The 72,089-nt window shown below is 40.1% G+C and overlaps 1 protein-coding gene and 1 pseudogene across 1 annotated transcript; both read left to right on the top strand.

Moving 5' to 3' along the window:
• Positions 1 to 44,072: 44,072 nt before the first annotated feature.
• On the top strand, positions 44,073 to 50,220 carry LOC110694377 (annotated as a pseudogene).
• Positions 50,221 to 50,309: 89 nt separating this feature from the next.
• Positions 50,310 to 56,400, top strand: LOC110694480 (diaminopimelate epimerase, chloroplastic-like). Its single transcript, XM_021871655.1, is given in 10 exon segments — positions 50,310 to 50,811; positions 50,929 to 51,096; positions 51,572 to 51,642; positions 52,573 to 52,630; positions 53,915 to 54,066; positions 54,068 to 54,092; positions 54,259 to 54,343; positions 55,465 to 55,525; positions 55,704 to 55,776; positions 55,945 to 56,400. Coding segments are annotated over 10 exon segments (1,089 nt in total). The 5' UTR covers positions 50,310 to 50,532; the 3' UTR covers positions 56,062 to 56,400.
• Positions 56,401 to 72,089: the final 15,689 nt, after the last annotated feature.

Here is a 72,089-nt window from a genome sequence, read left to right as displayed (position 1 = left end):
GCCACGTACTTGTTCGAGGCCAGAGGGCTTGAGAGAGGCGGGAGCGAGGCGTCGGCGTACCTCGTTGGAGATCGCAGGCGGGAGGTGCCTGGCTAGGCGGCGGCTGAGATGGTGACAATTTTTTGTTGAAGGATATGGTTCCACCTGGTTTTGGTACTCCGGTGGTACGACCTCATGTGGTCCCAAACACGTTTGCAGCTTGTCCGTTATCTCAGTTCGGTAGTGGGACGTACGAGGTTGGATCGTCGTCGCAGCAGCCCGTGCCTACTCCTTTTGCTGGTGGGAGTTTTCAGTAGCACGATCCTCATGGGGGTACTTAGTGGATGGGTCCTACACTCGTGATCCCCATGACTAATGGTACTGATTCTGGTCAGGTGTTGACCCCACGGTCTTTGTATTTCTATGATGTGATAGGTATTCCTCGAGAGTCGCGTCCTCTAGTGCCATAGATGTTTCATGCATCATTTTCGTCGGACTATCTTTGGACTTTGCTTATGATGTATTTATACATTTATTGACTCGTATATTAGTCTTTATCTATTTATGTACTCTTTTAGTCTTTTTTCATTTTTTACAATTTTTTATGCATGTGCGTGTGTGATTTTGTGACAAATTTTGCGCAAAAATTCCGTTATTTTTATTATCATTGGAGGGTATCCGACTTTCTCCCCCAATGATCAATTCCAACCTTCGAGTTTGGGTACACAAATTATGGAGGTCGTTGTGTAAAACTTGGGGGGCGTGTGTCACTAGGATACCTATACCGGTGGTGGCGTATTTCGCTTCTAAGGTAGTGGGTACCAAACCACGGCACACCGAAGGAGGACATGTCTTTGATTCGAGTATGGCGAATTGTTCCTGGGAGTTCTTACTTTGGCTAATGTTTTTTCATGGAATCAACAGGTATTTTTTCCATCACATATGTATATTTCTCACTCTCTCTCTTTATATTTTCATTTTTACTCTCTTTTTATTGTCATTTTTTGGTCTGCTTAGTTTAGGTTTTATTGCTTTATTAGATTAGATTTTATTGCTTTCTTGGTTAGTTTTTATTGGATTTTTAATAAATAAAAGAAACCAAAAATACGTTCCAATGAATTATGAATCACGCTACCCTGTGCCCCACTATGAAAATTTTTCGAAATTGTTTTGATTCTTGGTATATGATGATAAATATTGTGGATTAGTTAATCATAATTTGATATTTGATTACTTTATTTGTAACCCTAACATGCGTCATTTTTTTCTTAATTACTTGTGTATATAGTGCTTGACTAGTTGATTTGGTTTAAGGTTATGTTGAATTTAATTCATATTTTACACGCTCTCTAATGCATTATTTTAACCATTAAGTTCTTTGATTGTGCATTAGTAAACATTATACAAAGTTAGTATATTAAAAATTCGTAACAATATGAATCTAATAAGATCCAACTTGATGATGTTTAATCTTATATATTTAGAAATAGACATTGAGTAAATGGGTAAACTAAAAAAATAGAGTTAGTACAAGTGTACAACTTTCATCTATTCCGGGTAACTTTAATTTATTTTAGGGTTATTTTAATCATTTTAGGACAAAAGGGCTAAAAGGCTAACCAATTATAACATAACACGTCCTAAATTTATTAGGAGTTTGATAGAGAATAGAGATATTCCATGCTAACAAGTATTGGCCCTATAAATGACTAATGATCATCAGAAATCCATAATATTCTAATTGAGGAAAACAAAGAAATCACGTAAGTGTCCTATATAGGGAAAACTATATATCAAGGTGTTCTATGAGCAGAAATAGTATCTAAGTAATGATAAGATTCACATTGATTGATAAGGATTCAAATGATCCATACAAAGAAATTTAGGAAAATTTAAAGGGTAAAAAATGCGTACTGAACCATTTCATTAAGGTTTTTATTAGCACACAAATCAAATTAACAACCTTAAACCTCTATATATTATTAGAAAGATAATTTTGAGGTTATTTTATGTAATGAGTGACGGATAATGATGTTGGTTTTTGTAGTGTCCGACGCTACGCGGTAGAGAAACCCGCCCAAGACCCGCCTACTAATTACAGCAACTAATCATGCAATCACATAATTAAACAACAAAAGAGAGAGAAAGAGAAAAGACAATCTTACCCTTAAAGCATGCTTCGCTTGATAATGAGCGCTTACTTGAAAGCTTAACCTCGTAAGTGCGAAGGCCTCCGAAAGCTTGCACCCTCGACCCGACCCGAGCGGTCTTAATCCGGAAGGTTAGTCGGGACTTGACCAAATAAAACTAGATTATTACGAACTTAAAGGTTTTCTCACTAATGATGAGATGCCTTATTGAGTTCAACTCAAGTCATCTTTCCCAAACCCAAAACTTGGGTAATTATAGGGAAAGAAGACTTGATCTCCCTTCTCCCATAAATGTGGGAAAATTGCATTTTTCCACCAATTTATTTTAATAAAAAACAAATTAAAATGCAAAGCAATCAACAAGCTCCAAGTGTCATATGGAGAGTAAGAGTTGGTGAGGACCACCAAAGGGGGGGACCAAAACAACTTGATCCCCAAGCCAAACACCAAGCAAATGGTCCCCTCCCTTGACCGGGTTGACCATGCCACATGGCTGGCTGGCAGCCTGCCTTCGCTGCCAAGGCTGCCACCTGACGCCTAGCACCAAGGCTGGGCAGCCCAGCCATCCAGCACACGCATGCGTGCAGTGAGCAGGCCGCGCATGCGTTGCTGCGATGCTGATGCTTGGTGCGTTCTGCTGTGCGAGAGGCGTGGCCATGAGCTTGTGCTTGGTGCTGCAATGCTAGCAAGAACGCATAGCACATGCACATGCAGCACGCTGCTACAATGCGATGCGTGTGCTGCTTGGTGCTGCTACGCTAGCAAGCACGCACATGCAGCACGCTGCTATAATGCGATGCGTAGGCTGCTTGGTGCTGCTACGCTAGCAAGCACGCATAGCACACGCACATGCAGCACGCTGCTGCGATGCGATGCGTGTGCTGCTTGGTGCTGCTACGCTAGCATGCACACACAGCCCAACACGCATAGCACGCTGCTACTATGCTTATGCTGGCGAGTGCGCTGCTGCTGCATTGCTTGCGGTTAGGTGCGTGGCCCAGCACACTAGCACGCTAGCATGAGCTAGCTGCTGCATGCGCTAGCTGCTCGCATGCTTGCGGCCAGCAGCACCATCCATGCTAGCATGCTTGGCCTAGCACGTAATACATGCTAGGCTTGCGGCATGCTTTGCGATGCGCTTGGTAGCTTAGGCTAGCCTAGCACTCGCATGGCAAGGCCAATGCAAGGCTACGGCCTAGCTCGAACTTGTCGCTTTCTTGATTTTCCGTCTTGTCAAATTCTAAACTCGACTCGACTTGCAACGCTCGGTTTCGACACTCTAAGCTCGACATCTGACGTCTTTGTTCGTAATACTCTAATGACTCATCTAATCTGGGGTTATTCAACTAGGGTGCGACCCGAAGGATTCAGTCAAGATTAAGCCGTAACATTAATTATACATTAATATTACTGATCGGAAGCGGCCTCCACCTAGGCATTCCGATCAATTGACCTCACTGAAGAATTACCTTTCTAATAATTCCGAACCCTCTATCGGATAAACACTTGTTTGAAGGTCACCATTCCTTTCAATCTCCCACTTGTCCTTCCGGACAAGTGTGCAATTAGTGTATAGCCCATTTCCTATGTCGCTTAATGTCTCTTCATGAACTATAAGGTAAGACTCTTCGTCGTCCTTATTAAGTCCAAAAGTGTATCCCGATTTCCGAGTTCGACTGTCAATAAGCAGATGATTTCTAAAATCCATCCGAGCACGGCCATGCATTTTCACAGTCTCGCTCTTCGAGAGGCCTTGTAAACAACAAAGACATATTCCCTATTGTTAATAGGGGGACATTCCCAGTCTTACATTGTTAGCTTCCCTTACTAAGAGGACCTAGTCGCCTGAGTGTTGCTGTTATAATCCCCATTTACGGCAGACGTTTGACAACATCAAAACGACTAGTACTCAATAAAGAGAACTTACAATACTCATGGTCGAGGAAAAAGGTTCTGATAGCCATAATGAGAAATATACTTATGACGATTTTATATCTCTTAAAGTATTCTCACAGGTCGATCCGGTATAGTTCTAAACCAATACCTGTGCAAATGATTTATGACAATCATGTTCTCATAGCACAAGAAACGGTGCTATAAATCATACTACACACTAATCTCAAGTGGTCATTAATCGTCCATCATTTAAATGACCTTGATTAGGGATAATTTTCAATTGAAATATTCAATGTTCACTTAACAAGTGTTTCTTTATCCAAGACATGGTATTGATACCCTATTTTGAATATTCTCAAAAATTTAATGGACTCATTATTTTATTTTAAACCACAATTAAATAGAAATGGAGTAATAATAAATTTTCAAAAAATTTAATTGCTCCAAAACCGAATGGTTCAACATAGTGTTTTACATTAAGACATCAAGTTTAAGTAAAACACATATACAGGGAAATCAAAGCCAATCTCCAACATGCTTGATTCCCATTGCCTCAACGTGCTTGTTGTGCTTCACTTGAGGCAAAGGTTTAGTTAATGGATTGGCTACATTGTCGTCCGTTCCAATCTTACAAATATTGATTTCACCCTCGGACTTTCATTCCCTTATCATGTGAAATCGCCGCTTGACATGTTTGACCTTCTGGTGTTCCCTTGGCTCCCTAGCCTGAGCAATAGCTCCATTATTTTCACAATAGAGGTCTATTGGACCCTTGATAGAGGGTACAACATCAAGTTCACTAATGAACTTAGGAATCCAAATTGCCTCCTTAGCTGCTTCCGAAGTTGCTTAGTATTCGGCTTCAGTTGTAGAATCTGTAGTGGTGCTTTTCTTAGCACTCTTCCAACTAAACTCTCCTTCATTTAGGCAGAATATGTACCCTGACTCCGACTTGGAGTCATTTCTGTCAGTCTAGAATCTCGCATCAGTATAACCTTCAACAACCAAATCATTACTACCACCTTAGACCAAGAACTTATCCTTGTTCCTTTTAGGTACTTTAGGATATTCTTAGCCGCAGTCCAATGCACCTCTCCTGGGTCTGATTGGCATCGGCTCGTAGCACTCAAGGCATACGATACATCCGACCTAGTACATATCATGGCATACATGATCGATCCAATAAGCGAAGCATATGAAATCTGACTCAACCTCTCTCGCTCATCAGGTGTGTGTGGACACTGCTTCTTGTTGAGAGTTATGCCATGTGACATGGGTAGGTGCCCTCTCTTGGCCCCTTCCATGTTGAATCATGCCAGTACCTTATTAATATAAGTACTTCGGCTCAATCGAATCATCCTTTTAGATCTATCCCTATAGATCTTGATGCCTAAAAAGTACCGTGCCTCTCCCAAGTCCTTCATTGAAAAGCACTTTCTAAGCCATCCCTTTATGGACTCTAACAGTTTAGTGTTGTTTCCAATGAGTAATATGTCATCGACATATAAGACCAGGAATGCGATGTCACTCCCACTGACCTTCTTGTAAACACAAGACTCATCTGAATTCTTGATAAAACCAAACTTACTAATGGCTTCATCGAATCGCAGATTCCAACTTCTGCTTGCCTGCTTTAGTCCATAAATGGACTTCTTAAGCTTGCATACCTTTCCATCATTGCTTGGATCAACAAAACCTTCCGGCTGTTTCATATACACAGTTTCTTCCAAAATCCCATTAAGGAAGGCGGTTTTGACATCCATTTTCCATATTTCATGATCATAATATGACGCAACCGCTAGGATAATCCGAACGGACTTAAGCATGGCAATTGGCAAAAAGGTTTCATCATAATCAACACTGTGAATTTGCCTGTAACCTTTTTCCACCAATCTAGCTTTGTATATGTAGGGTTTCGTAGTGACCCGACACTACGCGGAAGGAAACCCCCCAAGACTCGCCCCTTAATTAAAGCAATTAACAAGCATAATAAACTTAATCAACCAAGACTAAGAACAAGAATTATACCTTTGTTGCGTGCTTCGCTCCCGAAGAGCTCTTACTTCAAAATCCCGAAACTACGAGTTCTCCGACTGATCGTACCCTCGACCCGACCCGAGCATCCCAAGTCTTGAAGGTTAGTCAAGACTCAGACAAAACAAAACTATGAGTTTTACGAATCAAAGGTTTACTCTAATTACAAGAGTTGCCTTTTTAATTCCACTCAAGGTTGTGTATTTCCCAATACCATGCCTTTGGTATTTATAGGGAAATGCACCCTTGATTTCCAATCTCCCATCAATGTGGGAGAGTTGGTAAAAATCAACAATTTTTTTAATTCAAAATTAAATAAATAATAAACTTAATCACATTGCGACAAGTGGCATGATCATGTGCAAAGAACTAGTGCCCAAGGTTAGGCGGGGGACCATATGCCTTGCTCCCCAAGGGGTTGGATTTTGGTCCCCACGCTCTTCCTCACTACCGCCACATAGCTGCTAGGCTGGTAGCCAGCTAGCACATGCCTACCAGCCCCAGCATCCCAGCCAGTCAATACGTGCTAGCGCTGGGCAATGCTAGCGCTGGTGCTGTGTGCTAGCGCCTAGCCCTGCTAGCACATAGTGTTGGCGCTGGCCCCAGCAGCCCACACATTGGTTGGGCAGCGTACACGCCTAGCATCTACGCACCAGCCTCGCGCAACACGCTCCAGCCTTGCACCATATGCACTGGCCACGCACCATGCGCACTAGTCACGCACAGCACGCATCAGCCTCACACCACGCATTGGCTAGGCAGCGAATACGCCTAGCATCCTCGCACCACGCACCATGCATTGCTAGCCCAGCCAGTGCGCCTATGCACGTAAGGGCCTAGCATGCGTGCTGGGCGATGCTACGAGGCATCCACGCACTAGCACATGCGCTAGTGCCTAGCATTGGTTGTGCTTGGTGCTATGACTCTACCATGCGCGCCCAGCATTGTGCTAGGGCTGCGACGGCACCCAGCCATCCTAGGGCACGCATGGTGCGCCTAGAGATGCTGCCTAGGCTGCGATGGTGCACAGCCATCCTAGGGCACGCATGGTGCACCTAGAGATGCTGCGATAGGCTAAGGCACAAGCACACGCACTCACGCACTGACCCACCCATGCGATGGTGCTGTGCTTGTGCTGCGATGGGCTGCGATGGTGCGCCTAGGCAAGCTAGGTGCATGCTAGCTTGAACTAGCCTAGCATCCACATGGTTAGATTATTGTGGTGCTACGGCTACGCTCGTACTTGTCGCTTGTCATTTTGCGACGCTCGGTCTCGACGTCCTAGGCTCGATATCCGACGTCTGTATTCGTAAAACTCTGTCAACTCATTAAATTCTTTCGGATTAATTCATCGTCTCGGAACGGTGATTCGATTGGGTTTGACCCAAAGGGTTCAGTTAAGATTAAGCTGTAATATCAATTGTACCTTGATATTACTGATCGGAAGCGGCCTCCACCTAGGCATTCCGATCACTTGATCTTACTGAAGAATTAACTCTGTAATAATTCTAAACCCTCTATCTGAAGAATACACTTGTTGGAAGGACACCATTCTTTTCAATCTCCCACTTGTCCTTCCGGACAAGTGTGCATACAGTGTATAGGCCATTTCCTATGTCTCTTAATGTTTCTTCGTGAACTATAAGGTAAGATTCATCGTCATCCTTATTACGTTCAAAAGTGTTTCTCGATCTCCGAGTTCGACTGTCCATAAACAGATGATTTCTAAAATCCATCTGAGCACGGCCATGCATTTTCACAGTCTCGCTCTTCAAGCAGCCTTTTAAACAAAAAACATTTTCCCTATTGTTGATAGGGGGACAATCCCAGTCTTGCATTATAAGTTCCTCTTACTAAGAGGACTTAGTCTCCCGAGTGTTCCCGTTATGATCCCTAGTTACGGCAGACGTTAGGAAACATCAAAGAGTCTAGTACTCAAACAAGAAAACTTCACAATACTCATGGTCGGAGGAAATAGGTTCTGATAGTCATAATGAGAAATGTACTTATGATGATTTAGAAATTTCTTAAAGTACTCTCATAGGTCTTATCCAGTACAGTTCCAAACTGTACCTGTGCAAATGATTTATGACTGTCACGTCCTCGCAGCACAAGAAACGGTGTTGTAAATCATACTACACACTAATCTATGGTGGTCATCAACCGTCCATTTGTTAGATGACCTCGATTAGGGATAATTTTTTATTTCAATATTCAATGTTCACTTAACAGGTGTTTCTTTATCCAAGACATGGTCTTGATACCCTATTTTGAATATTTTCGTAAATCGAATGGACTCATTATTTAATTCTAAACCACAATTAAATAGTAATGGAGTGAATGATAATTTTGCACAAAATTAATTACTCCATAAATGAATGGTTTCATTACAGTGTCTTACATTAAACATCCTATTTAATCAAAACACATGTACAGGGCATTTCAAAGCCAGTCTCCAACATGCTTGATTCCCATCACCTCAATGTGCTTGTTGTGTTTCACCTAAGGCAGCGGTTTAGTCAAAGGATCGGCCACATTATCATCTGTGCCAATCTTACAAATTCTGATTTCACCTTCGGATTTCCATTCCCTTATCATGTGAAATCGCTTTTGCACGTGTTTGACCTTCTGGTGTTCTCTCGGCTCCCTGGCCTGAGCGATAGCTCCATTGTTATCACAATAGAGGTCTATCGGCCCCTTGATTGAGGGTACAACACCAAGTTCGCTGATGAACTTGCGAATCCAAACAGCTTCCTTGGCAGCTTCTGAAGCGGCCAAGTACTCGTCTTCAGTTGTAGAGTATGCAGTGGTGCTCTGCTTGGCACTCTTCCAGCTAAACGCTCCTCCATTTAGGCAAAATATGTACCCTGATTGTGACTTGAAGTCGTCTCTGTCACTCTGGAAGCTAGCGTCGGTGTAACCTTCAACAACCAGTTCTTTGTGGCCTCCATACACCAGGAATTTATCCTTGTTCCTTTTCAGGTACTTTAGGATATTCTTGGTCGCAGTCCAATGCGCCTCTCCTGGGTTTGATTGGTATCGGCTCGTTGCACTCAGGGCATACGATACATCTGACCTTGTACATATCATGGCATACATGATCGATCCGATCAGCGAAGCATATGGGATCTGATTCATTCTTTCTCGCTCAACAGGTGTCTGTGGGCACTGTTTCTTGCTGAGAGTTATGCCATGGGACATGGGTAAATGCCCTCTCATGGCATTCTCCATGTTGAATCGAGCCAGTACCTTATCAATGTAAGTACTCTGGCTTAATCCAATCATCCTTTTAGATCTATCTCTGTAGATCTTGATGCCCAATATGTACTGTGCCTCTCCTAAGTCCTTCATTGAAAAGCACTTTCCCAACCAGCCCTTTACGAACTCTAGTAATTTTGTGTTGTTTCTAATGAGAAGTATGTCATCGACATACAGGACTAGGAATGCAATATCACTCCCACTTACCTTCTTGTATACACAAGATTCATCTGGATTCTTCTTGATAAAACCAAAATTGCTAATGGCTTCATCAAATCGCAGATTCCAACTTCTGCTGGCTTGCTTCGGTCCATAAATGGACTTCTTCAGCTTGCAAACCTTTCCAGCGTTGCCTGGATCGACAAAACCTTCCGGCTGTGTCATATACACAGTTTCTTCCGAAATTCCATTTAGGAAGGCGGTTTTGACATCCATCTGCCATATTTCATAATCGTAATATGCAACAATCGCTAGGATGATCCGGATGGATTTTAGCATTGCAACTGGTGCAAAAGTTTCATCATAGTCAATCCCGTGAATTTGTCTATAACCTTTTGCCACAAGTCTAGCTTTGTATATCGATACATTTCCATCCTTGTCTGTCTTCACTTTAAAGATCCATTTGCAACCAATGGGTGTATAACCCTCGGGCAAATTCACCAAGTCCCAAACTTGATTTTCAGACATGGAGTCCATCTCGGATCTCATTTTGGAAAGGTGATCCTTCTCCAAAAAGACACCATCACGAGCAACAAAAACTTTGTTCTCGGATTTATTGTAGAAGTAATACCCTTTGGTTTCTTTTGGATATCCCACAAAGAAACACTTATCCGATTTGGGGTGCAGTTTGTCCGAAATTAATCGCTTGACATATGCTTCGCATCCCCAAATCTTGAGAAAAGACAACCTAGGAGGTTTCTTAGTCCATAACTCATATGGAGTCTTTTTAACAGCCTTTGACGGAGCTCTGTTTAGTGTTAGTGCTGCAGTTTGTAGCGCATGTCCCTAGAAAGAGATAGGGAGTTCACTAAGACCCATCATTGATCGAACCATGTCTAACAAGGTTCGTTTCCTCCGTTCGGACACTCCGTTCCATTGAGGAGTTTCGGGAGGTGTCAACTCTGAAAGAATACCATTTTCTTTCAAGTGATCGTCGAATTCATGGCTCAAATATTCGCCACCTCGATCCGATCGAAGTGCTTTAATTTTCATGCCAAGTTGATTTTCAACTTCTTTCTGAAATTCTTTGAATTTCTCAAAGGATTCAGATTTATTCGACATTAAGTATATATAGCCATATCTACTAAAATTGTCGGTGAAAGTGATGAAATATCGGTAACCTTGTCTTGCGGGTGTACTCATTGGTCCACATACATCCGTGTGTATTAGACCTAATAAGTCACTTGCCCTTTCTCCCAACCCTTGGAGAATGGTTGTTTTATCATCTTGCCTAATAGACATCCTTCGCAATTTTCAAATGACTCTAAGTCGAATGAGTCAAGAACACCTTCTAGAAGAAGTTTCTTGATGTCTTTGATGTCAATATGGCCAAGACGACAATGCCACAAGTAGGTTTGATTCGACTCGATGGTCTTAGCCCTTTTGGCAGTATTATCGATATTATAAACCTGCTTGTCTAGTGAAAGCACATAAAGACCATTTTCTGAATGTGCCTTACCATATAAAACATTATAAAAATAAATAAAACAACTATTGTTTTTGATTCGAAATTCGAATCCTTTGGCGTCCAACGCCGATATTGAAATAATGTTTTTGGTCACTCTTGGAACATGATAGCAGTTTTCAAGTTCTAGAATAAGCCCTGAGGGTAAAGACAAACTGAGAGTTCCAACGGAGACGGCAGACATCCTTGCTCCATTGCCGACCCGAAGCTCGACCTCTCCCTTCTCTAGCCTCCTATTTATCCTTAGTCCCTGAGCATTGGAACAAAGGTGTGAGCCACATTCGGTATCTAATACCCACGATGTTTTGCTAAGTCTATAACGAAAATACCTGATGAAGAAGCAACGTTGCCGTTCTTCTTATCTTCCTTGAATTTGAGGCAGTCCCATTTCCAATGTCCCTTCTTCTTGCAGTAGAAACATTCGGAATCAGATTTACAAGAGGTTGCCTTTTTGTCTTTGCTGCCCTTGGCAGATTTTGACTTAGGCGGGAACTTCTTCTTTTTCCCTTTAAAGCTCTTCTTTTTGCCCGGACGTTTGAATGGCTTGCCCTTCCTCACCATGAGCATGTCATGCTTGCCCTCATCCTTGAGGGTTTGCTCGGCTTGCTTCAACATACCATGAAGCTCGGTGAGGGTTTTCTCCATACTATGCATATCATAGTTCATTTTGAACTGATCATAGCCTTTATGAAGCGAGTGGAGAATGATGTCAATTTCCATCTCGGTTGAATACCCAGCATCAAGCCTTTCCATGTTCTCAAATAATCTAATCATTTTGAGGACATGTGGGCTGACTGGCTCTCCTTTCTTGAGCTTGCTCTCAAGGATCTGCCTGTGGGTTTCGAACCTTTCAGTTTAGGCCTTCTCTTGAAACATATTTTGAAGCTCAAAAATGATCTCAAAAGCCGTCTCCTTTTCAAAGAAAGTCTTTTAAAGGTCCGGAGACATAGTGGCCAACATGATTCATTTGACATCCCGATTGGCACTTTGCCATCGCTTAAGGGCAGCCTGAGTAACCTCCTCATTGGGAGCGTCGGGCATTTCCCCATCAAGGACGTATTCCTTTTGCTCTTGCATTAATACAATGCGCAGATTTCTTTGCCAATCAAGAAAGTTTGGCCCGCTCAACTTCTCCTTGTCGAGAATTGAGAGCAAAGAGAATTGGTTGTTGTTTGAGTTACTTGCAGACATGGTTCTACAATTGAAATAATTTGAAGTGAAAAACCATTCATAAATCAATAAGTTGAAATTTAAAACGTTCATGCATATTTTCAATCTTATTGAGCATTTTATCCACGCATTTATAAAATATTATCCCTTTTAGGCGAGAATAAAATGATTCCGAGAGCCCAAAGATCAAGAAATGGTTAAGCATGCTTTGGCTTGTCTTAATCATTAAATATCTTAAGGTAAGCAATCCAATTGCTAATAGCTCCAAGCTACTCTCGGTTTGATAAAATGTCGTATCTAATGCATCCTTGACATTTTATCTCTTTTGCCACGACATCTAAGGACTCCTTACTGATATCGTTAAGCTTAACCAAGACAACTTGTATACCTAGTATACCTTACGTTCCTAGGGAAGTACTGATGTCTCGCTTTGGCGTAGTCCATCACGTACGCGCATTAGTTCGATAAGTGTTGTTCTTGGAACGGCAAATTTTAGCTCAATATTATTAAGGGACCTAGGGTTTCTATGTTGGTTGATTTAAGTGAACTTAACTAAACGTCGCAACATATAGAAATCCTAGACATGCATCTAGCAATCATCTATAACAACAATATATATAAATCATAAAACGATGCATTTGGCAACTAGCATGACCCCTTGAAATCTTCAATTTCCATGGGTCTTCATCTTGGCTCGTCTTCATCGAAACGCCGTCTTGAGACATCTTGGCCAAAATAAAATAAACTAGCTAGAACGGCTAAGATTAATCTAATAGTACAAAAATACTTAACGGTTCGCAGACCGTATTTAGATTTACAAAAATACATAACGGAACGCAGACCGTATGTTCTATCCTAGTCGGGCCCCACTAGTTGCCATTTTCAATAACCTGTTTTGAAAACAATCTTCCATTCACCCATTCACTATTTGTTAATGGCCCATGCAATTTTACGAAATACATAATTAAATACACAAGACTAGTAACTAGATTAACGCACCTAATTAAAACTAGTCAAAGTTGTTTAATCCATTATTTCTAAACGCAAAATGCTCACGCAATTAATTAAGCTCCCACTAAATTCCGCATCCATACTTAACTAATCCGATTAATTAAGTCGGCATAACCCATAATTTGTCAAATTTTTGCAAAACCGAAAATCGAGGTTTTTACCCTCGTTAAAATAATTACTTAAAATTGGAAAAATTGCAAAATCATAGCTCAAACATTAAGCAAAATGTCCCACTAAAACCCTTAGTGGGTGCGCACCATGGCTACTAGGCAGCCCATGGCCCTGCGCCATGGTGCGTGGTGTTGCTCTGCTGTGCCCAGCAAGCCTCGCTGCTTACCATCAGCAGCCTGCTAGCATGTTGCGCATGCTTGCTAGCGTGCTGGTGCCTTCCAGCATATGGCGCGCTGGGCTGGCTCCTGCTAGCATGCTGCCAGCCAGCATCCATAGGCAGCCTTTGCCTAGCCACAACCCCACGCAATGCTGCGCCCAGCAACCTCCCTACCACACAGCCATACGCATCGATGCATGGCCCTTGCGTGCACCATGGGCAACCTACATGTGGGCTGCTGTGCAGCCCGGCTAGCCTTGGTGACGCTTGCGGTTTTGCATCAATTTGCGTGCATTTCACTCGGAATTTTAATTTCGATTTGTGTGTGACAAAATTAATTCTAAATTGCATTTTAGAATCAATTTGAGGAAAATAAAATAAAATAAGACTTAAATAAAATTAATTTTATTGGTGCACAAGCCTAAATTATCCAAAAAATTTATTTTTGAACAAAATTAGGTCTTTCTTTATGCTTAAAATAAAATGAGCTATGTCCATAATTAATCTTGCCAATATGCAAATTAATAATGGATTTGACAAATGGGAGTTGGAAAAATAAACTAATCATTTGATGAAAAATTTTCCAACTTTCATACTTGTGTAAAATACCAAGATTACATCTTCCAATATGAAGATTAATCAAATTTTACTCACAAGTATTTGAACTTGATGGATTTTAATCAACCAAACATGAAAAATCCAAACTTTGTTCAATATGGAATTTAGGGTTAGGATTCCAATCATTTAAACCTTTAAGATTAGAACTTTAACATTATAGGAACTTAAAATTACAAGTTCACAACAAGCTTTCACATTTTGTTGCAATTTATTTGCAAAATTTGTGAAAAACAAGTTTATGTGAAAAAAAAGGTATATCAACTTAAGCACTAATAAAAACTCCATTATTATGCTTAAGGATATTTTTAAAACCTGTAGATTAGTGATGCAAATGTGTATTTAATCTAACCTTATAATGCATGCATTAATCAAGGCTTAAAAAGAATTAAAATTTTCGTTGAAAAATGAAAAACCCCAGAAAAAATGGGTTTCTGGTTCGAATTTGGCTTCTGGACAAGGCTCGAAGAGGGTTGAATCTCTTCCAGAATGTCGATTCCACCCAAAAATCACTATTTTTGAGCCAAAATCTAGGTTTGACTGCCAAATCGAGAATAAAATCGAGTTTTAAAATTAATTAAAACAAGCATCTAATCTAATTAGAAGAAGATGAACCAGAAAAATAAATTCTTTTAAAACACCTTAATTAATAAGTAACTGAAAAAATTAAAAGGAGCATGGCTCCGATAACGCTGTAGGGTTTCGTAGTGACCCGACACTACGCGGAAGGAAACCCCCAAAGACCCGCCCCTTAATTAAAGCAATTAACAAGCATAATAAACTTAATCAAGTTAAGACTAAGAACAAGAATTATACCTTTGTTGCGTGCTTCGCTCCCGAAGAGCTCTTACTTCAAAATCCCGAAACTACGAGATCTCCGACTGATTGTACCCTCGACCCGACCCGAGCGTCTCAAGTCTTGAAGGTTAGTCAAGACCCGGACAAAACAAAACTATGAGTTTTACGAATCAAAGGTTTACTCTAATTACAAGAGTTGCCTTTTTAATTCCACTCAAGGTTGTGTATTTCCCAATACCATGCCTTTGGTATTTATAGGGAAATGCACCCTTGATTTCCAATCTCCCATCAATGTGGGAGAGTTGGTAAAAATCAACAATTTATTTAATTCCAAATTAAATAAATAATCAACTAAATCACATTGCGACAAGTGGCATGATCATGTGCAAAGAAGTAGTGCCCAAGGTTAGGTGGGGCACCATATGCCTTGCTCCCCAAGGGGTTGGATTTTAGTCCCCACACTCTTCCTCACTGCTGCCACATAGCTGTTGGGCTGGCAGCCAGCTAGCACAGCCAGCTAGCACATGCCCAGCAGCCCCAGCATCCCAGCCAGTTAATGCGTGCTGGTGCTGTGTGCTAGCGCCTAGCCCTGCTAGCACATAGTGCTGGCGCTGGCCCCAGCAGCCCACACATTGGCTGGCAGCGCACACGCCTAGCATCTACGCACCAGCCTCGCGCAACACGCTCCAGCCTCGCACCATATGCACTAGCCACGCACCATGCGCACTAGTCACGCACCGCACGCATCAGCCTCGCACCACGCATTGGCTAAGCAGCGACTATGCCTAGCATCCTCGCACCACGCTCCAAGCATTGCTAGCCCAGCCAGTGCGCCTATGCACGCAAGGGCCTAACATGTGTGCTGGGCGATGCTACGAGGCATCCACGCACTAGCACATGCGCCAGTGCCTAGCATTGGCTGTGCTTGGTGTTGTGGCTCTGCCATGCACGCTCAGCATTATGCTAGGGCTACGACGGCACCCAGCCATCCTAGGGTACGCATGGTGCGCCTAGAGATGCTTCCTGGGCTGCGATGGTGCACAGCCATCTTAGGGCACGCATGGTGTGCCTAGAGATGCTGCGATAAGCTAAGGAATAAGCACACGCACTCACGCACTGGCCCAGCCATGCAATGGTGTTGTGCTTGTGCTGCGATGGTGCGATGGGCTGCGATGGTGCGCCTACGCAAGCTAGGTGCATGCTAGCTCGAACTAGCCTAGCATCCACATGGTTAGACCATTGTGGTGCTACGGCTACGCTCGTACTTGTTGCTTGTGATTTTGCGACGCTCAGTCTCGACGCCCTAGGCTCGATATCCGACGTCTGTATTCGTAAAACTCTGTCGGCTCATTAAATCCTTTCGGATTAATTCTTCCTCTCGAATCGGTGATTCGATTGGGTTCGACCCGAAGGATTCAGTTAAGATTAAGCTGTAATATCAATTGTACCTTGATATTACTGATCGAAAGCGGCCTCCACCTAGGCATTCCGATCACTTGATCTTACTGAAGAAATAACTCTGTAACAATTCTGAACCCTCTATCGGACGAATACACTTGTTGGAAAGACACCATTCCTTTCAATATATAGATACATTTTCATCTTTGTCGGTTTTCAATTTGAAAATCCATTTGCAACCGATAGGCGTGTAACCTTCGCGCAAATCAACCAAGTCCCAGACTTGATTTTCAAACATGGAGTCCATCTCAGATTTTATAGCCACTTTCCACTTTGCAGAGTCGGGGCTCATCATAGCTTGTTTGTATGTCGCTGGCTCATCTCCATCCATAACTAGGATGTTTAAATCTTCGGTTAAGACAATAGCGAGGTATCTGTTTGGTTGAGATCTTGGTCGTTTTGACCTACGCAGGGTAAGAGGTTGAGCATTTGCATTGTTGGTATGACTCTAACCACTGTCAACAGCTGCTTCTAAAGCACTTTGATTGTCATTTTTGTCAGGTTGACTTTGTTGCTCGTCCCCTTGAACTTTGTCGAGTTTGATTTTCCTCCCACTTGTCATTTTGGAAAGGTGCTCCTTCTCCAAAAAAACACCATCCCGAGCAACAAACACTTTGTTCTCGGATTTATTGTAGAAGTAATACCACTTGGTTTCTTTTGGGTATCCCACAAAGAAACACTGTCAGATTTTGGGTGAAGTTTGTCAAAAATTAATCTCTTGAGATATGCTTCGCAACCCCAAATCTTAAGAAAAGACAACCGTGGAGGTTTCTTCGTCCATGATTCATATGGAGTCTTTTCGACAGCTTTTGACGGAGCACGGTTCAGAGTTAGTGCCGCGAAAGAGATAAGAAGTTCACTAAGACCCATCATTGATCTGACCATGTCTAACAAGGTTCGATTCCTCCGTTCGGACACTCCGTTCCATTGTGGAGTTCCGGGAGGTGTCAATTTTGAAATAATACCATGTTCTTTTAGATGATCGTCGAATAAGTGAATCAAATACTGGCCACCTCGATCCGATCGAAGTGCTTTGATTTTCTTGCCAAGCTGATTTCCAACTTCACTCTGAAACTCTTTGAATTTCTCAAGAGATTCAGATTTGTTCGACATAAGGTAGACATAGCCATATCTACTATAGTCATTGGTGAAGGTAATGAAATATCAAAAACCTTGCCTTGCGGATGTACTCATTGGTCCACATACATCCATATGTATAAGACTCAATAAGTCACTAGCCCTTTCTCCTAACTTGGAGAATGGTTGCTTTGTCATCTTGCCTAATAGACATCCCTCGCAATTTTCAAATGACTCTAAGTCAAATGAGTCAAGAATACCTTCATGAAGAAGTTTCTTGATGCGTTTGATGTTAATGTGGCCAAGACGACAATGCCACAAGTAAGTTTGATTCGACTCGATGGTCTTAGCTCTTTTGGCGGTATCGTTAATGTTATAAACTTGTTTGTCTAATCATATGTAAAATATGCAAATTTCATAGAACATATAAGCAAGACATTCGAAAAAAAACCATTGTTTTAGTCTTGTAATCAAGTAACCCAGTGTCCAACACCATAGATCAAAGTATGTTCAAAAGCATGATAAACAAAGATTAGTTAATTACAAGCCATAGACAAAAATGTTCCTACAAGCACGACCGAAAGATCATCTTTATCGTCCGCTCGTAGTTGCACATCCACTTGTGTAGCCCTCTCACTTGGTCCCTAAAAATGGGAGCATAAAGTGAGTTAAACATGGTATCCAATACCTATGAATAGCTTTATACACAAGTGTTAATGAAGATACCTTAGGTAGATGAAACATTCCTCTCCTCCTCATCCCTTTGGAAGATCTTGCATTCCCTCTTGTAGCCCCACCACAATAGAAGCATCGTATCTTCGCTTTGTTCTTGAACTCCTTCTTCTTTGCTCTCAAGGGCCTTTTGGTTGCTCCATAGGAGGTGGCTCGATGAAGCAGCTGCACCACAACTCTTAAAGAGTGTATCTCCTTTCCCGCAGCTATATGCGCCCTAAGTGCATCATAGCCCGAGTGGAGTGAAGCAAACAAGATATGACCCGCCATCTCATCCTCCAATGGGATTCCGAGAAGCTCCATTTGCTTGAAGAGCCTAGTCATTCTAAGCACATGAGATCGGATAGGCATACCAGGTCTCAATTTGGTATTGTAGACCCTTGACCAAAGCCGGTACCTCTCCTTAGCAAGACAACCTTTTTCCGGTGGCTTGATCTTCATGTTCGAGAGTGACCTAGTCACATCAAACACGAGTCCATCATAGTTTCCATTGAGACTCTCGGTGACTCTCACATTGACAACGTCCTCAAGTTCTTTGAGGAACATGTCCGCAAAATAGAAGGAGAGCTTTTCCTTCCATTCTTCCGGGATGGAATTAGCCATTAGTCGTGAGAATTTCTTGCAATTGGAAGACCATGCATCATGAGCCTCATCGCTCATGATTCCCTTAGAGAAGAAGCTTGGAATGGGAGTATCAAGGATGTACTCCATGGAACAATTTCGAAGAGTTTTCCGGAATTCCTCTTCCCATTCCTTGAAGTTGACCAAGATAAGGCTAAAAGACAACTTGTCGGGGAGTTCCGAGCACATAGAGTTGTTGTTTGAGTTATTTGCAGACAGTTTCTACAATTGAAAGAATTTGAAATGAAAAACCATTCATAAACCAATAAGTTTGAAATTTAAAGCATACATGCAAATTATCAATCTTATTGAGTGTTTTATCCACGCATTAATATTAGTCCCATTTAGGCAAGAATAAAACGATTCCAAGATCCCAAAAATGAAAAAGTGATTAAGCATGCTTTGGCTTGTCTTAACACTTAATATTTTAAGGTAAGCAATCCAATTGCTAATAGCTCTAAGCTACTCTTGCTTCGATAAAACGTCGCATCTCATGCTTCCATGATATTTTATCTCCATTGCCACGACATCTAAGGACTTCTTATTGATATCGTTAAGCTTAATCAAGACCAACTTGTATACCTATTATACCTTATGTTCCTTGGGAAGTAGTGATGCCTCGCTTTGGCGTAGCCCATCACTACGTGCATTAGTTTGGTAAGTGTTGTTCTAGGAATGACAAATTTGGCTCAATATTATAGGGACCTAGGGTTTCTATGTTGGTTGATTTAAGTGAACTTAATTAATCATCGAAACTTTTGAAATCCTAAACATGCATCTATCATACCATTCAATCATATATAAACACAATTATATATATATATAGAACAAAAGTAAAAGATGCATTTGGCAACTAGGATGACCCCTTGAGTCTTCAAATCTCCATGGGTCTTCGATGCATCCTCTTGGCTCATCTTCTTAAAAACACCGTCTTGAGACATCTCCGCCAAATATGCAATTACTAGTTACTAAGACTAGGATTAATCTAAATATTAAGGTATAAAAATACGCAACGGTACGCAGACCGTATTTAGATTTACAAAAATACATAACGGATCGCATTCCGTATTTACTTTCCTGGTCGGGCCCTACTAGTTTCCATTTTAGGAAAACCTGTGAAAGAATATACATTCCATTCATCCATTCACTATTTGTGAATGGTCCATGCATTTTACAACAAAAAACAAGCAACAATGCATAACACGCGCAAACTAGTAACTAACTTAGGTGGTTAATCCAATCAACGCGCCTAATTAAAACTAGTCAAAGTTGTTTATCATTTTATGTGATTAAGACGCAATAATTTCAAGTAATTAACGAAGCTCCCACTAAATTCGTATCCAACTTAATTAATCCAATTAATCAAGTCGGTTAACCCATATTTTGCCAAATTATTTTGCAAGTGCCGGAGAAACCGAGGCCTAGCCTTATTAAAATAATTAAATAAATAATTAAAACGCCCCAATTACGCAAAATGATAGCCCACCACATGCCCAAGTGCCTAGCATCAAAGCCACGGGGCTAGGCTTGCTAGGTACCAAGGGTCGTGCTTAGCTTGCCTAGGTTGCTGGCCTACCCAACCAGTAGCGCACCCCACGCCTGCTAGCACCAGCAACCTCACAGCATGCTACGCATGCTCGCATGCTGCTGGTGCTGGCAGCTTGTGGGTGGCCAGCTCGCATGGCAGGCTTGCTACCCGGCCCCTTTGTGTCGCACAAAACGCAGTAAATTGCTCAAAAACGCAGCACATAGCAACCAAACCGCAGCAATAAGTGTGCACTAGCTTGCACACACCACACATTAGTGCATCAATGGGGCAAGGCACCTCACACACACCCACCTTGGCAGCCACATGTGGGTTACGTGAGCAGCCCGGCTAGCTTAAGGTTGCGTTTTGAACGGTCCTTGCCTCGAATTGCGTGCACTTGTCTCGAGATTTTAATTCCTGATTTATGTGTGATAAAATTTAATTCTAAATTTATTTTAGAACCAATTTAGAGCAAAAATGAAAATAAACCAAGTCCAACTTAATTAAATTCAACTTTAGTGCACAGACCAAAATAAAATCAAGAACCATTCTATACATTATTTTAGGTTCATCTTGATGCTGCAAATTTAAGGGTTATACTCACAATTAATTTAACCATAAATAAAATAATGAGATTTGACATAATTAAAGGGGTTGGAAAAATAAACCCATTCATCTAATGAAAATTTCCCAACACTAACTTGTGTATAATTGAAAAATTACATCTTTCAATATGAAAATTAATTAAATTTCAAGCACAAGTTTTGAACTTTAAGGACTTTAATCAACTCAAAAATGATTATATCCAAAAATTAATTCAATATGGATTTTAGAAATTAAAGTTCCAACCAAATAAACACTTAAAGATTGGATCTTTAACATACTAGGGACTTCAAAACTACACATTCACCATAAACATTCACACTTGAAGCAATTTATTTGCAAAATATGAAAATTTCAAGTTTATATGAAAAATGAACTCACCAAATTAAGTATTAATTATGACTTCATAAACATGCTTAGTACGGTTTATAATTGCAGTAGATTAGTGATACAACAACACATTTAATCTACCTTTAACATGCCATAATTAATCAAGGTTTAAAGATTTAAAATTTTTGGTCAAAAGCGAAAAACCCCTCGAAAAACATGTTTCTGGGTGGATTTTGGCTTCTGGACAGTCCTCAATGAGTGTCAAAAACGATTTAGAACATCGATTCCACCCAAAAAATCACTATTTTTGAGTCAAAATCTGGGTTTGTTGGCCAAAATTAGTATAAATACGAGATTAAAACTAACTAAAACGAGCTTCTAATCTAATTAGAAAGCAAAACCGGAATTTAAATCCATTTTAAATCACCTCACTTAATTATTAGTTACAATAATTAAAATGAGCGCGGCTCCGATACCACTGTTGGGTTTCGTAGTGTCTGACACTACGCGGTAGAGAAACTCGCCTAAGACACACCCAATAATTAAAGCAACTAAACACGCAATCACATAATTAAACAACAAAAGAGAGGGAAAGAGAAATGACGATCATACCCTCGAAGCGTGCTTCGCTCGATAACGAGCTCTTACTTGAAAACTTAACCTCGCAAGTACGAAGGCCTCCGAGGGCTTGCACCCTCGACCCGACCCGAGCGGTCTTAATCCCGAAGGTTAGTCGGGACTTGACCAAATAAAACTATATTATTACAAACTTCAAGGTTTTCTCACTGATGATAAGATGCCTTATTGAATTCAACTTAAGCCATTTTTCCCAAACCCAAAACTTGGGTATTTATAGGGAAAGGAGACTTGATCTTCCTTCTCTCATCAATGTGGGAGAATTGCAATTTTCCACCAATTTATTTTAATAAAAAACAAATTAAAATGCAAAGCAATCAACAAGCTTCAAGTGTCATATGGAGAGCAAGAGTTGGTGAGGACCACCAAAATGGGGAACCAAAACACCTTGCTCCCCAAGCCAAACACCAAGCAAATGGTCCCCTCCCTTGACCAGGTTGACCATGCCACATGGCTGGATGGCAGCCTGCCTTCGTTGCCAAGGCTGCCAGCTGGCGCCTAGCACCTAGGCTAGGCAGCCTAGTTAGCCAGTACACGCATGCGTGCGGCAAGCAAGTCACGCATGCGTTGCACCTATGCTGCTGCTTAGTGTGTGTGTTGTGCGAGAGGCGTGGCCAGGAGCTTGTGCTTGGTGCTGCTATGCTAGCAAGCACGCATAGCACATGCACATGCAGCACACTACTACGATGCGATGCGTGTGTTGCTTGGTGCTGCTATGCTAGCAAGGACGCATACCACACGCACATGCAACACACTGCTGCGATGCGATGCGTGTGCTGCTTGGTGCTGCTACGCTGGCACGCACGCACAGCCCAGCACACATAGCCCGCTACTGCGATGCTTGTGCTGACGAGTGCGCTGCTACTGCATTGCTTGCGGCTGGGTGCGTGGCCCAGCACACTAACATGCTAGCATGCGCTAGCTACTAGCATGCTTGCGGCCAACAGCACCACCATGCTAGCATGCTTGGCCTAGCTCGCAATGTATGCTAGGCTTGCAGCATGCTTTGCGATGCGCTTGGTAGCTTGGCTAGCCTAACACTCGCATGGCTAGGCCAATGCGAGGCTACGACCTAGCTCGAACTTGTCGCTTGTTTGATTTTCCGTCTCGTCGAACTCTAAACTCGACTTGACATACGATGCTCGGTTTCGACGCTCTAAGCTCGACATCCGACGTCTTTGTTCGTAATACTCTAATGACTCATCTAATCCTTCGGATTGATTCGTCGTCTCGGATCGGTTATTCGATTGGGGTTCGACCTGAAAGGTTTAGTCAAGATTAAGCTGTAACATTAATTATACATTAATATTACTAATCGGAAGCAGCCTCCACCTAGGCATTCCGATCACTTGACCTCAATTAAGAATTAGCTTTCTAATAATTCTGAACCCTCTATCGGAATAATACACTTGTTGGAAGGACACCATTCCTTTCACGTCTGAGGAAGAAAAATGAGGAAAAAATGTTAGAATATTTCTGTGTTACAAATAGCATTCAAACGGCTAAGTCACAAGGTTCCACCTTGAGGGTAGTTCTTGTATAGGCCACAGGCCGACATGAAAACTGGGTTCCTAAGCTACACGGCCAGAGGAATCCAATTGAGCCGCATGGTCACCGTCTTTCCATCCCTGACTACCTTTCTGACTCTGAAATAGTCCAGTTGGTGCATGTATTCAGGGTGGACGGGCGGCTTGCTGTGTCTATGCTGCCCACGGCCAAGCTGAATTAGATCGGCATTGAACCGCTTCATCCGCAAGTTAAACTATTCATTCTTTGTCTTAATGCGGTAGAATTGGTGCTTCCAGTCTTGCCACTTGGACGGCCTATCCATCACCACCATATAATCTCTCTTAGTGCTCAGAATAAAACACCCGTCCGTGCTAGTATCTAAGCGGACCATGGAATGCATATCACAAAAAACTAAGACGTTCAGCTTGAAGCCTTGCCAAAGACACGTCACCAGATAGCCAAAAATATTTTACCAACTGGATGGTAGCAATATTGTATTCGTCCAGGAGCTCCTAGACAAACGGATGAAGAGGGAAGCGAAGGCCCACTTCCAAAGCAGCGCAGTAGACGCTAAAGCATTTCTTCCGCTACTGCTTGCTCTCCTAGGCGGCCACCGAGGAAGAGTGAGTGGGCGCTACGATTTCGTAGCCTTCTCCTAGGTGGAGGAACTTCTTAAACTCCTCAAACTTCAAGTGCAGGAAAGTCTAGGTAGTGTCGCCAACCGTACAGGCGTATGGGTCCTTGAAGTTATCAGCATTTGGTTCTTCGGCCGCCTCATCGGAGTCCCGGTTCTTAGCCTCTTCGTCAATAGCTTTAGGAGCGGCCCAAAATTCAGAGGATAACTCTATGTCTAGCTCAGCAGCTTTGCCCGAGCTCCCTCCCCTGGAACCCTAGCTGCCTCCAGAAACAATGATACCTTCAGGCACCAAGGGCTTCTTGCCCTTATCTTTCCTTCTTTCCTTTTCCCAGCGTCCGCCTGGTTTCCAGAAGGAGGAGCACTGCGAGGGGGCAGGTCGGCCGGTTCAGCAATATGGATGCCAATTCTAGGCCTGGCCGACCTGGTAGTTTGGATTAGGGTTGTTGAGGATTTTGGACAGACGCCCCAGCGTCCACCTGAAAAGAGGAAGGATGCCTTCCAGAAGATGGCAACTTGGACAGTATCATGATCGAGCTGTCGAATTGAGGGAAACGTAGTTCCAAATTTTGCCCAGACACATCCATGGTAGAAGAAGTGCCTGACTTATTTTAGCGCTCTTCAAGGGACGTGGTCACTTCGACCACGGAGCATTCACTCCCGCTAACAGCGGTTGTATTTGTGGTCTCCCCGTCCGTGTTACTTGGATTGTAGGGGACTAAGGGGTCCACCATACTCCCATCAGGGTTTTTGGGGATGTCTCGTTCATACGTTTGCCTCGTACGCGCCATGTTCGACTGTAGGGACATAGAGGAATAGGTGGGGGTGAGTTGGTACACACTGGATATGGACCCACTCCATAGAGAGGAGGACTCATCCCCGTCCATTCTACACTCCTCAGTCCCAGGCGAACGACCAGCCTCATGAGGAGAAACAGACGAAGCCGAGTGTTGAGCCAGTTCGTATAAAAAAAAAAGAAAAAAGAAAAAAAAAAAAAAAAAAAAAAAGTAAAAGAAAAAGGGAATAAGTAAAGAAGAGCAAGCGGTTACCTCCTTACGTGTAAAAAACGTTGAAAGTCTTGAAGGTTGACCGAAAAACTCAAAAATTTGACCGGAAACCTCAAAAATCTGACTTCTCTCTAAAATTCTCAAATTTTCAAAGTGCCAAAATGAAGTCAAACACCTTCTATTTATAGGCCGAATTTGTGAGGGAAAAATGGTAAAACCATCTTTCCCGCCCTGAATTCGAACGGTAACTTTCGAAAAAGTTTAATCTGGAAGTTGATCGGATAAAAAACCGCTCCGTCATCTAAGATGGGAAGAGATACGGACACTCTAACGGCGTGTCAAAATAGATGGCCAGGCCAGGTCAGGTCAGCGAAATTTGAACTGCCACTCCGAAAAATACGAATGACAGGTGTTCCCTCTTAAGCTAGTCGACACAACCCGTCCGCCCGATTTTAAGACTTAAAAGTCCTCTAAGGAAATCAGGCGGACCAAATAATGCATCCAGCCCAAAGGAGAGATCCCTTTGATAGACGGACGTAACTGTCCACCCTCTATAAATGAAGAATGCTAAAAAAAGCCTAAGTACTTGGACGTATCCGGACAAGTAGAAGGTTAGAGGAGGCGGCCTGTATGGTAAAGGTCACCCCCTCTGAGGGGCAAATGTTTAGGGTAAAAATACCCCAACACGTGGTGCAATCCCGTAGTGACACGTGGCCCAATCAAAGGGTGACACATGTCCCTATAGGAAGATGACACGTGTCATAAACGTAAAGAGCACCTGAAATAAGAGCAAAGGGCCTCCTTACATCAGGAGGCCCAAATCCCGAGAAAGTCGCAAAATGGCGCCCCCATTGCACACGTGCCTTCTCCTGATCGCGCCGCCAATCAAGCATGGAATTCTAGGATATTAACCCTAAAGGGGCACACTTCCCCACCCCTATAAATACCCCAATCATTTATGATGGGAGGGGTGGATGAAGACATCATTCTAAGAGCATTAAAAGCTCCAACTTCTCTCTATTCTCTCTCTCTACATTTATCTCGCTTTTCGGTCACTAACTTAATCGTCGAAGGCAAATATTCCGTTAACCGGAATATTCTTTATTTGCAGGCGTCGAAAACTGTCCGGCTATATTCACGATCAGTATCTCGAGGGATTCTAAAAAACCTCGAAACACCAAAAATACTACTATTGATTTTATGTACTACTATCCTAATGTTATTATTACTAGTTTTTTTAATCATCATTTTATATAATAATAATTTTTATATAAAAAAAAATAAAAAAATAAAACAACAACAAAAGGAAAAAATTGACTAGAATAATCCCAACTTTGCCTCATTCGCCCAAAATAATCCCAACTTTGGATTATTTATTAAAAATCTGAACTTTGATGTCAATTTTCTTTTAATGGTCCCAAGTGACCTGTAATCTATTAAATAGGTAATTTTTTTTTAGATAATTTACACGTGTCAATACCTTATTGGTCAAGAATAAGTTTTAAATTTAATTTTTTTTAAGAGAAAATTATTAATTACTAATTAACATTTAATTAACAATAAAACTAAATCTTTCTAAAAATAATTTAAAAAAATAACTAATTTAGAAAAAAGTTATAAAAAAAAACCAGCAGCAGCAGCCCCAGCCATCCCTCGCCCCGGCGACCGTCGGCCGGCCCACCCTCTCCCTTTCCCTCTTACCCTACCCCCGCAGCCATTGCCATTACCGAGATCCCCTACCAACGCACCAAGCAGTATCTAAATGCACAACATCGCAACTTCAAGGCTAGCATCACAACAACAGCACGTGGACTCCTCGCAACCCCCAAGCTCTCGCATAGCACCTCGTAGCAGGCCATGTCACCAAGCAGCATCAAAGCTTAAGGGAGGGGAGAAATTTGTGGTGGGGAAGGGAGGGGGTGAGGTTTAAGGGGTTAGGGTTTGGCTACGTGGTTACTCAGCGCGGCGACGGAGAAAGGGGAGGGTCGGGGTAAGGGGAAATGCGGGTTTGCCGGCGTTTGGGAGGTTGGGCACCGGCGTCGTCGATCGCCAGCAAGGTGGTGACGGGGAGGGTCGTATGGCTAGTGGGTTTTTTAATTAATTAATTAAAATTTAGTTTTTTTTTAATTTCCTTTAACTTTTTTTTCATTTTATTTATTTTATTTTTATTTTTTTGAACCAGTCACATGCTGACACATGTCAGGTGACTTGCGATAACAAGTTAGATAACCAGTTGGGTCCATTAGAAGCAAATGCATATATTTAAGTTCGGATTATTAAAATATAATCCAAAGTACGGGTTGTTTTGAGCGAATGAGACAAAGTTGTGATTATTATGGTCAATTTTTCCCAACAAAGGACAAAATTTGCATGCATGGGAAATGCAAATGCATGCACCATACATGCAATCTATGTCACGGCTAGCTTTTTTTTAAATTACCTTTTTTATTTTATTTTATTTTACTTTCTTTTAATTAGTTATAATGAAATGGTTTTTAAGTTGTTCTTTATTATTAACGTACACACTCTTCTTAACTTCATCTTCTTCCTTCTTCCAACTCGTCACCAAAGCTCTATTATTACAACCTTAATTTCATGCCATTCTTATTTATTCTTTACACTCAGTAATAACAAGTGTAAGGTATGTACGTTATTTTTCTTCCTGAATAATACAATGAAGACACTATTCGATAGGGAAAGAATGTCTCTAAGCAAAAATACCTCTGTCATTACCATTCATATGATATGTCAAATCTATGAAGAAAAAGAAAATGGTAAGCCTTGATTATAATTTAGCAATGAAAATCAGAAAATGGTGTGATATGACAATACATTGTATAAATGAGCTGTGTTTATCTATCTTCCCAAACAGTAAGGTGATACGACTACCCATAATCAGTGGCAAACAACATTTTCTCTTTGTTATTTTATGATAAATGGCTTTCGGAGTAGTCCGATTTGGTTATGGTGAGTTGAAATACGAAGGGTAAGTACAAGGAAATACACTCTTCAAATAACAAGTAGTACCAAATAATAAGTGTATTAAAATTATATTAGTGTTTCTAAGTATTTATAGTCATTAATAATATTGTTATTTATTCGGTCAAGTTAGTAAGTTTTGCAAGTAGTAGTAGTGGGCTAATTTCATTTAGCTCTACCTAATTGGAGGGTTCAATATTTTAACCTTTATTTTGATCTCTTAATCTAACTATTATTTTTTTAGAGAGTTTATTTCGTTTTAAACATGGTCTTATTATAAATAACAAAATTGAATTTATTTAAGTTAGACTTGTTATATTTTCATTATTGCTCAATGTTGATTCTAAAAATAATTTAGAATCAATTTTATGTCACACATATATCGGGATTAAAATCCCGAGGTTAAATCACGCAAATCAAGGCAAGAATCGCCCAAGCACCACCTACGGCTAGTCGGACTCCTTACGCAGCCCACATGTGGCTGCCGAGGTGTGCATGAAGGTTCTCATGCCTCGAAGTGCTGATGTTGTTGTGGCCGGCTTGGTGCACGCTATGTGCGTGCTTGATGCATCAAGGATGCGTGGTGCTGCGTGGTTGCTGGAAGATGCCCGCAAGTGCTGCTGGGCAGCAAGACATGCGAGGTCCAGCAAGCCAGCCACACGCTGCCAGTGCGAGCATGCATGCAAGCATGCGTAGCATGCTGCGAGGTTGCTGGTGCCAGCAAGCGTGGCGTGCGCTGCTAGCCAGGCGTGCCAGCACCCAAGCATGCACAGCCATGGGCCTTGGTGCCTAGCAAGCCTAGCCCCATGGCTTGGATGCTAGGCACTTGGCCATTTGATGGGCTAATTTTTGCGATAATTGGGCCGGTTTTAATTATTTTAACAAGGCTAGGCCTCGGTTCCTCCGGCACTTGCAAAATAATTTGACAAAATATGGGTTAACCGACTTAATTAATTGGATTAATTAAGTTAGATACATAATTTAGGGGGAGCTTCGTTAATTACTTGAACTAATTGCGTCTTAATCACATAAAATGATAAACAACTTTGACTAGTTTTAATTAGGCGCGTTAATCGGATTAACCACCTAAGTTAGTTACTAGTTTGCACGTGTTATGCATTGTTACTTGTTTTTCGTTGTAAAATGCATGGGCCATTCACAAATAGTGAATGGATGAATAGATTATATATTCTCTCACAAGTTTTGTGAAAATGGCAACTAGTGGGTCCCGACTAGGATAGTAAATACGGACTGCGATCCGTCATGTATTTTTGTAAATCTAAATACGGTCTGCCTACCATTGCGTATTTTTGTACCTTAATATTTAGATTAATCCTAGTCATAGTAACTAGTAGTTGCATATTTGGTGGAGATGTCTCGAAGATGGCGTTTCTAAGAAGACAAGCCAAGAAGTTGCATCAAAGACCTATGGAGATTTGAAAACTCAAGGGGTCATGCTAGTTGCCAAATGCATCTTTTACTTTTGTTCTATATATATAATTATGTTTATATATGATTAAATGTTATGATAGATGCATGTTTAGGATTTCAAATGTTGCGATGATAATTTAAGTTCACTTAAATCAACCAACATAGAAACCCTAGGTCCCTATAATATTGAACTAAAATTTGCCATTCCAAGAACAACACTTACCAAATTAATGCGCATAGTGATGGGCTACGCCAAAGCGAGGCATCACTACTTCCCTAGGAACGTAAGGTATATTAGGTATACAAGTTGGTCTTGGTCAAGCTCAACTATATCAGTAAGGAGTCCTTATATGTCGTGGCAATGGAGATAAAATGTCATGGAAACATTAGATGCAACGTTTTATTGAACCAAGAGTAGCTTGGAGCTATTAGCAATTGGATTGCTTACCTTAAAATATTAAGTCTTAAGACAAACCAAAGCATGCTTAATCACTTTTTTATTTTTGGGATCTTGGAATCGTTTTATACTCGCCTAAAAGGGACTAATATTAATGCGTGGATAAAACACTCAATAAGATTGAAAATTTGCATGTATGCTTTAAATTTCAAACTCATTGGTTTATGAATGGTTTTTCATTTCAAATTCTTTCAATTGTAGAAACATGTCTACAAATAACTCAAACAACCAATTTTCATTACGCTCAATTCTCGACAAGGAGAAGTTGAGTGGGCCAAATTTTCTTAATTGGCAAAGGAACTTGCGTATTGTTTCCATGAAAGAGCAAAAGGAATATATCCTTGATGAGTAAATGCCCGACGCTCCTAGTGAGGAGGTCACTTAGGCTGCCCCAAACCGATGGCAAACTGCCAATCGGGATGTCAAATGCATCATGTTGGCCACTATGTCTCCGGACCTCCAAAATACTTTCTTTGAAAAGGAGACGGCTTATGAGATCATTTCTGAACTTCAGAATATGTTCCAAGAGCAGGCTCGAACTGAAAGGTTCTAAACCCACAGGCAGATCCTTGAGAGCAAGCTCAAGAAAGGAGAGTCAATCAGCCCACATGTACTTAAAATTATTGGATTATTTGAGAACATGGAAAGGCTTGACGCTGGTTATTCAATCGAGATGGCAATTGACATCATTCTCTATTCGCTGCACAAAGGCTTTGATTAGTTCAAGAAGAACTATAACATGCACAACATGGAGAAAACCTTCACCGAGCTTTATGGGATGTTGAAGCAGGCTGAGCAAACGCTCAAGGATGAGGGGAAGCATGATATGCTCATGGTAAAAAAAGGGAAAGCCATTTAAGCGTTCGGGCAAGAAGAGAAGCTTTAAAGGGAAAAAGAAGAAGAATTTTCCGCCTAAGTCAAGTGTTGCTAAGAGCGGCAAGGACAAGAAGGCAGCCTCTTCTAAATCCGAATGTTTCTACTGCAAGAAGAAAGGACATTGGAAGCGGGATTGCCTCAAATTCAAGGAAGATAAGAAGAACGGCACTGTTGCTTCTGTATTAGGTATTTTTGTTATAGACTTAAACTTCTCTAGCAAAACATCATGGGTATTAGATATCGGATGTGGCTCACACCTTTGTTCCCATGCTCAGGGACTAACGATAAATAGGAGACTAGAGAAGGGAGAGGTCGAGCTTCGGGTTGGCAATGGAGCCAGGATGTCTGCCGTATCCGTCAGAACTCTCAGTTTGTCTTTTCCCTCTGGGCTTGTTTTAGAGCTTGAAAATTGTTATCATGTTCCAAGAGTTACCAAAAACTTTATTTCAATTTCGGCGTTGGACGCCAAGGGATTTGAATTTCAAATAAAAGACAATAGTTGTTCGTTTTATTTCGATAAATGTTTTATATGGTAAGGCATATTCAAAAAATGATCTTTATATGCTTTCTCTAGACAAACAAGTTTATAACATTGATGATACCGCCAAAAGAGCTAAGACCATCGAGTCAAATCAAACCTACTTGTGGCATTATCGTCTTAGCCACATTAACATCAAACACATCAAGAAACTTTTTCATGAAGGTATTCTTGACTCATTTGACTTAAAGTCGTTTGAAAATTGCGAAGGATGTTTATAAAGCAATCATTCTCCAAGTTAAAAGAAAGGGCTAGTGACTTATTGGGTTTTATACATACGGATGTATGTGAACCAATGAGTACACCCGCAAGGCGAGGTAATCGATATTTCATCACCTTCACCGACGACTATAGTAGATATGGTTTGTCTACCTTATGTCGAACAAATCTGAATCTTTTGAGAAATTCAAAGAGTTTCAGAGTGAAATTGAAAATTAGCTTGGCAAGAAAATCAAAGCAATATGATCGGATCGAGGTGGCGAGTATTTAAGCCACGAATTCGACAATCACTTGAAAGAAAATGGTATTCTTTCTGAGTTAATACCTCCCGGAACTCCACAATGGAACGAAGTGTCCGAAAGGAGGAATCGAACCTTGTTAGACATGGTCCAATCTGTGATGGGTCTTAGTGAACTTCCTATCTCTTTCTGGGGACACGCACTTCTAACCATGGCACTAACACTGAACCGTGCTCCGTCAAAAGCTGTCGAAAAGACTCCGTATGAATTATGGACGAAGAAACCTCCACGGTTGTCTTTTCTTAAGATTTGGGTTTGCGAAGCATATCTCAAGAGATTAAATTCTGACAAACTTCACCTAAAATCAGACAAGTGTTTTCTTGTGGGATACCCAAAAGAAACCAAAGGGTATTACTTCTACAACAATTCCGAGAACAAAGTGTTTGTTGCTCGTGATGGTGTCTTTTTGGAGAAGGAACACCTTTCCAAAATGACAAGTGGGAGGAAAATCGAACTCGACGAAGTTCGAGAGCACGAGCAACAAAGTCAACCTAACAAAACTGACAATCGAAGTGCTTTAGAAGCAGCTGATGACATTGGTCAAAGTCAAACCGACAATGAAAATGCTCAACCTATTACCTTGTGTAGGTCGCAACGACCAAGATCTCAACCAGACAGATACCTCGGTGTTGTCTTAACCGAAGATCAAGACAACCTTTTTATGGATGGAGATGAGCCAGCGACATGAAAACAAGCTATGACGAGCCCCGACTCTGCAAAATGGCAAGAGGACATGAAATCCGAGATGGACTACATGTTTGAAAATCAAGTCTGAGACTTGGTTGATTTACCCAAAGGTTACACACCTATCGGTTGCAAATGGATTTTCAAGTTGAAAATCGACAAAGATGGAAATGTATCTATATACAAAGATAGACTGGTGGCAAAAGGTTACAAGCAAATTCACGGCGTTGATTATGATGAAACCTTGTCACCAGTCGCCATGCTTAAGTCCGTCCGGATTATCCTAGCAATTGTTGCATATTATGATTATGAAATATGGCAAATGGATGTCAAAACCGCCTTCCTTAATGGGACTTTGAAAGAAACTATGTATATGAAACAGCCGAAAGGTTTTGTTGATCCAAGCAATGCTGGAAAGGTATGCAAGCTTAGGAAGTCCATTTATGGACTAAAGCAGGCAAGCAGAAATTGGAATCTGCAATTCGATGAAGCCATTAGTAAGTTTGGTTTTATTAAGAATCCAGATGAGACTTGTGTTTACAAGAAGGTCACTGGGAGTGACATCGCAATCCTCGTCTTATATGTCGATGACATATTACTCATTGGAAACAGCACTAAACTGTTAGAGTCCGTGAAGGGCTAGCTTGGAAAGTGCTTTACAATGATAGACTTGGGAGAGGCATAGTACATTTTGGGCATCAAGATCTATAGGGATAGATCTAAAAGGATGATTAGATTGAGCCAAAGTACTTATATTGATAAGGTACTAGCAAAATTCAACATGGAAGGGCCCAAGAGAGGGCACCTACCCATGTCACATGGCATAACTCTCAGCAAGAAGCAGTGTCCACAGACACTTGATGAGCGAGAGAGGATGAGTCAGATTCCATATGCTTCGCTTATTGAATCGATCATGTATGCATGATATGTACTAGCCCGGATATATCGTATGCCTTGAGTGCTACGAGCCAATACCAATCAAACCCAGGAGAGGTGCATTGGACTGCGGCCAAGAATATCCTAAAGTACCTAAAAAAGAACAAGGATAAATTTCTGGTCTATGGTGGTAGTAATGATTTGGTTATTGAAGGTTATACCGACGCAACTTCCAGACTGACAGAGACGACTCTAAGTCACAGTTAGAGTACATATTATGCCTAAATGGAGAAGCGTTTATTTGGAAGAGTGTTAAGCAAAGCACCACTGCAGATTTTTACAACTGAAGCCGAATACTTGGCAGCTTCGGAAGTAGCTAAGGAGGCAGTTTGGATTCGTATGTTCATTAGTGAACTTAATGTTGTACCCTCCATCAAGGGTCCAATAGACCTTTATTGTGATAACAATGGAGCTACTGCTCAGGCCAGAGAGCCAAGGGGACATTAGAAGGTCAAACATGTTAAGCGGCGATTTCACATGATAAGGGAATGGAAGTCCGAGGGTGAAATCAAAATTTATAAGATTGGAATGGACAAAAATATAGCCAATCCATTGACTAAACCTTAACCTCAAGTGAAGCACAACAATCATGTTGAGGCAATCGAAATCAAGCATGTTGGAGATTGGCTTTGATTTCCCTGTATATATGTGTTTTAATTAAACTTGATGTCTTAATGTAAAACACTATGTTGAACCATTCGGTTTTGGAGCAATTAAATTTTCTGCAAGTTTATTATTACTCCATTTCTATTTAATTGTGGTTTAGAATTAAATAATGAGTCCATTCGATTTCTGAGAATATTCAAAACAGGGTATCAAGACCATGTCTTTGATAAAGAAACACCTGTTAAGTGAACATTGAATATTTAAATAAAAAACTATCCCTAATCAAGGTCATTTAAACGATGGACGATTAATGACCACTTAAGATTAGTGTGTAGTATGATTTATAGCACCGTTTCTTGTGCTACGAGGACATGATTGTCATAAATCATTTGCACGGGTATTGGTTTAGAACTATACCGGATCGACTTATGAGAATACTTTAAGAGATTTAAAATCGTCATAAGTAAGAGCTCATTATCGAGCGAAGCACGCTTTCAGGGTAAGATCATCTTTTTCTCTTTCTCTCTCTTTTGTTATTTAATTATGTGATTGCATGTTTAGTTGCTTTAATTAGTGGGCGGGTCTTGGGCGGGTTTCTATTCCGCGTAGTATCGGACACTACGAAACCCAACAAGACGTAGCTATTGGAATGCTGGATCCGGAGCAGAAGGGGGAGGTTGACATGTCCAATTTGGACTTAGTGCGGTATAAACTTCGCCAACAGCAGCACGACCAGGCTAAGGAGGTACAGACAATCTGTTCTTCTCTCTTTTCTTCTTTTTATTTTTTTTTATTTTTTTGTTGAGTAGGTGTATGGGAGGAAGAGTCCTTCCCCATTTTACTCGGACGCAATTCAACTTATTTTTGCACCGAGCTAATATGTTAGGAAAGATATCCTATATGGTTTCACTCGGACGCTGTCTTTTGTCTATGTTTGCCGAGTTGATTGGTTGGGAAGTTGTTCCTTCTCAACTTTACTCTGACACTTGTTCATTTCATCTGACTTTATCTTGTTTCTTTCAGGTGGCCACTCCTACTCCTCGGTCGAAGAGAAAGCAACCGGCTTTTACTTCCAAGGATGGCCAATTGTCTAAAGCTATGAAGACATTAGCCTCAAGGGCCAAGTCTTCCACCAAAGCAGCTAAGGTCACGCCACAGACTGATCCGAAGCAGTCTAAAGGAAAGCCACTCCAGCTGTCACCTAGTGGGGCTCCAAGCCCGTGGATCCGCAAACTGAGGCGGTACACGATGAGTCCGTCCATGCGGACGATGGGGGTAAGTCGTTCCCGGCAAAAATGATCGGTAACTCGGCCTCAACTCCACATGTCGAGGTAGTAGATAAATCTGAGTGGCAGAAAGTTGCTTCTTAGTCGGCCGAAGGAGAATGCGGCTGCACACAAGAGGGAGGGGATGAGCCAATACCCCCTCCTTCATTCAACCTTCTATATCCTCCATCTTTCTTGGATGGTAAGCCAAATCTTCGTACGGATGTTAACTTGTGTTTTTAAGAGCTTGCTTATTCATTCTAACAATTTTCTCGGTTATGTGCAAACATTGCCGAGGAGGTGCACATGAAGCTACCCGTCCAGTCGCTCATAGGCGCTGATAGTCAATTGGGAGGAATGTAGAGGCGTATATTGATGACACGATAGTCAAATCCAAGCTCTAGACGGATCACCTTGCTGACCTCCGAGAAACCTTCACCACCCTCAGGCGGCAAGGTCATGCTTAATCCCAAAAAGTGTGTCTTTGGTGTTGAGTCTGGAAAGTTTCTCGGATTCTTGATTGATCAAAGGGGGATAGAGGCCAATCCGGAAAAGGTACAGGCGGTGATTGAAATGAAGTCCCCCGCACTTTCAAGGAAGTCCAAAAACTTATCGGTCGTCTAGCGGCATTGGGGAGATTCCTCAGCCGTTCAGGTGACAAGTGCCTCTACTTCTTCCAGGCAATCAAGAATAAGACTAGATTTGAATGGGGGGACAATGCTGAGGCGGCATTCTAGAAATTAAAGGAGCACTTCCACTCATTGACACGGCTGGTCAGCCCTATAGCAGGAAAGGTTCTCTATATATACATGGCCGTCTCAGATCATGTCCTCAGTGCCGTTCTCCTAGCTGAGAGAGACGGCATTCAGCTCCTGGTCTATTTCATTAGCCATGTTCTTCGAAATGATGAGTTACGGTACCCCTTGGTTGAAAAATTTGGTCTCGCCCTGTTCATGGCCATCAAGAAGTTGAAACCATACTTCTTGGCACATCCGGTGGTGATCTACACAAATCAACCACTCAAGCGGCCAATGACAACCTTGGAGTCATCCGGTAGAATGCTCAAGGGGGCTATTGAAATGAAAAGTCTGGAAATCACCTTCGAACCAAGAAAGGCAGTGAAGGGTCAGGCGTTCGCTGACTTCATTGTTGAAATGACAAGGTAGGCTCAGCCGAACAATGTTGATTAGGTTTGGAAGGTTTATGTAGACGGGAGCTCTACTATGAACGGCTGTGGTGCGGGCATAATTTGCAAGTCTCCGGAAGGGGACAAATATGAATATGCACTATGGTTCAAGTTTCAAGCCTCAAATAATGAGGCGGAGTATGAGGCCCTGCTATCCGGTATGCGCATGTGTAAGGTGGTAGCGGTAAGGAAAGTTGACGCCTGCTCAGATTCTCAGTTGATCATTAGTCAATACCATGGTGACTACGAAGCCACCCATCCGGCTATGATCAAGTATCTGCAGGCGGTCAAAGATGAGGCCGGGACACTTAACGAATTTCATCTAAGTTAGGTGCCCAGTTTAGAAAACAATTAGGCGGATGCTTTGTCTAAATTGGCATCATCCACCACTTGTGATGCGCCTAGGTCAATCTTCTGGGAAGCCATGGAAAAAAGAAGCATTGAACATGATCCCATTGGAGTTCTTGACCGAAGCTCTACCTGGATGGATGCCATCCGGGATTATTTGGCGTACGACACTTTGCCGGATGCCTCTTCAGAAGCGGCTGCGTTGAAAAAGCGAGCCTCAAGTTTTGAAATCTACAAGGGGGAGCTCTTCAGAAAGGGTTACCTCCAGCCGTTGCTGAAGTGTGTTAACCCTGAAAGGGGAAAAGAGGTTCTAGAGGATCTGCACTCGGGCTTTTGTGCATCACATATAGGCGGCAGAACTCTAGCCAAGAGGGGCAGACGGCAAGGCTACTTTTGGCCCACTCTTGAGGCAGACGCCATGGAAATGGTAAAGAAGCGTGACAAATGCCAAAGATTCGGTCGGCTCATACACCGTCCGGCCACAGACTTGACGGCTATCTACAGTCCGGTTTCATTTGCAAAATGGGGCATGGACATCTTAGGTCCATATACACCTGCTACAGGAGAGCGGAGGTACATCTTGGTGGCTATAGATTACTTCACCAAATGGGTTAAAGCAGAGGCGGTCAAGGGCATTAAGACAAAAGATGTCATCTCCTTCATTTGGAGGAACATCATCACCTGGTTTGGGGTACCTATGTCTATGGTCTTTGACAATGGCCCTCAGTTTGAAACGCCTACCCTCAAGAGCTGGTTGGGAGATCAAGGGATCTCACATTGTTTTGAATCAGTCGATCGTCCCCAAGCAACGGCCAAGTTGAAGCCTTCAACAAGCTCATCTCATACGGCATTAAGAAGAAAATTGAAAGGGCTGGCGGTCTATGGGCAGATGAGTTGCCTCACATCCTATGGGCCATCAGAACAACTGAAAAAGGGGCAACCGGTGAAAACCCATTTCTCATGACATACGACACTGAAGTCGTCCTGCCAATTAAGCTTTATAAGCCAACTCTCCGAATCATGCTCTATGATGAAGAGGCAAATTGGGAGGCCATGCGTCTAGCATTGGATTCACTCCCGGAGCGTAGGGGCAATGCTGCCTTGTGTCATGAGATATACCATTTGAGGATGACGAGGGCCTACAACAAAAGAGTACACAAACGGCCCCTCAAAGTGGGGGACTTTGTGCTACGAAAAATGGAGGCAACCCGTAGGGCAAATGAGCAAGGGAAGCTAACCCCTAATTGGGAGGGCCCCTACCGGATATTTGAAGCTAACTCCAGACGGCAGGCAGCTAGCCAGAACCTAAAATGTAGATAACTTGAAAAAGTACTACTTCTAAGGATTTGTAAATTTTTTGTAAATAGAGTATATTAATGAAAGAGTACTTTATTTCTATTATCTCTTGTATAAAGTCCCATCTATGCAATGCACAATCGGGCAACTACCAAGTCCCATATGTGCAATGCACAACCGGACAACCTTCTGCTCTAAACTGAGTAGAAGGCTAAGTATCGAACTTAGCTATTCATAAGGCCAATGGCCGAACATATTTTAAACCGCCTGCTCCAACATGAGTAGGCATCCGGTGACGCCCATTTGGGTGAATTCGTCGAAGAGAACATCTCCCTTCCGGGTGGTACATTGTTCTACAGGTCATAACTCAAACGGCTTTAACCGACTGTCTAGGTTAAAGATAACTCATGGCTTTCCGAATGATCAATCGAAATCAAGACACAACCGAACGTTGCTTCAAGGCAACACAGACGGTCATATAAATCTTGATCAGTAGCCGGCTTTTGCCAAAAAGCACTACAACCGGCTACAAACTCAACAAGCAAGGTCAAAACCTTAGCATTTAATCCACAACTTGATTATGATGCATACGTCTGGCCAAAGGCCGTCTGCATACCAACCAACGGCACTGCCGGATACCCAAAGGGTAATTTGCAGTCGGTTAAAAGAATAATCTAGGTTGGCCTTAGCCGGCATCGCCAGCTAATCCAACTTAGTAATTCTATTTTAAAAGAGGTCAAGGGCCGTCTATCTATTTGACCGGATGCTTATATGGACGGTTGCCTGCTTAGAGTTGAAATTACAAGCAAACAACCGTCCAGTGGCAGGCAGAGCCAATGCATCCAGCAAACCGCATGTATCAATTCAAATCGCAAAAAAGAAAGATTTGTACAAGGCAAAAATTGAAGCAAATAATATCAAATCAAGGCAAAACCGACTCAGTTGACAAATATATATTAAGTTAAAATTTTCAGCCGGACCTACGTCCGGGGAAATAAGATACATGCTTAAAATACACGGCTCGCAGGCCGAAAGTAGAATTAAAGAAGAGCAAAATAAGGCTAAGGTTGCTGCTGCTGCTGCTGCTGTGACGGCTGCCCTTGGCCTGAGAGAGGAGCCTCTTGAGTTTGCTGGGTTTGGGCTTCGCCAGCCTCACCCGGCACCAGCTCTTTCGCTTGCTCCTTCTCCTCCTCTGGGATGCCGGCCCACTCTTTAAAGGGTGTTGGCTTCTCGGTCCCGAGAACCTGGGCATCAAATACCCCAGTCGCATATTTGTACCGCAAGTTGAAGAAGGCATAGTCTATGTCCGGATGGATCATAGACCAAGCTATCTTCACGCGCTCTTCGCAGTCGCGCTCGTTCTCGGTGACCAGTCGGTCTTGTTCAACCGTCAGCTTGTCTTTGTGCTCTACCTAGGTCTGAGCCAACTCATTTTTCAGCCAGTTGACCTCAGCCCGCAACTCGGTGTTCTCCTTATCAGCATCCCCCAAGGCTTTAACGGATGCCTGAAGGTTCTTGATTTGGAGTTCACAGTCGGCTGCCTTTTTGTTGGCTGTATCAGCAGCAGCCGTGAGCTCCTTGATAAGCTCCTCCTGTTTCATATCCCGGCTTTTAGTTTGGATTTCATACATAAGGGAGTTATATTGCGTAACATCAATGAGTTCGATTGCCCGTCTCTGGGCATCCTTTACCTCCTCTTACTTTTTCCGCAAGGGGACCTTTATCCCATCTACCCTCAACATCACCTGCAAAGTCAGCCAGAAAGAAGTTATTTTTTCAATTACTCTACAACCGACAATGAACAAAATGGCACAAAAGCACCTCAACCGGTGAATTACCTCAACCAGCAGTGAGTTGATGCGGTCAATGTTGACCTAGTTTATACCCGGTACCACCTCCTTTTTGGACCGGGTAAGGGTCCTAAGCATTCTCTCGGCATAGTTTTGCAAATCCGGCCAACGAGAAGAGGCATCTGCATCATGAGATTTATTGGTTAAGTACTAAGCATATGCAGCGCCTATATTCTGCCGGCTGCCTGAAGAATCCCCTAACTGGGTAGCTTGGGACTTGAATCGCACAGGCCCAAGCAGCCAGGGGGATCAAAGGTGAGAGCAGTACCTTAATTTTAGGGCTAAGGGGTCACACCACCCCCAGCCGCATTGGAATCGTATGCTACAACAAGCACCCGGCTTGAGGGAACCTCGAGCTCCACAGTTTTGGCCTCAGCCGGCCCTCAGGAGCCAGCGGTCTTCCGGCAGAGGCAGGGGCAGCCAGAACCCTCCGGCTTTTAGAAGCAGGTTGGGAGGGCTCCACTCCCGGCCTTTTCATCATTTGTCTAATGGAGCGAGGAACATTCTTGCTCCCCGTCTGCAGAAGAAAACAAAGCAACCGGTTAGTATCAAAATGAGCTACAAACAATACAAACAATAGAGAGATCAGCCGGTGCTTACCTCATCATCTTTGGCCGCCAACTGGGCCCTTTTCTTCTCCATCTGCTTCTTCCGGATTTCAGCGGCTGACTTAGCCGGAGTTTTATCTGCATTTCCAGTCCTTTCTCTGCAAAGAAGAATAAAAAATCAGAAACTATTCAAGCATCATACAGGCGGCAAAAAGTGCTGGTTAACAGTCAACATACGTTTACTCCAAAAGGTGCTAAGGCCACAGCCGGGTGTTTGTTGTAACGACGCAGCCGGTGGTTAACAGACGGAGAAGGGGAAGAGACCATGTTAAATTTTCTCTTCTAGCTGCTCCACTTAGACGGCTTTTCTAGCGTCATCATATATCCCGGTTGCGTGGTCAATGTATACCACGCATTCCAGGCGCCTGGGGCACGACTGAGGTAATGCATATGTGCAAACGCCTCCCAGCTAGGTGTTATTTCCTGCATCTCGCAGGCGGAGATGTATCCAAGAATGTTCACCCATGAGTTGGGTGTTAGTTGCCAGACGCCAAGGTCGTCACCCCTTAAAATGGCCTTTATTGTGTTGTGAAAGGGGAACCGGAGACCGGCTTTGAACGCCGCCTCATAACAGCCGAAGTAATCATGGGCATGATCCAAGTCGTCATCCCAGACGACGGCTGCCTCTACAGGCGGCACAACAATCTCCCATCCTTCCCCAACCGGGCCCTTTTCCAAAAATGCCGAAAGGGTGGCGTTTAAAGTGACCACGTCCCGGACGCTCATATGCGCCTCTGTTGGATTGTTTATTGAAGGCCAATTATATGCCTCCTCATCCTCTTGAGGGGCATCCGGCTCCATGGTTGACTCAGTGGAGTCGGATTGCTGGACGGTCTCCTCCTTGTCTGAACTCTCGGATTCCTCTAAGATCTCATCTCCGGGCGTGCTAGGTACGCCCGGCTGGTCATAAGGTACATCATCAACTGGAGCTTCGGCTGAGTCACCTGACTGATACTCGGGGTCTATAGCCGTCCATCTAGTTCGAGCCATTCTGTCCTGCACATGAACAGAGACGGTCGGATTCGCAAAAGAGTAAGGGTGGTCCAAACGCCCCCAGACGGCATCCCCAGTCCTAGATTCAGCCATGTCCGGTGACCGGTTGACAGCTTCCCTAGGCCGTGTCGTGTGTGTGTTGAGTGAGTCCATTATTCTCTAACAATCTATACAATCGGAAAAAACTCAAAAACGTTGCAAGGGGCATAGACGGTACCTTGAGGTTGTAAGAAACTTTGAAGACGGTAGACTTGCTTAAGTTAGCAGCCGAAAATCTTCTTTGTTGCTTGAAGATGCCCTAGATGGTGTCCCGGACGTACCCCTTTGAAGAGCAACTGAAATTTGCAAAAGACCCAACCGTTTCTCTAAAATGTGGCTTGAAGATACCCTAAACGGTAGTGACCGGCTGTGGGTGTATTGAGAGTTGGAAAAAATAAACGGGTGGTCAGGCGGTTTTGAAGAAAATGGCTTGAAGATGCCCCAGACGGTAAAGACCGGCTATGGGTATATTGAAAGCAATAGAAGAAAATTGACTAAAGTTAGGCGGTACCTGAAAGAGTTGAGCAAAGAGCACTCAGACGGTGTCTGGATGAGTGTGGAAAGAAGAAGTGGTTGAATGCAAAAGCAGCCGGTGTCAGAGCTTTTTCTCTCAGGAAGTTTTTGTGAAAAATTCGTAAAGTGTTGAAATGAGAGGAGGAAGGCTTCTATTTATAGAAGGAGGCAGAAGGCAAACCATCACCTCCCCTTCAAATTCAAATTCGAAATTCGAAATTTGAATTCGAAAAAAAAAAATGGAGGGAAGAAGACGAACCGTCACCTTCCCAGAATGTGACACCTGTCACAGGTGCCACGTGGCAAGCCACGTCACACCTGTGAGGGGCAAATGTTTAGGGTAAAATTACCCTATGCCACGTGGCCCAATGGCATGCTGACACGTGTCAGCCTCAGAGAGGCCCAATGGGATCCAATCCTCTGCTGACACGTGGCAACGTAACCCTAATAGGGGAACTGATCCCCTTCCACTATAAATAGAGGAAAATCCTCATTATTACACATTCATAAATACAAACACAAAAAAACCGAGGAATATTAATTGCAAAATTCTCCCTGAATCAGAGAGAAAATCCCTTACTTTCCGCACATTTATACATCCGGAAACGTTCTAACTTGATCGTCGTAGGCGGAACTCCACCCAACCGGAGTTTCGTGGTTTTGCAGGTACAGACAGTCGACACGCGTTCCCGAAATTGTAACTCTCCCGAGGGACTCCAAAAACCCCGAAACAGCGCGCACCAACGATTATATATAACATAAAAATCAAAAAAGCACAACCCTCAAATTACCAAATAAGAACACAACACTTCTTTTCAATAACTAACCTTTGAATGTATAATACATAACTTTCCTTACCTTTATAGAACTCCATTGCCTATTCAAAGATCCTTCCCAAGATTGCTATCATGCATAGTCTAAGAGCATATTGCCTATAGACAAGCTTATTGATTCCGGCTACTTACCTTTTATTTTTTCAACTACCTAATTATGATTGTTCTATTTCCAAATACACAAACAAAATTGGTAAGACTTTTAACAAGCAGACACAACTAAAGTTCTTGTAGTCTTTTTACACTTTACAATATTTTTTTTTTGGTGAAGGAGAGGGGCAAAGCCCCTAAAATAAAGCAGACAAAACACATAGAACAACTAAAAACAAAAATAAAACAACACACAGAAAGCAAAAATAAAAGAAAAGCACACTAAGACCAGCCTACTGCCATCATCCAAAGCATAGCAGATCACATCCACTGGCTCCTCTTATCTGGAATTAGCCTTGGTTAAGCCACCTCGCTTAAATCCTCCAATAAAACTGCCCTAAGATCCCCTGGGACTGCTTTAGAGAGAACACCCGAACACTTTACAATATTAAGTACCCTTTGACAATACATTAAATTAAGCTCCCCTAATCAACATATTAATAACACCCCAAACTACGAAACACGAGCACAACCATGAAGCTTACAAATCTTACTGTCGAGGGGCACGCGCGTAAAATTTGGGAATTTAATTGGTTTTTTAATTAAAGGGGTGGTAAATTTTTGTAGTGGTAATTTCAAAAAAAAGTGTATTTTGCTGACGGTAATTTAGAAATTTCCTTTTTTTTTTAACCCTTTCGGAAATTGATTCATTAGTAATCTTTCTCTGATACTTTCTCTCTCTATCCAATTTGAAAGCTACAAAACCCTTAACATCCTCTTACATTGTAAGTATCTTAAACCCTAAACCCTCTTCGTGATGATTGGTGCTTGAAAGCTTCTGATTTTAGTTTGATTTGATTAGAATATTGGTTTACTTTAATTTTGATTTTTGAGGATGGCTTTACATTTATAAATTAGGGGTTATTAATTTTAATGGGAACATTGCAATTGGTGAACTACTTACTAGAATGTTCAAATCTGTTTCTGGGTTTCTCGAATTTGTTAGGTTTTGTGAATATATGGAGATAATGGGATCTTCCCATTTGTTGAATCTTGTTGATTGTCAACTCTGTTGCTCAATTTTGTTAAAGGGTTTTGCAACCTGGCCCATTTTTACGTTCTGTATCGCGTGTGTTTTGTAATTGTAGTTAGATTGTGGTGAGGATGATCCTAGCAAAGGGTTTATCCCTATTGAAAAACTGATTAGGGAATTCGGGAAAAGTTCGGATTTTGATCTGGGTTTAGTGATAGAGCAAGTAGAGAGGATGACGACAATAGCCGATTTCAGGGTAACTGTAATCTCAAGTTTTTTCAGGCCTTCTTTTTAGAGAAGTCTTCTTGAAGATTGTAAACTATTAAATAGGACTTTGTGTGCCAAATTGGCTTATAAGTTTTTTGAATGGTCTAGTGAGCAGAAATACTAGAGGCGTCTGCTGAATGCATACCATCTGCTAATGAAAATTTTTGCAGCTGCTGAGGTGTCTAAAGCAATGTGGCGATTAGTTGATGAAATGACTGAGAAGGGTTACCAGATTACTGCTAGAACATTTAATATTTTGATTGGTAGTTGTCGTGAATTAGGATTGCGAAGAACAATTGTTGAAAGATTCATTAGGTCATAGACATTCAACTACTGCCCATTCAAGCATTCCTACAATGCAATTTTGGTTTGCCTTCTTAAAATAAACCAATAAAGGTTAATTGATTGGGTTTATCAAGAAATGGTGGCTGATAATCATTTACTTGACACCCTAATCATTTACCTGATAAGCCATTTGCTGTGCTTTATCTTTTCAATCATATGAGGGAAGCTGGAATAAATCGATCCTCTCTCCACTACACTTCCTTGATGGATGGTTTGAGCCGGGTGCTAGAATCTGAGATCAAAACAGAGAAAACACACAAGCACAATAGAGGGAAGATAGCCAAACTGATGATATGATGTATTGTTAATTAGTGTAATCAACAATACAACTCTCCTTCTTTCGAGAGGAAGGAATCTCATCAAAACTTCTTACTAAAACTTTCTGGACTATCCCCACCTCCTACCATCCTCCTCTTTATAATCCGTTTGCTAACAAACTTCTACAGCTAAGAAAGAATAACAAACTAATTCCCAAAATTACTACATTACCCCAAAACCCACTAACAACCTCATAACAGAATTCCACCTCAGCATCAAGTTGCTGGAGAATTCTTTTTGGCCTTCCTGCGAGCATAAGTAATTATGGGTCAGGACTGATTCCTTGCAATACCCCCTTCCCAAACTTTCAGCTTGTCCTGAAGGTGGAAGGAGGGAAACCTGCAATCAATCTCATCAAAGTGCTCCCAAGTGGACTCAAAATCTTGCAGCCCTTTCCATTTGATTAGAACCTCTGTCGCCTGCTGAGAAGTCCTAACCCCAAGCACTGATTCTGGTGCAACTTCAAGCACCATGTCTGAAGTTAGCTGAGCAGGGAGATGGATGGGATGGTGTCCTGTTCCCACAACCTTCTTGAGCTGGGAGATGTGAAATACCGGATGTATTTTGGCAGAATTTGGTAGCTGCAGCCTGTATGCTACCTTACCAACCCTTTGCACCACTTGTGTAGGGGCCATAAAATCGTGGAGAGAGCTTCTCATTCTTTCTCTTTGCCCGGGACTGTTGTCTGTATGGCTGAAGTTTCAGGTACACCATGTCCCCTTCCTGAAATTGCCCATCTCTCCTACTCTTATCCTCATAGTGCTTCATATAACACTGGGCCCGAGTCAAGTGGAATTTTAGCTCATCCAAGATAGCATCTCTTTCCAGTAATTGATCTTCTAAAGCAGACACATTCGTGCTTCCAGGTGTGAACCGCACTAGATGGGGAGGGTCTCTTCCATAAGGGTGTACAATTAGTGGCAGTGTGGAATTCCGTATTGTACCAATATTCAGCCCATGGCAACCATGAGGCCCAACTCTTAGGCTTCCCATTCACAAAGCAACGAAGATATGATTCCACTCCTTTGTTGGGTACCTCCGTTTGACCATTTGTCTCGGGATGATAAGTTGTGCTTCTTCTCAAGTGAGTGCCCTGGAGCTTAAACAATTCGGACCAGAACACACTAAGGAAAATTTTGTCTCAATCTGAAACAATGGAGGAGGGTATTCCATGGAGCCGAACTATCTCCTTCATGAAACATTGGGCAACCCCCTGAGCTGTATAGGGATGTTTTAAGGGAATGAAATGCCCATACTTCGTGAGTCGATCAACAACTACCAAAATTGAATCCCATCCCGAAGACTTAGGTAAGCCTTCAATGAAGTCCATGTATATGTCCTCCCACACCTTATTCGGAATGGGCAGCGACTGTAGCAAACCCAAGGGAGAGAGCGTTCAAGCTTTATTTTGCTGATACACATGGCATTGCTTGACATAACTTGCCACGTCCTTCCTCATGCCCAACCAATACTCCGCTGCTAGACGTTGATGTCTTTAAATCTCCAGCATGTCCACCTACCGGAGAATCGTGATACTCTCTAAGCAAGCGAGCAATGAGCTCAGATTTGTTAGGAATGACCACCCGTCCTTTGTACTTCAACACACCATTTTCCAGAGAAAACCATTTAGGAACTAAAACTAAGTCCCCACCGTGCAATTGAGAAATCAGTTTCTGTAACCCCACATCCTCATCAATAAAGGACTTGACAAATTCCAACTCCACAAGCAGTAACCATAGCAGCATATTCCACTTCTGGGTGTTGTTGTCGTGACAGGGCATCAGCCACCTTCTTAGCAGGATTGTAATGTATGTCAAAAGCGTAGCCTAGCAACTTACTCACCCACTTTTGATAAGCATGCCCTACCTCCCTCTACTCCAGCAAAAATTTTAAGCTTTTTTAGTCAGTGCGCACTGTGAATTGTCTTCCCAACAAGTAGTGCCGCCATTTTTCTATGGCAAATACAATCGCCATCAATTCCTTCTCGTATATTGGCTTTGCCCTGGCTTGTATGCCCAAAACCTTGCTGTAATAGGCTATAGGGTGAATGCCCTGTAATAACACTGCTACAACCCATATCCTGATGCATCAGTTTCGACAACAAAAGACAGTGAGAAGTTAGGCATAGCCAGAATTGGTGCCCTGGTCATCGCTCTTCTTAAGGTCTCAAAGGCTTGTGTTGCTTCAGCCGTCCACCCCCAACATTCCTGAGCTGTCAGTCAAGGGCTGTGCAATCATGGCATACCCTTGAATGAATTTTCTGTAATAACCAATGAGGCCTAAGAAACCTCGGAGTTCCTTGAGATTCAAGGGTACAGGCCAATCGATCATAGCTTGAATCTTTGAAGCATTCCACCCCCAAAGCTGTGATGACATGCCCAAGATATGCCACCCTCTCCTTTCCAATTTCACACTCGAATTTGGTGGTAACCTGATTTGAGGTCCAGTTTAGTGAATACCCTTGCACCGTGGAGTTCATCTAGTAACTCTTCGATCACCGGTATTGGAAATTTGTCAGGAACCGTCTCTTTATTAAGTGGCCTATAATCGACACATCTCCATGAACCGTCCTTCTTGACCAAAAGAACCGGACTGGAGTAGGCACTGGTAGAAGGTTGTATGATCCCTGCTTGCAACATGTCCTGCACCAACTTTTCAATCTCGTCCTTCTGGGTACCGATATGGACGCACACTAATGGAGTTTGTCCCACTCAATCTCCCTGGGAAGGGGTAGTCCATGTGGCACCTGCCGGAACTAGTCAGTGAGGGGTTTGAGTGCAGCTGGAATTTGAGACTCATTCTCCTGCTGTCCTTCCAGCAGAGCTCCATGTCCTCCTCTGTGTAAGGTTTTCACCATTGCCTTCAGAGAAACGCAAGTCCTCTCCAATTGCGGGTCTCCTTTTAATGTCACCATGTCACCCCGTCACCCCCAACCTGAAATTTCAAGGTCTGGGTCTTCCAATTGGAAGCTATGGTACCCAATTTCTCGACCCATTGGATGCCTAATATTACATCCGAATTTCCCAGCGGTAGTACAAGGAAATCCTCGATGATTGAGACCCCTTGAAGCTCCAATAACATCCCCTTGCTCAACCCTTCTCCCTGAATTGCTTCCCCGGTTCCCAAGGTAACACCAAAACTCTTCGGATCAGTGATCGGCACCTGCAATTGGCGCGCCGCCACGGCGGAGATGAAATTATGATTAGCTCTTGGGTTCACTATCACTATTACCTTGCTCCCATTGATGGTACCCACCATGCGCATGGTTTTCGGGCTGGTAATGCCCATCACGGAACTTAAAGAAACTTCTGCGCTAGGTTCAAGAGATAAGGTTATCGGTGGTGGTGTGGGTTTAGTGATTTCGACAGCCGCGAACTCACCGGTGTCGCCGTTCTCCTCCTCGTCGTCATCAACGACGCTGAGCAACACACTAAGCTCCCGGCGACGACAACGATGGTTAATATTCCACTTCTCATCGCATCGGAAACATAATCCTTGTTCCTGTTTCTGCTTTACTTCCTTCTCCATCAACTTCTTTATTCCACTGGAGTTTTTTTGGTTGTTGTAGGTGGTTCGGTTTGGGTTAGGCTGGTTGGTAGTGTTTAGGTTTGGGTTCGTGGTTAGGGTCGGATTATATTGGGTGGTAGAGTGTGGGCTATATCGGTAATTCGGGTATGGGGTTTTCCAAGTTGGTAAGCTTCCACTTGATTTGGGCCTTCGGCTGAGCTTCAATTTTTCAACCCGCATCCATAGCTCCATGGCCTGGTCCAAAGTAACCGGATCTAAGATTCGAACCTCGACCCGTATTTCCTCCTTCAAGCCATTTATATATTGCCCCTTTGCAATTTCCTCTGCCACCCCATCAATCGGAGCTAGCAGCTCAATGAAGCGGCGTCGAAATTCGGCCACCGTGCCGGTCTGCTGGTGGGCTAGCCACTGCTCATGCGCGGTGGTCCTGAATCACCGGAGTATCAACTTCTTCAGTGCGTCCCACGTCAGCAACGGATGAAGACAGTGCTCCCATTGATAACAAAGCAGCGCGTCACCATCAAGTGCAACGACGGCGGCTTCCAATTGATCCTCCTCGCTGAGTCGGTAGAAATGGAAGAATTGCTCGGATCCAACCATCTGGTTTAGTACCGTCAAAGAGAGGTAAGTCGAGCTTCCGCAATTTCTTATTCGACTGCCCTCCATGGAAACCACCTTCACCGTGGTCCAGATGCGGTTGCGCGGAGAATGGGTTGTCCCACTGATGCGGTGGCCCATTCAACATTGACTTGCGATTCTCTGATCTAAATTTCTCCTGCCCAGCAGCGAGCTGAGCAATGAGGTCCGTTTTGAACGCCGCCAGTGCCTAGTGCCGTAGTGATCTCCTGTGCTACACGTGTAGGCACCTCAGCAATCTTCTTCTCCAGCAAATCCAGACGTTGACCATGAGTCAGGCGAGCCATGTCTTCTCTGGCGAGGATCGTGACGGGTCTGATACCACTTTGCTAGAATCTGAGATCAAAACAGAGAAAACACACAAGCACAATAGAGGGAAGATAGCCAAACAGATGATATGATGTATTGTTAATTAGTGTAATCAACAATACAACTCTCCTTCTTTCGAGAGGAAGGAATCTCTCCAAAACTTCTTACTACAACTTTCTGGATAATCCCCACCTCCTACCATCCTCCTCTTTATAATCCGTTCGCTAACAAACTTCTACAGCTAAGAAGGAATAACAAACTAATTCCCAAAATTACTACATTACCCCAAAACCCACTAACAACCTCATAACAGAATTCCACCTCAGAATCAAGTTGCTGGAGAATTCTTTTTGGCCTTCCTGCGAGCATAAGTAGTTATGGGCCTGTGCTGATTCCTTGCACCGGGCAGGAAATATGGATGCTTGCAAGTACTTCTTTGATGAAATGAGCAGGAATGGGTTTCAACATTAATCAAATTTAATTGTCTGTATAATCATTTTAGGTTTTTTGTGAGTTAGATTATTGAACAATTGATTATAATTACCGAATTAATGAAAGCTTATAACAACGTTCATATTTTAATATGTTTTATACTTGTCAAACATTGGGTTTTTCCAATTTAAAATTCCATGTAAAGAATTGATTATTCTAATGAATAAAAGTATCCCATCTTCAATGAATTCTGTTCACAAATTGGTTCTCTGTTAATTGTCTTGTACAAGTATCCCATCTATAATTTGGAGCATAATGCTCAATTTCTTCTTGTAAAATGTTGGACTTTTACTGGGTTGTGTTAATTTTAGGAGATAACAGTTTTGAACATTTGTATCCGTTTAGAGTATAGTCCGATGGTCTAAATTAGTATGGTTGTTTATTGTGAACTGATAATGTATACGACATGTGATTAGGTATTTCTTACTACTTTTATATGCTGTATTGGATGAATAAAAGAGCTAATTTTAAACCAAATGATATGGTAGCTTACAGGTTAAATGGCAGCCACTACTACAAGCTCGATTTCAGTCTCTTCTTCCTCATCATTGTACTCAAGTTCTCGAAGTTGCCTGTCCACTTTGGTTCAGTCCCGACATTGTTCTTTTTTAAGGAACAATTTGACTTTGAATAAATCTTGTGAAGGACGTCGTAGTTTTCAAGTTGTGGCTGTGTCAATGGCCCCTCAAACTCAGGAGAGAGCCTCTTTTTTAGACCGGAAAGAGAGTGGATTTCTTCATTTTGTCAAGTACCATGGACTCGGCAATGACTTTATATTGGTAAGCAATGTCCCCAGATATTGATTGAATTGAATTATTTGTCTTATAATTTCTGTTGTTGTGGAATTTTCTTGTTTAACTTTTCGGCCATTTACCTAGTTTGTTTGTACTGAGTAGGTTGATAGTAGAGACTCAACTAAGCCCAAGGTAACCCCTGAACAAGCAGTGAAGCTATGTGATCGGAATTTTGGAGTGGGTGCTGATGGTGTGATCTTTGCAATGCCTGGAACTAATGGCACTGATTATACTATGAGGATTTTCAATTCTGATGGAAGTGAGCCTGAGGTGTGTATATCTTTGTGAACAGTATACTTCTTGTACCAGTTTGATGAGGATGAAATGTGAGTTTTCATTTTGAAGTTTGGATCTTATTTATGTGATTGTATTCGACCGTTTTTTGTGGGCTTCAAGTCTACTTTCTTTTTTGTTGAAACTACTGTTACCAATTACAACGACAATGTGTTTAAGTATAAACTTTGCAATAGAGGTCATCTATAAAAATTATTGATTCTCTTGTTGATGAAACATGAGCAGCATTTCTTAATTGATTGGATATATTGTTATGATTACCTGTCGTAGTTGCTTCAATCAAGTGTAATTTTTTTTAAGTAATTTTTTTAAAAGTAAATGTTTTTTAGTACTTCTTAACTGGTCTTTTACTGAATTAATTTTTATTTTTTATTTTATTTTTTATTTTTTTTTATTTTTTAATTTTTAATTTTTTTTTATTATTTATTTATTTTTTTTTATTTTTTAATAGATGTGCGGTAATGGAGTGAGATGCTTTGCTAGGTTCATTGCCGAGCTCGAGAACTTACAAGGAAAACACAGGCAAATGCCTTTCGACTTAATCATTATCTTCTAACTCCCTTAAATGATTAATGGCTTTTCTTTCTCGCCTTATAACTTTACCTATTTGTAATGACTAGCTGTTAGTGTTGAAAAATGCTTGACCTGTCGAAGCATTGATAGAGAACTATAGCTAGGTTTCTATATTCCCACCTAATCTGAGCTTGGAACTGCAATGACACTTGACTGAAGATAGACACTTAACGTTTTACACCATCAAGCCCTCCCCTCCCTGTGCATGTAGATCTTTATTTCATGTATATGTTGAATTGTAAATATTTTTCTAATGATAATGCCTTTTAGTTGTTGAACTTTTCATTGGCTGCAACATATCCTATATAAAATCATGTATATTTCCTATTGGCTTTGTGAGATTTTAGAATTGGTTTGCTCCTTAAATAATATTCAACTCGTTAATTAATTTTCATAGTATAACCATCCCAAAAAAAAAAAAAAAAAAAAAAGCAACCAGTTCAAATTCAAATACTAAAAAATTGACCAAGTTATGTCTTGTATGCCTAAAGCATTTGTTAGGGATGAAAAGGCATCTCCAACACTTTTTAAAAAAACAGTTTTACTATGACGAGTCATCAGCTGATTATCTTTGAAAAAGAAAAAGTTTTGAAAGAAATGGTGCTTAGACTCTTTCTTCATTGCGCAAGGAAGATATAGAACAATTTGGGTTCATAATTCATGGACTTTCTTCTGCAGAATTTGAATAGACATCTTTCCTTTTTTCTTTTCCCTAGTGAGGGGAAAGACTGGGGGGGGGATACAGAAGCCATTAATTTAAGGACAGCTCATTGTGTTCTCTTTTGTGGTTGCCGAAACTCTTGTCTATCAAAAATCAGTTTGATCTTTATTCTGCCTCCCCAACTAACTATGTGTCGTGTTCTATGCTATGCTGTTCAGTTTCACCGTCCATACTGGTGCTGGTTTGATTGTACCTGAGATTCAAGATGATGGAAAGGTACATATTTTAGCCTCTAGCCCCTTTTGTTGTTTTATAGGGTATCTGTATTATTATATGGTTGCCTTTGCAGCTTAAACTTCACCGCGTATTTTAAACCACTGTTTTTCCCCTCCTATAGCCTTATCTGTACGACTGTTGGACTGCACACAGCAAAAAGTAGTGTAAAAAGTTGATTGCATATATTCTTGCTCTCTTTTGGCAATCACTGCCTTTGTCATACTATAATTGCCCCATACCCCATAATTCTCTCATATAAGAGTTGGTTCATTTCTAAGAATGCGGGATGCTTTTTTTGCCTTTATGTAGTTGCACATGGGTTGTTAGAGGAGGAAATTATATCATTTAAGTAACAGGGTAATCTCAATGGGACAAGCCGGACAACCATGAATTTGGGGCAATCTTAGTAGGATGGAATCATGGAAAGAGTACAAAGTATTACTTCCTCCGTCCCATAATTAAGTGCCCGTTTCCAATCAATCAATCACAGCCTTAATCCCATTAGTGGGGAAATGCCCGTATATTTCACAAAAATTAAGGAAAGTGAAGAAAGTATAATATCATGTGTGTAAGTACATTGGGAATAGTTACAAAGAGCATTGTACTTTGTTTTTTAGTGAATATAATAATGAAAGTACATCTAATTTATTTTTTGGTTTATGCGAGTAGTGCATGTGGGCACCAAATTTAAAGGGTATATAAGGAAGTTTAGTAGATTAAAAGGTATATAAAGTGGGGGTATGTAGGTAATTATACAAAAACTAAAAATAGATATAAGCACTTAATTTTGGGACACCCAATAAGAAATCAATCAATCAATCAAAGCCTTAATCCCATAAGTGGGGTTCTGCTACATGAACCAAATTTGATTATTCCGTATAGTCATCCACAAAAATCTTCCTCCTCCATCCCTTACAATCCAATGCTTCATCCATATGCAAATCCATATACTTCATATCCTTCCTAACTCCTTCCAACCAAGTCATTTTCGGTCTCCCTCTCCCTCGTTTAACCCCTCCATGGTCCCACTCTTCCACTCTTCGAACCGGTGATCCCTCGGGTCTCCATCTTACATGCCCAAATCAACGCAGGTGATTTTCCCTTAGTAAAACTTTGTCACATCCCATGACATGAGCCAAACTGACACCCAATAAGAAATACAGGCACTTAATTATGGGATAGTGGGAGTATGATTTTTGGATAACATTTTAAAGACAAAAGTCCGTGTTTCTACTTATAGGCTGGTACCTTATCCATTTTACGACATTGTTTTGTGCGTGTCAGGTTAAAGTCGATATGGGTGAACCAGTGCTTAGAGCAGCTGATGTACCTACAAAACTGCCTGCAAACAAGGAATCTTCTGTTGTTAAATCAGATCTAGTGGTTGATGGAGAAACCTGGAGCGTCACCTGTGTCAGCATGGGGAATCCACACTGTTACTTTTGGTAGAAAAGGAGAGCAGGTATAATTTCGTTCGTCTTGTTTAATGACATCCTTTGATTAGGGATTCTGTAGGCTGATACTGCTAGATTCTAATCTGTAGAAGAGGTTCAACAAATAGAATATGTTATTTCATGATTAGCTGAAAGTTCAGAGTCTGAAATTTTGCTGATTTCGTGACCAAACAGAATCTGGTGGTTGATCAAATACAATTGGCTGACATTGGACCGAAATTTGAGCACCATGATGTGTTTCCAGCTCGAACTAACACTGGTCAGTTTTTAATTTTGATAAATGATGACGTGATGTAAAAAATAACACTGGTCAGTTTTTAATCTCCCATGTTTCCCTGATAATTAGAATACTCTTATCTTCTCAAGAATATTTTGACATTAGAGGCATTTTTTGTGTGCCAGAAGAGTTTATGATATCATCCATTGCTTATCCAATCTGAACTGGAACAAGTAGTTAATGATTCTGAAAGCTTGTGCCTTATTTGTTTTAAAAAAAGATGTATCCATACTTAGTTAGTCTTCAACAACACCCCCCACCCCCCCAAAAAAAAAAAAAAAATATTTCCATATTTGGACATTCATTAATTTTTTTCCATATGCTGTCATTATGCTTCTTCTCTTCTGTTAATTTTTCCCTGAAGTCATTTAAAGCATAGATGGCTAGCAGAAATCCCCCCCCCCCAAAATAATTTTGCATATTAACATAATGGGATCAATCAGTGACTCTTTGAACAATCTGGTGAATGATTCTTTCACCTGTATGGATGTATCTGTATGTATGTATGTTCCTGAACTCAATGAACGTAAAACATATCATACCAATCGGCAATCTATATTTCTGGCTGTCTGAAGTCCAAGATGTGGGATCTTGCATGTGGATATATATTTACTTTAACATGATGTTGCTTTTGCCTTTCTGATTAATACACTATTACACATTCCTGTGGAACATATAGAAGTATAGATACACCAGACTGTCTGAATTTATCCATTGGCAATTTGATACCTTTGAATCTTTCCGTTTATCTCAAAAAAGGCTCTATTGAAGTGCAGTCTGTGTTCTTTCTTGATTTATTCTTTCATTAGGTAAGATAAATTTACTTGTGCGAAATGCAGACTATTATTATATATATTTTTTTATTCTGGGAGGGGGGTGGGGGGTGGGGGGGGGGGGGGATGTAGGTATAACTACTACATATTTATTATACCAGTTTCTGAATTATGATGTACTGGTCATGAATTGTGGTATTATGGATCTCTGAACTTATTATCTCTTTTTAATTTTGGAAAAGTAAATCATACACTGATTCTTATTGAAAGGCTCTTTCATTGACAGCTTAAGGATCATGAATTTTCCTGAAAACTGTATTGATCTTGCAGAGTTAATTCAAGTTTTTTCTCGGTCACACCTGAAGATGCGTGTATGGGAACGTGGTGCAGGTTCGATTTTATTTGGAAGTCTTTTTTAATACTTATTTTCAAGAGTACAAAATTATAGAATGTATCTTTCTTTCCCTTTTTCAAAATTACTTCATATATTTATATACATGTACTTATATTAGTTGGGCTGTTCCTTATCCTTGTTGACTCCAATTACTTGGTTGTGCACTTGTGCAGGACGCTACTTTAGCCTGTGGAACAGGAGCTTGTGCAGTTGTCGTTGCTGCAGTGCTTGAGGGTCGATCTGAGAGGGTGAGTACTGCTTAGTATTTCATGTTTTTTGTGATGCTCCCTGATAGCCAAACAATGTTCATATTCCTCTTTGAATTGCTTTCCGTTTCTTCATTGCCTATACTGTTTGATGTTGCTACTGTCATTTAATATTTATTTATTTTATTTATTTTTATTTTGGGGGGTTAGAATTGCACTGTTGACCTTCCTGGAGGGCCATTGGAGATTGAATGGAGGGAGGAAGATAACCGTATATACATGACAGGCCCAGCTGAAGTAGTGTTCTATGGATCAGTACCACTATAGTTTCCTTTGAAGCATCCTTCAGCTTTTACTGTGCCAATTTTCTGCTCTTCTATCAAGTTTTTGAAAGGCGGGATTGATTGTTATTCGATTATTTTGGTATGAACTAACCGTAGTTGATGCAAGTGCATCAGCTCGTAGACTCATTTTTGTATCACTTTGTAGCAAACGTGGTTTTTCATCTTAGGAAAAGTTGATTCAAGGCATCGGGATTGTTACTTGCTAGGTTAAATTATTTGTAAATTATAATCCTCTTTGGTGTTGGAATTATTTGTATGAACTGGAGATTGTAAACAGTAATGAATTCATAAAAACCAAACCTCTGTTCTTCCTCTTGGACCATCTGAATAAATCCATCCATTTATTATTTTCATAGCTGCATCAAAATCACATAAAAACATTGAATTGATGATATGTTAATTTGAATACAGATCACACCTTTTGCCTATCACCATACAAATACAATTATTAAAGTTAGGAAAATGCTATACATAGTCTAATAAGAAGCTAAAAGAGGAAAGTTTTAATGAAATATATTCATTTATTACACTGATTTGTGCGTGATTTTATTATGCATTCTTAAACTTATACCAAATAAGAAAAGTTATTAAATGCTTATTTGTAACCCTTACGACTACATATAGCATTATCTTTAAAGTTAACAATAAAAATGAGAAATTTTGTATGCATTGTACCAACTTCTGCACCTTAGCCCATGTTGCCTACATTATTATTATTATTTTTTTCCCGACAGCTTCGCACCTTTGCCTACAATTACTTAATGACTCAATTTAATGCCTTCATCATATGTAAGTAATGGAGCTAAACGTCTTAAACTATACAGTACACTACATACTCAGCTGATAAGCAATATTATGTGACAAGTAGATTGAAAGTTAATTCCTCCCTCAATCTTCTCTTATGAATGGAGGGGTATTTATTTGGTAATTAGAAAGTTACGAGTATGATTTATAAACAAATTATCCATTACCATTATGAACCTAACAATTCTCGCTATTAACCAAATTTAAAACTTCGGACCTAATATCAGTAAAAGGTTAACACTTCTGAGTCAATACTTCCGTTGTTCTAATAATATTGTAACAATGGGACTTTATTCATCACTCTTGTTTGACCATATAATATAATTTATACGTTAAGTAAAATATAGTAATGTGAGATCTTAGATTCGTCTCATAAAATACTTTCACAATATCAACTTTTTATAATTTTTACTCTTATACAATTATAGATATTTAATATATAAAATGTGTTTTAAGATGCGTAATTTCCTTGTTGCAATATTATTTGAACAGAGGAAATATGAGATAAGAGCACATAAAAATGCTGAGAAAAAAAGAAGCACGTGATTAATTAAGAAAGAGATACAAAAGTGTAAAAACTTTGGGACATACAAATAAAGTTAAGAAAAACTAGTTCAATTCAACGATAGACTGGAAATCTCACCCTTTGACAGTGTTGAATTTCCTCAATAAGCGGTCCTAATAAATTTCTTGATCATAAAAAATTGCCAAATACCAAAATTAAAATATACATGGATATATTTTCAACTATAAAAAGATTACAAATAATATTAGTGTCACCAAAACAGTATAACATTACACAAACTATTGGGTCAGTCAAGTCTGACCCAACGTTTCGTCAGTCCAACGGATTCGTTGGCCCGTCTTCTTTTTTAAGGCAATTTTGTTGGCCCGGCCTCTTTTTAAAAGAAATTTGTCCAACCCAATAACGCCTCACCTATTACTCTAGCCCAACAAACTTCCTCAACGTTAATTCTTCCTTTTTTTTCATTTTCCAAAATAAACTGCCATTTGTTCATCTTCAATTTCAAGTTTCCTCCATTTTTCTTCTTCTTCTCTTCACTCGTACTTCGTTTTTGCTTCTCTGCATTCTTACTTACTCTTCATCATCTTTGTTTTTCTTTCTATTTCTTGATTTTTGCATTTTATGAAAGATTTTAGTCGTACTTATTATCGTCGCAACTCAACAACGATGAGGTCGAAGAATGCGACTCCTCCTCCGTTATCTTCCGATGATAATGTTCCTCCTAAGTCCAATTCTGCTTCTAGGTATACATATAAACTTTTTTGTTTTTGAATTTTCTGTTTTCATTTAGGTTTTCCAGTATATGTTTAATTTTATTTTCTGTTGCTAAAATGCTCTTTGATTTTTCTATTGATGAATGTTGATGAAGTTATTTTATGTTTTTTTTTATAACTTTATTCCAATTTTCTTCTTCGATTGTTGATTATTATTGTTGAATTTAATTTCTGTGTTTATTTTACGTTATTTAGGTTAATTTTCCATTTTCTAGTTCAATTACAACTTGTGTTTCAAAATTTGTGTTGAAAATTTGATTGTTGATTGGTAGAAAATCTCCGAAGCAAGGGTCGAAGAGAAAGTTAAACACCGAAACTAGGTTTGTTATGTCTCTGCTGGAATAGATGATTCGTATTTTATTATTGAGGATATCAACGCTTTGTTTGCTGATATGTATTCTTTGTCAATGAATATTATTAATTTTGTTATTTGATATCATATTTTGTTTCCTGATTATCATTATGCTACAGTACCTTATTTTTGTTTTAGTAGATATCCTATATTCATTTTATTATATCCTGTATTATGTATATAATATTCTCCGTTGTTTTACTGATGTCTCACTTTGTAATGATTTTATTTTATATTGTTTTGATTATATCCTATATTGCTTTGATGATGTCCTCTATTGTTGTACATGATATCCTCTGCCGCTGTACATGATATCCTCTAATACTTTGACTGATGTCCTCTATTATCGTGATGATATCCTCTATCTAATAAATGATATCCTCTATTCTCTTGATGATGTCCTTTATTCTCTTGATGAAGTCCTGTATCTAATTCTTTGTATACCGTCCTGTATCTAATAGATGATTTCCTTTATTCTCTTGATGATGTCCTCTATTATCTTGATGATGTCCTCTATTGTTCTCATGATATTATTCATTATTTTATCTTACACTTTATTTTCTTTTTCAGAAAACCAGCAAAAGAATCTCTTGTTAAAAAAGTTAAATGTGATGTTCCAAAGCCTCAAAAAAGAAGGAAGTTAGAAAAAACAAGCTTTTGATTTGAGGTATTACATTGTAAAATAATTATTATATGTATTATTTAAATATTTTTTCCTTGTTTTTTCATTTTCCTTTATTTGTTTTGTTTTTCCAGTGATATAACTAAAGATGATATGTCAGAAGTCAGAGTTGCTAGTCAGTCAAGTGCACCTTCAATCTGAGAAACAAAAGTCTGATGTTAAAGAAATTGGATTTGGTGGACTTTTTAAAATGAACTTATTTAAAGATCTAAATAGATCTTTGTATGTGCCTCTTGTTCTTAATTTTAATCCTACTGCAAAATTTTGTTGGTTGGAGATTAGAAGATGTCTTTTAACAGTGCTGATTTACACAATGTTCTTGGCATTCCTCACACTGAGACTCTAGTTATTGAATTGTCAAAAAAGAAGCATAGTGAAGATCCAGATAAGAATAAAATTAAGGAATGGAGGGACTATTTTGGTTTAGACGATGATGAGAAAGCTGAAGTTGTCAAGCCCCAGAAGAAGAAATTTAATTTTGGATCTCAAACAGTTGCTTTAAAACCTGAAAAAGTTGGTGACAAAGGTATTGATGTCTTTTGTTTTTCTTAATCCTATTTCTCCTAGTTATATTATATCTTCAATTGTTAATTGATTTCCTATATTCTCTTTACTAATATCCTCTATTGTAGTTATTATTTCTTTTTTGTGTTCAGTATATTTTCTATTCTTGTTATAATGTTCTTAATTGATATGCTGATAGCTTTTTTGATATCCTTCATTGTGCTACTGATATCCTCTATGCCTTTAATCATATCCTCTCTATATATATACTAATGTAATCTTTTTTGTTTCTCCAGCTTCTTTAACATTTGGGACAGAAAAGAAGTCTTTTGGAGATAAGTTTGTGAATAAAGAGAAGGCACCTGAAGATAAATCTGTTGCCAAAAAGAGATATATTCCTTTGTAAGTTTGGAAGGAGAAATTTGAGGCTTTAAAGGATGGTGGAGATCAATTTAAGAGACTTTTTGTGGTTTATGCATTGACTAATTTTTTAGCACCTTGTGACAAGTCTCTTACATTAGTTGTGTTGTTAAATCTTTGAGTGATGTTAATAAAATCAAAGATTTTTACTGGTGTGGATATATTATAAAGGAAATGTGCAGTTCTATAGAGGATTTTCAAAAGTTTATTGTTGAAAAGGAAAAACCAAAGGACACAACTCTTGGTAAATATTTGAAGAAGATTAGTGGTTGTTTACCTGCATTGTTGATTGGTTTTGTGCAAAAAGTGCACTTTGGAGAACATGCAGAAGTTAAATTCCCTTTTATAAGTAACCGGATTCTGATTCTTTGAACGCTCGAGTCAAGGATCAGAGTTAAAGCCCATCTCAATTTGGTATTGGTATTGTCATACTAGATATTGATGTTTCTACCATAGGGTTTGCTGAATCTTCTAAGGGACCTGAACAAATTGAGAAGGATGTTCCTTTAAGTCTTGAATATAAAATTGAACTTGAGGTTTTAAGTGAAGATGAATCCGAATTGTATGTACAATATAAGATTTCTAAAGGTTTTCATACTCATAAAGAAAACCATTTTATCGATATTCTAGTTAGTTATTAATTTATGTCTTACATTTTCTTAATCTTTTTATTTCCTGTATCATATAAATTATATCCTCAATGTTGTTAATGATATCCTTCGTCTTATACTTATTGTCATATTTTGTATTGATTTAACGATATCCTCTATCTTGTTAATTATATCCTCAGTTACATGCATTACATCCTATATACTTTTTTTTTTATATCATATGTTTTTAAAATGATATCCTCAATTCTATGAATCATATCCTACACCCGTTGTTTCATTTCCTTAGATGTTATAATGATTTCTTTATTTATTGTTTGACTTGATTATGATAGTTATAATAATAACTAATGTTTCATATGTTCTTATATATATCCTCAGTTTCATTCATTATATCCTGCATACTTATTTTGATATCCTATGTTTTTTTAAATGATATCCTCAATTCTATGAATGATATCCTAAACCCATTGTTTTTTTCTTTTTCAGGATGTTGATAAGAAATGGTTGATTATACGGCGCAACATTCAAATTGGTGCTACTGTTAAACTTGATTAAATTAAGGACCTTAGGAAGGATGGTGAAAAATTATCACAAGAAGCTTCTCAGCTATACTCAGATTTTGACATGAATGAAGAGTTTTTTTAGATGCTTGATTCTGTAGAAGAGAATTTTTTGAAACAAAAAGAGATTGCTGAGAAGAACAAGGGATATCCTGTTATGGTTGATAAGAACAAGACATCAACTGATTTGGATTGAACTGGTTTTATTTACAGGACACTGGTTCAATTAAAGGTAATTTGGTGGGTGATATTTCAAGCACATTAGCGTTGTCAGAGAATGCTTCTGTTGATATGGGAAAGAATATTGATGAATCTGCTGCTGCAAATTTGGTTTTAAGTCCAGTTGTAAATTTGGAGTCAAATGAGAATGTTACTCTAGAAGTTGCTATTAATTCTGTATCTAAATAGATAGGTGTTAATTTTACAAGTCCTAACTTTAATCTTATTGATAGTCAAGAAACCCCTATTCCTCCTCCAATTTCTTCACAACCTTCTTCTCCTGTTTCACCATTCTTTCTACCTCCTCCTCCTCCTATTTTTTCACAATCTAATCTACTTGTTTCACCAATCTTTGTACCTCCTCCTCTTCCCGTTTCTTCACTACATTCTGCTACCACTACTCTTCCTCCTTCTACCTCTCTTCCTCCTACTACTTCTGTTCCTTCTTCTGTGCAACAAAAACCTGATGAGGTATCTTCAATATAAAAATATGTTGTAATATATTTATGTTTAACATAAATAAAAAATATTCTAGTGTTTTTGAATGGTTTATGTAATTCACATTTATTTCAGAATAATCGATATATTTTATTTATGTTTGAAATTATTTTTTTCGATTATATATCTTCTTAATATTTTATATTCTTTGTATGTATGATATCCTCTATTTACTGGATTCTATCTTTTATTATTATATGATTTCATCTATTGTGTTATCTTTTACTCGATGATATCTTTTACAGGTAAAGCATTTAAGGCGCACTAGTCAAATATTGGAAGTGTTAATGAAGAAGAAAAAGAAGTTATCTGGTACTTCAGTACAGGATTCTGTTCTTCTACCTATTTCTTCTGGTTCTGTTCTTACACCAAAGGCTTCTGTTCCTGCTAGTCTTGAAGTTCTTGTTTTTGCAGTACCTCTTTCTGCACATACACCAATAAGTACATATTGTTCCTGTTGGTGATACTCCTCAAGTTTCTGCTTCTACAATACTTGAATTTGTTCATACTTCTGCAATACTAAGATCTTCTGCTTATGTTTGTACACTAAGATCTTCTGCTCATGTTGGTTACATTCCTCAAGTTCCTGGTGCTGCAACACTTATTCAGGATGTTCTTATTGTTAGTGTTGACACTCTTATGGATAAAGCAGAATTTGAAAAACTATCAAAGAGAACTGCTGCTGATTCTAATAAGAGAGATAAAAGGAAGAAGGAATTGAAAGGAAAAAGGATTCAAAAGAGGACTGCTAATATTCCTTCTGTACCAATTCAAATACTTGTATACACTAGTGGTTTTTTTGTGGCTAGGACATTGCAGGATAGAAAGCAGGACTTTAAATCATTAACTCTAGAAGAGAAGCAGGTAGTTGATTTATCATTAACTCTAAAGAAAACTCTGTCTTGGAGATTGTTTCGAGGTTTTTTTGGAATCCCTCGGGATATAGGTCTTGAACACAACCGGATGGACTCGTGACACCTGCAAAACAACGAATATTCCGGTTGACGAAATTTTCACCTCCGACGATCAAGTTAGTGACCGGAAAACGAAGTAATGTAGAGAGAGAAAGTAGAGAGAAGTTGGAGCTATTCAATGCTCTTGAATGGTGTCTTAATCCACCCCTCCCATCATAAATGATTGGGGTATTTATAAGGGTGGGAAAGTGTGCCCCTTTAGGGTTAGTGCCCTAAAAAGCTGAGCTCTGATTGGCGGTGCAATCAGATAAGGACACGTGTCCTTTGGGGGCACCGTTTTACGGCTTTCTCAGGGTTTGGGCCTCCTGATGTAAGGAGGCCTTTCTTTCATAAAGGTGCTCTTAGGGTTGCCACGGGTCATCTTCCTATAGGGACACGTGTCACCCTTTAATTGGGCCATGTGTCATTATGGAATTAGACCATGTGTTGGGGTATCTTTTACCCTAAACATTTGCCCTCAGAGGGGGTGACTCATACCATATGGGACGCCTCCTCTGATTTTCATCCGTCTAGTATTGTCTGAATGTTAGGCTGGTGGAGCATCTTAATCAATAGGAGACGGATAGTGCAGTCCGTCCATCCATGGGATATTTCCTTTTGGCTGGCTGCCTTGATCGGTCCGCCTAATTTCATTAGAGAACTTGAGTCTCTTAATCAGGTGGAAAGGTTGTGCCGACTAGCCTTAAGTGGAACACCTATCCTCCGTATTTTTCGGCATGACAGTTTGAATTCTATTGACCTGGCCGTCTATTTTGACGCGCCGTTACTGTAACACCCTAGAAATTCCTTTCCTTTAAAATACCTGTTTTTCTCTTTTTAAAATACGAAATAGGAAATTATAAGACATTACTGTCACCGTGAAAACAGCTAAGGGAAATATCAAAGACACACAACGGAAGACTCTCTTTAAAAACCAACAAGAACAAATCAACTTAAAAAGTCAAACTGACGAAAGTAAATTCAAACCAAGGTTAAACGAAGTCAACCTACAACTTGGAACCATTGTAGGCCCCTATTAAAACCGAAATAAGACTTAAAACCTTTGTGTTAGTCTCACAAGAAAAATATATGATAATCAAGATCATAAATCACATCATATTCTTATAGAAACTAAGCATGATTCGCTCTTCATCATGCCCATCATGAATATGCTTCATCACCAGAAAAACTTCTCTTTACTTTGTCCCCACTACTCGCCATTAGAAATGGGTCGTCGTAGGGCCAAGATAAAGACAAGGCCAAACAAACATACAAACACACGATCAACAATGCTGAGTACATAAGCGTAAATAGTACACACTAACATGCTTTCAACCTATCAGCACACAACATAACTTGTTACACCTGTATACAAGCATACAACATACAACATAGCCAACAAACAAATCACTATATTATTTATTTAGCTTGATTACGCATCGAACGGGTTTCCCCCTAACCTGCCCCAATAAAGGGGTACTAACACGGGAGCTAACTGTGCAAGTATAAAAGAACCACTCGTAAGTGGCGAAATTCCTACACAGTATAAAAAGGAATATACAGCTCCCCCCATATGTTCATACTTGAGGTATATATGTTCCAAGAGTTTTGGTGCGTAATCTCTTTCACTTTACGTTGTTTACATATTTTTAGACTTGGTGATGTCTCTCAAACCATAACACAATCAGTCATAATAAAACATTCAAGCAATCAAATACACCAATTTAATTCTTGAATAATTAGTGACCACATAAATCTAATGTTGAATCCTTTTTAAACTAACTCAGTGTTAAATAACACCTTAAGCGCATAAAGCAACACAAATCCTATCCCTCGGTGTTTAGAACACCTTAAGTGCACTTCAGCACCAAAATATAATTTGATCTTCATTTACATAGTTACTTAAATAGCTTCCTTCTCATGGTTATAGCATCAATAAAAATTATATGAACCATAATAAAATTCTCTTTCAATATTCCAACCTCAATTAAACATTTAGTTTAATTAAACATGCTCTCAATCATGCCAATAACAAAAGTGTGGTTTATATTCAACATGCCAACATAATTAATTCTGATCATCAATTCACCACAAATAATTCATACTTCACAATCAATCACCAACATCAATCCAATTAACAATTCCAACTAATACCTATCATGATACTACCTTTAAATAAATTAAACAAAGCCTAGCATGCTTTTATACACTTAAATAATTACCGAGTACGCGAACGTACCTCTAATATGATCTCAAAATCGCCATGACTACACGAAATCACTCACTTAGAAATCTCTTACAACCCAATATTACAAAGAGACATTAATACCTATTCAATATAATTTCCAACAATATATAAACTCTTTAAACCACTTATAAACCCTCTAAAACATGCTGAAAATTAATTTAAAACCCCTACTTTTATTACCAATTAATGGGTAATTAAAAATCCTTTCAAGAAACGTAATTCCAACCTTTATATAAAAAATTCCAGATTTATAAAAACATGTAAAATTGCTGTAATTACGTTTAAAAACACCTATTTTAATAATATTAATCATCTACAATCAAATTCCATCAATATACATTAATTTAGAAACCTAGGGTTTTCTATTTGGGGCTTTTAAATTCAAAATCCAAATCTGAAATTTATATACATAATAATCGTAATCAAACATCATAAAAATCATCACAACACCACAAAAAATAATAATTAAATCAAGGTTAGATTAGGATTAAAACATAAAAAAAAATTTGTTATTTTTTTATTTTTTGTTGATGGGTTGCGCACGCCACCACGGCAGGGCTGCTGGCGCTCGCATGCCTGCCGGTGCTGCTGCTACCGGCGTTCACAGGTGGCGGTGGCCGGCCGGTGGTGGCCAACCACTCGTGGTGGCGTGTGTGGTGTGTGGTGTGAAGGTGAGAAAAATAAAGGCGAAATAAAATAAAGGAGAGAGAGAGAGAGTTACCTTTGGGTATTCTCCCCCTTTGGCAAGATCTAACTTGCTCATAAGATGGGTATTTATACCCTCTCTCAAATACCCTCCTAACCTTAAATTCCCTTTCTGCCCTTAATGGTCTCTTCTCCTATTCAAACTAGTCATTTGACTTCTTTAAAATTCCATTGACTTTAAATTTTCTTTTATAAAATAATATGCCCCATATTTTCTAAATATTAAAATAAAATATTTTCAAAATCATTAAATAAATAAAAATGGACCTTTAATTAAAATAATTCTTTTTAAATTAGTAAAATACCATAAATAATTCATTTCAAATTATTTAAATGCTTCATAAAATAATGATTTAAATTAAAATACGTATAAAAATACGGGGTATTACAGTCTACCCCCCGTAAAAGAAGTTTTGTCCTGAAACTTGGGTAACGAAAATCAAACTTTTTCTTCACTTTGTATAATATTGCTGTACTCTTTTGACATACTTTACCTTTAATGTCTCCTTGAAATCAAAATTACTCAAAATAACCGTTAAAAATGTGCAAAAAGCACTAAAATAACTGGAAATATAGGGAAAAAGCGCGAAATTCTACCGCATTATACCCCCCTTAAAGAAAATGAGTTACGTACCCGTAACTCAACATACCTTAAACAACTCAGGGTATTTCTTTTTCATCTCATCCTCAGCTTTCCAAGTTGCTTCCTCATATTCTTGGTTAGACCATAGCACTTTAACAATCTTAACTTCCTTGTTACGTGTACTACGCACTTTATTGTCAAGGATCTTGACAGGTCTTTCCTTATAAGTTAAGCTTTGATCTAACTCAATTGTTTCAGATTGTAGCACATGTGACTAGTCAGGTACATACCTTCTTAACTGAGATACATGAAATACATCATGCACTTTACTTAGTTCCATAGGTAAGGCCAACCTATAAGCTACTTTGCCTATCCTCTGTAATATTTCATATGGACCAATATACTTTAGGCTAAGTTTTCCTTTTTTTCCCTAATCTCATGACACCTTTCATTGGTGATACTTTGAGCAACACCTTATCACCTACCTCAAACTCTTCCTCCTTACGCTTCAAATCTGCATTACTCTTTTGACTATCTTGTGCTGCTTGAATCTTAGCTTGAATTTCTTTTACCTGCTTAACGGTATCCTCGATCATTTGAGGCCCTAAAATCATTGTTTCACTTATGTCGTTCCAACATACTAGGTTGCGACACTTTCTTCCATATAATGCCTTAAATGGGGCCATGCCAATGCTTGCATGGTAATTATTGTTATAAGAAAATTCAATTAAGTCCAAGCTATTTTCCCATCCCCCTTGGTAGTCTATGACACAAGATCTCAACATGTCTTCCGAGGTTTAAATAGTTCTCTCAGTTTGTCCATCTATGGCATGATGAAATATTGTACTCATCTTTAGTGTGTACCAAAGTTTTCCTAAACGCTCTTCTAGAACTTTGAAAGAGACCTAGAATCTCTATCAGACACAATATCCTTTGGAACTCCATGTAACCTCACAACATTCTTGATGTAAGCTTTTGCAAGTTTCTCCATCTTCTAGGTCTCCTTCATTGGTATGAACACCGCAGATTTAGTAAGTCTATCCACCACAACCCAAATGGTGTCATTTTCACTCTTTGACTTTGGGAGGCAAGTCACAAAGTCCATCGAAATACAATCCCACTTCCATCTAGGATTTCCAATGATTGCACAATTCCTTGTGGTCTCTTGTGTTCAATTTTAACCTTTTGACAAGTTAAACACTTTGCTACAAATTCAGCAACTTCATTCTTCATTCTAGGCCATTAATACATCTTCTTCAAGTCTTTGTATAACTTGTCCCCTCCTGGGTGCACTGAGTATGGTGTATTGTGACATTCTTCCATTAATTTTCTCTTTACTTCCTCACATTTTTGTGGTACACACCATCGACCCTTGTACCTTAAACCTCCATCTTCATAAATTTTGAATTATGTAGCCTTCCCTTGCTTTATTTTCTCACGAATCCTATCCAACTTAACATCTCCTGCTTGGTTCTCCCTTATCTCATCAAATATTGTTGGTTGAATACTCAGATTCGTAAGTATACTCCCTGGTACTCCCCATTCTACCACTTCTAAATTCATTTTCCTCATTTCCCTACACAACTCATCAGCCACTATCAAAGTGTTCAGTCCATGACTGGTCTTACGACTTAGAGCGTCTGCAACTACATTTACTTTCCCTTCATGGTATTGTATGTCCAAGTCGTAGTCCGTTGTAGATTCTAACCATTTCCTTTGACGTGAGTTTAGATCTCTTTGGGTGAAAATGTACTTCAAACTTTTATGCTCCGTGTAAATCCTACATTTTACAGCATACAAGTAATGCCTCCAGAATTTTAGTGCAAAAATGATTGCAGCTAATTCTAAGTCATGAGTAGGGTAGTTTACTTCATGAGGTTTCAACTGTCTTAATGCATATGCAATGACCTTCCCATATTGCATAAGCACACATCCTAGACCATTCTTGGATGCATCACTATATACATCATAGATTCCATTATCATCTGGCAATGTAAGCACTAGTGCTGTAATCAACTTTTATTTTAAGAGTTGGAAAGCTTCCTCACACTTGTCATCCCACTCAAACTTCTTGTCCTTCTTCATTAGAGATGTCATAGGCTTAACAATCTTAGAAAAATCCTTCACAAAACGCCTATAATCTTTGGCAATGGGTACTTGTTCTTTATGGTGACCTTATTCAACTCCCTATAGCCAATACATAACCTCATACTCCCATCCTTTATCTTAACAAACAACACTGGAGCTCCCCAAGGCGATGCACTTGGTATAATGTATCCCTTTTCTAGTAAGTCCTATAGCTGCTCCTTTAACTCACTCATTTCTGCAGGTGCCATTCAATGTGTTGCCTTGGAAATTGGTGTTGTTCTTAGAAGCAACTCTATTGTGAAATCAATTACCCTTTTAGGTGGCATTCCTGGAATCTCTTCGGGAAACACATCCAGAAACTCGTTCACCACTTCTATGTCCTCAGGCTTAGCTGCCTCTTCATTTTCTAAATTCCTCACACTACAAAAGTATACAGGATGCCCTTTCTTAATATACTTTGCCAGCTTTAACACAGATATGATCCTTGGGCACTTTGTCTCACCATGCTTCCAATATGTCACCAACGCACCCTTAGTTGTACTCATTTGTACTTTATGTGATCGACAACTAATCTCTACACTATATTTGCTCAACCAATCCATTCCCAAAATGACGTCGAAGTCACTTAACCCAAATTCAATGAGGTCGGACAAAAACACCTTTCCCTTTATCTCTAATGATGCCACATCCTTAAAAGTTTTGGTACACTATACTACCCCTCTTGTAGGAATAACTATGGGTACATCTATGTCATCTACGGTATTTAGATAGTGTGATAACTTTGAAACAGTGGTTTTTGATACGAAAGAAAAAGTTGCTCCAAAATCAAACAAAACTTTAACAGGAATAGAGTTAATAGAAAAAGTATCAGTAATGACATCCTTCGTAGTATCAGCTTCGTGCCTACTGATCAAATTTAGTTTTCCTGGAGCTCCACTCTTCACCTGATTATTCCTATTATTGTTGCCTTTCACTCTATTTTGTTGTGCCCCTTTGTTCCCTGAATAGTTGTTGTTTCCCTGAAAGTTCCTTTGAGCCCCTCCTTGATTATTGCCCTGCTTGTTTCTATTAGAATCTTTGGAGAAGCACTCATACTCCCTATGTCCTAACTTGTTGCAAGCACGACAAGTGACTAGGTTGTCGTCACAGTCTCTTCCAGGGTGATTATTCTTACACCTCCTACAGAAATAACGCCTTCCTTATTATTTCCCTGGTTAGAGTTCTTAGCACCTCCATTAAAGTTTCGTGCACCTTGACGATTATTACCTTGGAAATTATTGTTGTTGTTATGGTGGTACTTTTGCTTCTTGAAGTTGTTCTTGTTACCTTGCGGGTTTCCAGAGTTTTATCCCATCTCTTTTCTCTTTTTTCCTTCCCTTCCACCTCAGCTAATTATTTATTTTTCTTCAACTCCAACACATAAAGGTGTGTAGACCTCCCAAACACATCATCCGAGGTTTCAAACACTTGTTCACACAACTTTAGCTGCAAATCAGTTGTCAAACCGCTCTCAAACTTCTGAGCCTTTGCCTTTTTTGTAGCCTTAGACTCTTTGGAAAACCGAGACAGTTCAATAAACTTGGTATAGTACTCAGTGACTGACATATCCCCATTGTTAGGTTGGAAAATTCCTCAGCTTTCTGTTTCTACAAGAAGCTAGGGTAGAACTTGTCCCTAACCTTCTCTTGAAATATAGTGCAGTCAGGTAGTGCCTTAATGGTAGCCTCATTTTGTTGCCACCAAAGGTTAGCTTCACCCCTGAGGTAATAGGTAGCACAACCTTATTTTGAATTCTCTTGGCACCCTACTACCCCAAACAATTTCTCAAACTCCCTTAACTAGTTTTCTAGCACTGTTGGATCAGGTTCGCCTTAATAGGTTGGTGGCTTGCTTTGCGCCACCTTCTTAAATATCTCTCCCTGAGCATCCCCATTGTTGGTTGAGTTTCTCGCCAACTGCTGGGCGACTACTGCTAACTGCCTCGCAACCTCTCTCAGCTCTCCTCCATCATTGTTGTTACCACTTCCTCCCGCCATCTTTCTTCGCCTAAACTAAAACAAGGGATCTTTATTAATTATGGTCATGGTTTGCTCTCAAGTCAGACACCCATCTAACTAACTTATACCCTTCATACATATACATTTAATTTTTAAGCTAACAAATTGAGATTGCAAAATTACAATTCCCAAAATCGTAGCTTGATCAACCATATATTGATCGCTAACCAACCATACATTTAATAAAGCATCACAATAATAAATAAAAATAATTCCCATGATTTCCCAGAGTTTAGAAATAAATTATTGGAATATGTTTGAGTAAGAAATGGCTTATTGGAGTAGTGACATGAAATGAATGATTTGGAAACGAAATGAAATGAATTATTTGGCAGTATAATGAATTATTTGGCAAGGAAATGAATAATTTTTTTTATTGCTAAGAAAGAAAATGAATAGAAAGATGAAATGAGTTCGAATAACCTACGCAACTCAATAGGTTTATTGACTCACTGTGGTTATGCAACACATTACTTTACTGACAAAGGTATTAATTAAAACTGCGGAAATAAAACTAAGAATCCTAAAGGAAATAAAACTACAAAATCTAGTCCTTTCGAATATTGTCCTTCTTGTCCTTCGATTGTTTGTAACTTCCAGGATCGAATTCAGGGTCATCTTCCTCCTCCATTAGCTCGGGTGTCTCTGGATTTTGCTATACTTGAATGAACTCTTCATCTTCCTCATCGTCAGATGAAATATCAGTTATAATTGGAGTTGGGGGTGGATTTGGATTTGGAATTTCCATAATGGAACTATCAACATTATGGTTACTCGCATCCATTAGCTCTCCTTCCTCTTGCCCTCTATTCGCTCCTGCCTGATTACCCTGTGGTGGAGAAGAATTTCCTGATTGATTGCTAGTGGAAGGGGAATTATTCCCTGTTAGGTTATCATAGTAATAATTGGGATATGGAATGTGTAAGCGCTCACAATGATATTTCTCAGCTCTAACGAGGTAAGAAATCAAGTATCTGTAGTCAGGGTACCACTGTCCATAGTAATCTTTTTATTTGGAGTAATTTGGGATGTCCCCAGGTAAGTAAAAATCAGAAAAATTTGCTTTGAAAACAAGATATGGGGGGTTCATCTGGAAGACAGTGAATTATCATAGCTGAAATACGATCAGGAAGGTCATAATGCTTGTCTCCTAGGACATCGCTCAAATGGGAACAATAGAAACGAATTTTCTTGACATAGTCGAAAAGATGCTCATATTCTTTCTTAATTAGAGTACCAATTTGAGAGTTTTTGCTAGGAAAGATCGGCATCCTGTAAAGGAAAAGACTTAGAAAAAGAATTCCCTTCTCAAATAAAATAAAATAATACAGTTCTTGCATGAATTAGGTTCAAAGTTCAATCAAACAATCTCACTTATTTCTAATCATATAATTACATGCTTCCAATCAATGAATTCACATGATCAAA

This window comes from Chenopodium quinoa, unplaced genomic scaffold (genome assembly GCF_001683475.1).
Source record: "Chenopodium quinoa cultivar QQ74 unplaced genomic scaffold, ASM168347v1, whole genome shotgun sequence".
NCBI classification, from domain to species: domain Eukaryota; kingdom Viridiplantae; phylum Streptophyta; class Magnoliopsida; order Caryophyllales; family Amaranthaceae; genus Chenopodium; species Chenopodium quinoa.
The sequence above is the reverse complement of the archived record's forward strand: the minus strand, read 5'-3'. Positions and strand labels throughout refer to the sequence as shown.